At 39.0% G+C, this 72089-nt stretch overlaps 2 protein-coding genes and 1 long non-coding RNA gene across 3 annotated transcripts; 2 read left to right on the top strand and 1 right to left on the bottom strand.

The window, feature by feature from the left end:
• Positions 1-6005: 6005 nt before the first annotated feature.
• LOC142169590 (uncharacterized) lies at positions 6006-6488 on the bottom strand. The gene has a single exon (XM_075231473.1). The coding sequence runs from the start codon at positions 6486-6488 to the stop codon at positions 6006-6008; it is 483 nt and encodes a 160-aa protein (XP_075087574.1).
• Positions 6489-23847: 17359 nt separating this feature from the next.
• LOC142169438 (uncharacterized) lies at positions 23848-25959 on the top strand. Its single transcript, XR_012699226.1, has 2 exons — positions 23848-23981; positions 24065-25959. It is a non-coding gene; the product is annotated as an uncharacterized LOC142169438 (long non-coding RNA).
• Positions 25960-26308: 349 nt separating this feature from the next.
• On the top strand, positions 26309-29707 carry LOC142169589 (uncharacterized). The gene is made up of 5 exons (XM_075231472.1): positions 26309-26785; positions 27094-27371; positions 28222-28329; positions 28442-28777; positions 28918-29707. The coding sequence occupies exons 1-5, from the start codon at positions 26309-26311 to the stop codon at positions 29705-29707; spliced, it is 1989 nt and encodes a 662-aa protein (XP_075087573.1).
• The last annotated feature ends 42382 nt before the right edge of the window (positions 29708-72089 follow it).

Raw genomic sequence — 72089 nt, 5'->3', positions numbered from 1 at the left:
GGGTAAGTGATTCTAATCAACTTCCAACTATATTTCATGAATATATCTTTGATTTAACATCAAATTTATGTGAATCAAAGTGAAAATTTGAAAAATTTTGTCAAGTTTTTGAAAAATGAAGAATTGAGTTTTGAGAGTCGATTTGGACTCGGATTTAAAAACAAAACACATATATGGACTCGTGGGGTTATGGATAGTCGGAATTTATCCTTGGACCCAGGTGTTGACCGGGCGAGCTTGGGGTTGACTTTTATTGACTCTTTGGGAATTTTGTAAAGAACAAAGCTTTATCTATTGTAATTGTTTTTTCTTGCATTGGTTGATGATATTAAGTCACTTTTGGTTAGATTTGAGCCGTGTGGAGGCGAATTTTAGGGGAAAAGCTATTTTTGAGGATTGAGTTGGCCTAGTTGAGGCAAGTATCTTGCCTAACTTTGTGTGGGGAAACTACCCCTTCAGATTTGGGATTGTTGTGCTGTTTGTGTTATGTGAAAGTCGTGTACGCAAGGTGACGAGTGGGTACACGAGTTATATGTGGTATTTGACCGGTTTAGATTATTTTGACTCTTTCCATGCCTTTAATTGAATTATCATAACATGTTATAATCCTCATTGTTAATCAACTACTACATGTGTTGAACTACCCTTATATGCTTCATTTGATATTGTTAAAACTTGTCGTACATCTTACTTATTATGTAGCTCTTATATGCTTTAGTTGAAGTTATTGCCTTCCTCATTGCCTTGTTGCATCTTTAATTGTTGACTTATTTTTACTTGAAGTTGTTATTTTGTAAAATATCTTCTTGTTGAGTTATTGGTGTTGAAGTTGTGAAAGCCGTTATCACATTGGGTGAAGTGTTAATATTTGAGATATCTTTCATGTTGAGCAATTCACATTCATTTTATTATTGTTGAGATTCTTGTGTATATTGTGGTTGAGCCATGGACTATTTATAATGGAAACATTGATATTATTGATTTTTGGCAAGTTGTGGCATATGGGCACTTGCGGTGTGAGTTGTTATTGTGTTGTGATATTAATGTGCATACGGTATAAGGATATGGGTTAATGTGCATGCGGCGGCATAAGGTGGGATTTATGTGCGTGTTGCTAGTAAGGGAATTACTTGAAGCCACACCGTGACATAAGGTAGGCTAAAGTGCGTGTAGCTATTTTGGGAAAAATGTTTTCAAACTATCTAAATGTAAGGCTCACGCGGCGGTATAAGGAAAGATTATGATTGAAAATGTGAAATGTGAATACGAGGCGGTACCTCGGTTGTGATTCTTATTGTGCATTTCATATTGAACAGAGTTATTGGTTGAATAGATCTTGTTGCTTTCATTTCTTCCTTGTCTTACCAGTTTTGTCCGTATTTGATTATTTGTGGTTCTCATTAATTTCTTCCTTCTTGTTATCTTTATGCTTATAATTCTGTTATTAGTTTACGTTACTAAATTGCTTCGCTATCATTCATTTATCCGTTTTCCATCACTTTTCGTTATTATATTTTTATTTTGTTATCATGTCCTAGTAGGTGTCTTGACCTGGCCTCGTCACTACTCTACCGAGGTTAGGCTTGATACTTACTGGGTACCATTGTGGTGTACTCATACTACGCTTCTGCACATCTTTTTGTGCAGATCCAGGTATGTCTACCCGTGCTGGACATTAATGATTGACTTGTTAGCTGCTTTCCATAGACTTTAAGGTATACCTGCTCGGTGTCCGCAGGCCTCAGACTCACCTTCCATTATTTTCTCAGTTTTAGAAAATTCTGTAGAGCTTATGACTTAGTTCCACCAGTTTTGGGAATTATGTTATTGAGGTTATATTTTGGAAGTTAATATGAGTATATCTGTTTTACTTTAGTATCTCCGTTTGGTTATTTCAGTTAAGTTATTATTAAAAGTTAGGCTTACCTAGTCTTAGAGACTAGATTCCATCACGACATCCTAAGGTGGAAAATTGGGGTGGTGACACACGTCTTCTCGTATTAATGACCCGAGCATGTATTGCTCCGTTATTCAACAAATAGTTTTTCCAGTTTTCGAAGTAATCATGACCATGATCTTGCCGTCTATAACTTCTCCACTACTCCTCATTTTAACTCTTTACTTTTTCAACTTCCTTTTCTTCTCCAACTTTCCTTAGATTACTGCTTCAGAACTTCAGCCTTATCAGTAAAAATTTTCTTCACAGATTTCTTATTGCCATGTCTTCTTATACTGCTATCTCCAGAAACTATGGCCTTCTCTTCGGTGGAGGACCAAAGAACAACAGAACCAAATAGGTTGACGTCGAGTTTGAACCTCCCACCATAAACACCATTATACCACTTCACCTTAGCACGACATCTGATCTTCAAGAACACAAACCACCTCCAAATTCTAAAAGTGACAGGTTCTAGCCTGTTCATAGATACCCTTCTTCCATTCGTCCTCCTAGCATCCCTATTGTGAAAGAGGATTGTAACTGGGAAAATGTCGAAATCCTCACCCCTGATGTGGTAGAGCGAGTTACCTACTCCAAGCCAGGGTTCATGTATATTTATACATACCCCTTCACTTTGGGTCCCTTCACCTTGGGAGCGAGTAAGGGAATTGACCCAACAATTTTAGAGTTCTGCCACCGATACCAAGTCTACTTGGCATAAGTATGTCCATCCATATGGTGCACGGTGGCCTGCATCCACCAATTATGCGCTAAGACCGAGGAAACCCTAACTCTCGTGCATATAATGAACCTCTACTCCCTAAAGATTTTCCGTGGGGGTGTGCTAAACCTTAGCAAGTGTGGTCATCACATCCTCCTTACCAGCGTTGATGACAACAACAACAGTGGATGGATGGAACGGTTCATTTTCATTGCTACCAGGGACATCCTCCTGACCACAACACCTGCTTTTCCTGAATCATGGAATCTTTTCCATAAGTCTTCGGGTATCTTTTTCTTTCCATGTTTTAAAAAGACCTTCCTTCTTTGCTAACTTTATATTTTTCTTATTCCAGATACTCATTTGAAACCACCATGGGTTAAGAACTTGGCCCAATGGGCACAGTACTACTCCGGAATCCCGACGGTGAAAAGAAATGGCACCCAAATATGGGTGGAAAGCCAAGAATCACGATAAGAAAAAAATTCTTCTCTCTTTTAACCTTAACAACTTAGGAATAATCTGTTAACTACCTTTTTGCTCCATACAGGACTTCCAAAGGGTTCCGTCGTATGCCCCGACATCGAGGCTCTCGATGACCCGGAGGAAGTTGAATGGGTTTTGCAGCATGCCCTTAACCGGAGCAGAGCTCGTGGATCTACTCGTGCCTCTGGTGAGGGTGCCTCCTCTTGGAGTCCCTAGTCCAAAGATAAGAAACCAAAGATGAAGCGTACCTCCTCGGCTGGGACTCAGGAGAAGAGGGTGAAAAGAACATCAATTGAGCCGGCCACGGTAGTCCTCGATGATGAAGAAGAGGCTGATGAAGTCGAGGCCTCCCTTCAAAGAAGGAAAAGATCTTCATCAGCTTAACCGGATGCTCAACCGGGGGAGCTCCAAAATCCACTGCCAGAAGAAGTTCAGGCACTCTAGGGGGAAATGAGTTTTGTTGAAAATGCCGGTTCCTTTTTTCCGATCCCTGTCGACAGCTCATGTCAAAGGGGTTTAGTCCCTGACCTTCCTCCACCACCAACTTCTGAGCCAATGGCACTGCCACTCCTTCTACACCAGCTGTTTCTTCTCCATCTGGACCAACTGCTCCTTCTCCACCGGTACCAGTTGCTTCTTCTCCACCGGCACCATCCAAACAAGTAGGTAATGCCTCCTCTCCAGGGCCTCCCGACCACGTGAACTTGGAAAATACTTATTCGGCACCCTCTCAAGACCCTCACGTAAAGAGAAGTGTCATTATTTCGATTTTGAAGGAGTTCCATATACTTTCCAAGCCGGTGGAGCTTTCCAATTACCTGAAGCCGCTGGCCTCAACAAAGGATTGGAGAAAAATGGACTCTCTTTCTGCGGAGTGCCTTATAAACAATAGCATGCACTATTTGGCACATGTAGCTATCTAACTTTCTTCCAACTCCTTTTAATTTACACTTTGCATTAATAACCTTATTACTGACCTGTTTGCAGGCCAACCTTCTTTCTTCTGAGGGCTTACAAAAGCTGATTTTGGACAAGCAAGAGCTTGTTTTGGAATGAGATCGGCTCTTGGATAAATGGAATCAATTTGTCGAGCGCCTCCCAGTGATGGAAGCAAACACTGCTCGAGTGGATGATCTTGAGGTCCGGTTGCAACAGTCTGAGAAAGATAGAATGGCCCACAACTAGGAAGCTGCCTAGCTACATGAAAACCTTAAGTAATCAAAGGCTAAATGGGTCGAACTACATGACACCGTGACTGCTGCTGCCGAGAGCGAGTTTGCTTTGATGGAGAAAGTTAATAATTTGGAAGCTAACATAAGCTCCAAAACTGAGGAGGCCAATGCTGCCGAGGAGAGGAGAGCAATAATGGAAGAAAGACTCAAAAGAGTCATGTAAAAGAATCGACTTCACTCAACCACCAACGTTGAGCTCGATTCCAAAATCAGCGCAATAAGAGCTGAAAATGAAAAGCTCCAATCAAAGATTGATAAGATCCGAGCAAAATTCCAGTACCAAGAAGATTCCCTCGTCTTCGAGAAAATCTATGCCATTTATCATACGAAGAGGAGGACCCTGGAGGAGGCCAAAGAAAGCATTGTCAATATTGATGACCGCATTGCCAACGCTCGAGAATTGGAGACAACCGCTCATGAGAACCTTCCTGTTTGGCCCGGTGCATCTGATTCTTCGAATACTAACTTTGATTATTCGGGAACCGAAGAAAATGAAGGCCTTGAACCGGCATCGGAATAACTTTCTCCTGCTAGAGAAAATGAAGACTCTTCTCTCCCTTCGGGTTCTGGCAGCAAAAGCTGATGTATATTTTTTTTCTTTATCTTTTGTAATTGCGCCAACACTTTTTACTAAGTTTGGCACTTTAATTAATAAAAGAAACTTTATGCTTAAGTGTTGTGCAAAAAATATTTTCTTTTCATTTAGTTGACAAAGCTTCGGGAATATTTTCGCATCCGATAGCTTTTGATTCCGGGCATAAACACTTCCGGAATCTACCCTTTACTAGGAGGGTTTCATAAGAGAGGGCCCTTATGTTTGCAGTGCTCCTGAAGAGGACGTCTCCTGTTCATTCTGACACAAGCAATTGAAGTTTTTGTTAACTTTTAAACGATAAAATAAATTAACTTATCATTCGGACGAGAGATAAGATAAAAATAAAAGGAATTTGATTTATTCCCTCTATTTTTAAAAGTAAATTTATATAAACATTCATTTGCTTAAATAAATAAAACTACCAATATATGTGGCTAACTTGTATAACTTATTTTTACGGGGCTGATCATGCAGTCCCCGGTCCTGATAAGACATTGATCCTAGTTCTAATAGTCCTTGGTTTTCGTGGCACTTTTAGTGCCTTGTCATGTATTATTCCCTCTAGTGTTTGGATGCTAAGCATGAGAATTCGACACTTCCCTTTTAGTAAGCTTTGCATTGCTGTCTCATCATTAGAAATAACTTGTGGATGGGTAAATAATCTATTTCCAGAGGCCAGTGAAGACAATGAGAGTCTTGGGAGACGAGTTAGGCCACCAAGCCAAAGATTATTTAACCACCCACAGGTTGGTTGCCATACGAGTTGTGCAAAAGTGAAGGCAACAGAGCTTTCTGTTGTCGATTCACCGGCTTGCCGATGATTCATTTTTCGTAGTATGCTTTACATCGCTGCCTCATTAAAAACCTTGCCAGAAAAACCCAATTGGGACAAAAACTAGTCAAAGGAAAAAAGAGTGCAGCACATACTTTCAGTACCAGCAAGGATCTTCAGTAGTAAGACCGTTTTAGGAGAGTCACATTCCAATTGCTTGGCAATTAACTCCAGCTTGATTTTCCAATTCGTATGAGCCTTTATCCATTATAGTTGAAATCCTGTAAGGTCCTCCCGGCATTAACTTCTTGAGTACTTTGAGTGATTTTCGTCAGAACCAAATCCCCAACTTTGAAATATCGGAGATTTGCCCTGCGATTGTAATACTTTTCCATCCCTTTCTTTTGTGTCACTATCCTCACATATTCTAGATCCCGGTGATCTTCAAGAAATTCTAGCTTGACCAACAATGCTTCATTGTTTGATTCTTTATTTGCTTGGGTAAACCTTAAGGTTGGTTCCCTCACTTCTACCTGTATCAAAGCCTCCAAACCATACACGAGCGAAAATGGTGTCTCTCCCGTGCTTGACTTCACTGTGGTCCGATATGCCCATAAAACACCCGATAGCTCATCCGGCCACTTGCACTTAGCATCTTCTAACTTCTTTTTAAGGTTTTGAATAATTATCTTGTTGGTTGACTCCACCTGTTCATTAGCACTCGGGTGGTACGGTGAAGACATAATTTATTTAATCTTTAACCCTTCCAAAAACTTTGTAACTTTAGAACCTATGAATTGTAGCCCCTTGTCACAAGCAATCTCCTTTGTTATTCCAAATCAGCAGATAATGTGGTCCCATATAAAATCAACCACTTTGCGTTATCCGATATTTTAGTAAGCACCTGATTCAACCCATTTTGTAAAATAATCAGTTAAAACCAAAAGAAATCTTACCTTCCCGGGCCCTTGTGGTAAGATACCGACTATTATCATTCCCCATTTCATAAAAAGCCACGGTAAAACCATTGAATGCAAAAGTTTCGCCTGCTAATGCACTAACTATGCATATGTTGGCATTTATCGTACTATTGTACAAATGCCTTTGCGTCTTGTTCCATCCGGGGCCAATAATAACCAGCCTTGACTAACTTGAGAACCAATGAGTCTGCACCGAAGTGGTTTTCGCAGACTCCTTCATGGACTGCCCTCATCACATAATCAGCCTCCGAGCCAATGGTCCTTAGAATGACCTCCTGTATAACTGTCCATTAACAAGACAATAATGAGTTGCCTTGGTCCATAGTATCTGAGATGCTTTTGGGTATTCGGGAAATTTATCATGTCTTAAGTATTCAATGAACTCGTTCCGTTACTTAATGGGTAGCCTCACGGTTTCTTTAAATCAATAAGGTGGTGAATCAAGGTGATCCATTATCACCTACTTTATTTATACTGGCTGCTGAAGCATTATCAAGAGGGTTGAATGCATTGCATAGGAATCTATAATTTTGTGCATTTGGATTGCCCAAATGGATTCCCAAGATAAATCGTCTAGCATACGCGGATGATACTATCATATTTACTTCTTTTCGTGCAAGGTCATTGCGTTTGATCATGGAAGTTTTGGAAGCCTATGAGGGTGCGTCTGGCCAGCTTATAAACAAGAACAAATCTGCCATATACATGCATCATTCAGCACGTGAAGCAGTAGTGAACAAGGTGCAAAGGATCACAGGTATAACTAAGTAGGATTTCCCATTTACATACCTTGGTTGTCTTATTTTCTATGCTAGAAGGAGGATGGATTATTACCAAGGTCTCATGAATAAAGTAATGAATAAGCTGCAGGATTGGAAAGGGAAGTTGTTGTCTATAGGAGGAAGGGTTGTATTAATCTCTAATGTTCTCCAAAGTATGCCAATGCATCTTCTTTCTTCTGTAAATCCCCCACCTTATGTGATTAACAAGATACATAAAATATTTGCTTAATATTTCTGGAGCAATACAGTAGTGTGGCAAAAAGGCATTGGGCCTCTTGGAAAACTTTATGTTTACCTTGTGAAGAGGGGGGGGGGTTCGATCACTACATGATGTCTCCAAAGCTTTGTTTTGTAAGTTATGGTGGAACTTTAGAACAAAACCAAGCTTGTGGAGTGCATTTATGAGTCAGAAATATTACAAAAAGTTGAACCCTATGATCGTTCCTTGGAGAAATGGTTCTCATGTTTGGAGAAAAATGTTGGAATGTAGGGATATCATTGAACATCAAATACTATGGCAGCCTAAGATGGGGTACTCACTATTCTGGTTTGAAAACTGCACAGGTTTGGGAGCTCTATACTTTGTCACACCTCCAGACTTTGTATGTGATGAATCCATACACAACATATATGATGTGGTTGAGAATGATCAATGGGATGAGGAGAAGATAAGGGAGATACTGCTAGAAGAACTTGCAGATCACATTTTGCTGCACATGAAGCCTCTAGTGGTGCACGATGTTCTGGACAAACCTCAATGGATGCTAGAAACAAGGGGTGTATTCAGTGTAAAATCAACATGGGAATACTTGAGAAGGAGAAATGAACCTGCCAATGCTTACAAGAAAATCTGGGTGAAAGGAATACCTTTTAAGATTGCTTTCTTCATGTGAAAAGTGTGGAAAAACAAGCTGCCTTTGGATGATTTCTTCAGGAGATTGGGGTATCTTATGGCTTCAAAGTGTTGGTGTTGTACTGAACCAAACGAGGAGACTATGCAGCATCTGTTCTTTACATCATATGCTGCAAATAGTGTGTGGAAATATTTTTTGGCTCATGCAGGTATTACTATGCAGTGGATTACATTCCATCAAGCAGTGACCAAGTGCTGGACTGCAGATGTGATCCCTCAATTGCAGCCTATTGTGCAAGCCTTACTAGCTGTGATTGTGTGAGAGTTATGGAAGAGAAGAAACAATTACAAACATGGAGATGCTGTAACTATGAACGGGGTCATTTATCAGGTGTCCATTACTATGCAATCACTAGTTAAACTCAGAAAGCCAACACTTCAAAATGTACCACATAAATGGCCCGACCTGCTGAGTATGATGGAGTCCTATTTGCCTAAATTGAAGTTCACTAAGGTGTTGTGGGGATATCCAAGTCCAGGGTGGATCAAGGTCAATACAGATGGGGCTTCTAGGGACAATCCAGGACTAAGTTCCATAGGCTTTGTGTTACGAAATGAAGAGGGGGATATAGTCTATGGATGTGAAAAGGAGGTGCAGGAAGGAACAAACACAGAAGCTGAAGCTAAGGCAATTCTGGAGGCCTTGAGGTTTTGTGTGGAGCATGATTATGGTCTTATTGATCTTCACACTGATTCAATGATGCCCAAAATATTTTAAATGGGGAATAGAGTGTGCCATAGGTTATCTCTGTACAGGTGGAGGAGATCAAGGAGCTGATGGCAAGAAACAATGTCATTGTGGCTCATTCTCTTAGAGAGGGAAATAGTTTGGCTGATCATTTAGCTAACTATGCATTAGATGTTGGATCTATTAAGACACACAATTTTTGGGAGCTAGATATTCAAGGGAGAAGGATAGTGAATAATGACAAGTTACAATGCCCTTATCTAAGAGTAAAAGTTGCAAGAAATTGGGATGAGAGGAGGTAACAAGGTGGAGTAGTAGCCTGCAGGCAACTGGAGTAGTCTCACTAGAATGCTTGTTCTCGAGTGAAATATGGACGCTGAAGCTTGGAATAAAAAGGGGGAGAGGAGATATTATGGAATGCTGTGATCAAATCCTTTGGGAGAAGGTCATAGTACACTGGTTTTTAACTAACATTATGTTCTTTTTTGCAGGAAAAAATATTGTCTCCATGCCTCACCAACTGATTTATCTTCTATGGGTGGTACTAGCACTATGTGCTCAGTCCCAGGAAGAGATGTCACTAAGCATAAGCATGGAAGCTTGGAGGATTACTAATATACAAGGGATCAACAACTTCTACTGGATCAAAAACTATAGAAGGCTGCCCAAAATTTTCAATAAAACATCAGCAAACCAACAATGCATGAAGGTGCACACTTGCTTGGCATTGGAAGCAATGAGGATTTGGGGCAGTCTGGACTTAATAGGGTCAAGGAGTGTGTTGTTGAAAAAGACACTACATCCAATAACTTGGATATCACATACATGGAGCCAGGCAATGAACTGTGCAGAATAACACTTTGCTGCAGATCATCATAGCCAAATCCTTTGGGAGGAGGACATGAGGATCATTTTTTATGCTAACTTTGGGTTCTTTTTTGTAGGGAAAGATAATGTATCCATGCCCTACTATTGGCTACAAATTCAAAGTGTGGTATTATAATTTGATGCTCAGTCCCTTGAAGGAGTACTAATAGGAGGCACAAGCATGGAAGCAAGGACAACATTGCCTAGAATCGTGCTGTATGACCTGGGCTTTTGGGACTCAAGTATGGGAACATTGGGTACATTACATTACAAAGAACCAATGCATCTTATTAGATATATATCCCAAGAATGGTGCCAATCAATGGATACCTCAAATGGCTGCTGGGGATCACACGAATACCTGATCAAACAGGGCATACACAAGAGAAATCTTCCCAATTTTTTGGTGGAATGCAGTTATGACTAGGACTTTTGGCACTCAAAAATGGGATCAATGGATGCATTGTGGAATATCGCCCCAATGCATTTCATTAATTCCACATCCCAAGTATGGTTCCAACCACTGAAATCAATAGATGAAAGATGGAGATCACACGAATCACTCCTCAAAACACATGCTCGAAAATGCTGGACTTTAGCTTCATTGAGGAGTACGTGTAGCTGTACTAGTAATTATGTGAATGCAGCTAATGTTTGGAAGTCGTTACAATAAGATAAAGAAGTATATGAGGAGTTTTGGCATATAGAAGGCAACGATGTGCGAAAAAGAGAAGGAACACATCAAGGACACGACAAGGTAGAGAAGTTTGTACTAAAGATTGATACACGATATTTTAGCAGATACACACTCCAGGAAGATACAGATGAAGGTTTACAAAAGAAGTTGGATGTTTTACTACTGGATTATATTCTCTCACAATGGCTACAACAATGGTAAGATGATCAAAGCTGCAAAACAAGAAGAATTCATATGGGACTCAATTGTCAAGACTTAGCATGGCTAGTTTTTTTTACTCAGTTTATTAGTAGTTTTCATATTGTGATATCAGTGTTGAGTACAATACTCAACGGTGATAATAGGAATTATGTAATCGTCAAAGTTTATTTCTTTCATCTTGTAAGACCTCCTGACACTTTATCTTGTTTTTGATTTTATTTATATAAAAACTAGCCCTAGGCAACTTGCCTAGTGGATTTGCTAAAGAAACAAAATGAACTCGTTCCTCCAGTCCCAGATTAAGTTAGTTGAATTAACTTCACAGTAGCCGTCCACATCCAACATTGAATGAAGCAATTGGACGACCACACCAGAATCAGATCCTTTCATCTCTGTGGATGAACCCAAATTAGCCAATGTGTCTGCCTCCACATTTTCCTTTCTCGGAATGTGTATGATTGACCACTCTCTGAATCGTGTAACTAATGCTTGAACCTTGTTCAAGTACTGTTTCATGCGCTCCTCCTTTGTGTCGAAAATTACATACACTTGGTTTACCACCAGCTGGGAGGCACATTTTATCTTGATGACCTCGGAACCTAGTCCCCGAGCTAGTTCAAGCCATGTAACCAAAGTCTCATACTCAGCTTCATTGTTAGTTAATGGCATAGTTCTAATGGCCTGTCTTAGGGTTCCCCCAAAGGAGTGATTAAAACTACCCCCAGACCGGATCCTTTTACGTTGGAGGCTCCATCCGTAAATAAGGTCCAAACTCCCCATACTGTTTCTGATACCAACACTACTTCTTTAGCAACCAAAGGCATTAATCCCGGACTTAAATCGGTCACGAAGTCGGCCAAAACTTATGACTTAATTGCAGTCCTGGGCTTGTATTCAATGCCGAATTCGCTAACTTCGACTGCGCACTTAGCCAAACGACATGGCAACTCAGACTTATGAAGGACATTCCTTAAGGAAAAGGTTGTCACAACAGCTATTGGATGACATTGAAAATAAGGCCTAAGCTTTCGAGAGGCAATTACGAGAGCTAAGGCCAGTTTTTCAAGATGTGTATAGCGTATCTCCGCTCCTGATAATATTTTACTAACGTAATAAACGGGAAACTACATACCTTCTTCTTTCCGGACCAAGATGACACTTACCGCTACTTCCGAGACTGCCAGATAAATTAGCAATTGCTCACCTTGTCCCGGTTTTGACAACAACAAAGGGCTAGATAAGTACCTTTTTAGGTCCTTCGGTGCTTGTTGGTATTCCAGAGTCCACACAAAGTCGTTCTTCTTTTTAAAAAGTGAAAAGAAGTGGTGGCACTTCTCCGAGGACCTTAAGATGAACCTGCTTAGAGTCGCCAACCTACCGGGCAAACTCTATACTTCTTTCACACTTGTTAGCTGGTCCGGGATATCCTTGATGGCTTTGATTTTGTAGGGGTTTACTTCGAACCCTCTTTGTGAGACCAGAAACCCTAAGAATTTACCGGAGCCAACCCCGAAGGCACACTTCTCCGGGTTGAGCTTCATGTTGTACTTTCTCAGAATGCCAAATGTCTCTTGGATATTTTCCAGATGATCTCCTGCTTTAAGAGACTTAACTAATATGTCGTCAATATAGACTTCCATCGTCTTACCTATCTGTTTTTCAAACATCTTATTAATAAGCCTCTGATAAGTGGCTCCGGCATTTTTAAGCCCAAAAGGCTTCACATTATAGCAATATGTGCCAAAGTTTGTGATGAAAGAAGTCTTCTCTTAATCTTCCGGGTTCATCCTAATTTGATTATACCTGGAATAAGCATCAAGCAAACTCATTAACTCATGCCCGGCCATAACATCGATCATTTGATTAATGTTTGGCAATGGGAAAGAGTCTTTGGGGCACGCCTTATAAATCCTTATAATCTACACACATCCTAAATTTGTTATTCTTTTTAGGCACTACTACTACGTTATCTAATTACTCCAGGTACTTTACCTCTCATATCGAACCTATGTTAAGTAATCCTGTTACCTCTTCCTTAACATCCCTATTTCTGACCTCTGCTATCGGTCGTTCCTTCTGCCGTACCGGAGGGAAGTTTGGATCCAGACTCAGTTTGCGGACCGCCATCTTTAATGGAATTCCTGTCATATCTGAATGCGACCATGCAAAGCAATCAACGTTAGATTTAAGAAAATCTATAAGTTTTAACCTGAGTTTGGGACTCAACCCTGTTCCTAAGTGGAATTTTCTGTCCAGAAAAACTTCGAACAAAGCCACTTGCTCGAGTTCTTCTGCGGTTGATTTGGTCGCATCCGTCTCCTCCGATACCTGAAAAGACCTCGGTACCCGATATAATTCCGACGACTCCTCGTTTTTATCATCTTCAATTGGGATGGGAGAAGGCACCGGTTTCTGTAATTGCTTTTTGCTGGTTTCTTTGCCCTTGCTGCTGGAAACAGTTACTGCGTTCATCTCCTTGTAGCCGGTTGGTCTCCTTTGATTTGCTTGGTCCCTCTGGAGTTGACAACTGATGGTATGTTGAAAGTACAGCCTTCATTTCATGTATCCAAGGTCTTCTGAGGATCACATTATAGCCCATGTCTCCATCTACCACTTCAAACAGGGTGGTCTTTGTTATGCATTCAGCATGTGTGGGCAGCAAAATTTCTCCTCGGGTGGTCACACTTATTAAATTGAAGCCATCCAAAAGCTTTGTTGCCGGAATAATGTTCCTGGTTAACTTCGCTTGCTCCAAAGCTCTCCATTGAATGATGTTGGCCGAACTTCCTGGATCAACCAAAACACGCTTAATTTTGAAATCTAAAACATTGAGAGAGATTAATATAGCATTATTGTGCGTTAGAAGAAGTCCATCAGCATCCTCCTCTATGAAGGTGGTGTCGTCTTTTGAGCCTTCTCGGATTCTCTTGCCATGCGTCACTAATATCTTCGTCTTCTTTGCTGCCAAAAATGTCACCCCATTGACCTCGTCCCCTTCACAGATCATGTTGATTGTCATCCGAGGTGACCCTGCTGCCGGATTTGATGGCTCGACATTGTCCCGATTTCTACCATAATTGTTTTTAGTGCGGTCACTTAAAAATTCTCTGAGGTGACCATTCTTCAATAACCTCGCCACCTCATCACGAAGATGTCGGCAGTCCCCAGTCCTATGGCCGTGAGTCCCATGGAATTCACACCATATATTTGCATCCCTTTGGGTGGGATCTGATTAGATCAGTTTCGGGAACCTAGCTTCTTTAATATTTCTCATGGCTGACACCAATTCTACCAGGCTGATATTAAAGTTATAATCGGAGAACCGGGATACGCTGAATCTCGAGACCCTGGTATCTCTTTCTCCTGCAACGATCTATTACTCCGACCACGATCCGTTCTTCTATCAAAATTGAACCTATCCAATGACTGGAATCCTTTATTACCACGCATATCAGCCCTCTTGTAAGGCTGAAAACGACTTCTAGAAGGTCTCCGATCCGTGTCAAAGTCATTTTTCGACTTATCTTGATTTCGATCACGATTCTGTCCTTTTGAAGATACCGAGGAACCAAGTTGATCATCTTCTATTCTGATCTTTGACTCGTAACGGTTGTGAGCATCTTCCCAAGTTGTTGCCTGAAATTCGAGCAGGCTTTCCTTCAATTTTCGTGAGGCAAGGAGCTCAATGGGTTGGGACCCTTTGTAAATGCCTCTGATGCCCACTCAAGCGAAACCGCTAGTAACAACATCCTTTATATCTGGAACTGGATCACGAACTCTCGCAATAATTCATTTCTCTTAGAGATATCCTGAATATATCCGCCTTCCTTGCCTATCCCTTTCTTGCTCCAGCATGAGCTTTGATAAACGAATCTGCAAGCATTTCAAAAGAATCAATAGAATGTTCTGGTAAGAGGGAATACCAGGTTAAGGTACCCTTCGTAATGGTGTTTCCAAACTTCTTCAACAAAACCGATTTGATCTCATGCTGGGCCAAGTCGTTTCTCTTTACTCTCGTAGTGTAGGTCATGATGTGCTCCTGCAGATCCGAAGTCCCATCATATTTTGTTATATCAGGCATCTTAAACCTCTTTGGGATCTACTCCGGTGCCACACTTGGTTTAAATGGCAACTGCATATATTTCTTTGAATCTAGTCCCTTTAACACCGGTGTTGCCCCCGTATCCAATCCATCTGAGTGTGAAATTCTTTTGCATTCTGATTCATTCATTTGTTTATCTCTCATGAATTTCATGAGGTCGTTTTGAACGGATCATTTACGTTGTTGTTTCCGTATCCGCTACCGGTGCCTCTGGCCTCGTCGAAACCGGCCTCCTCTATTGGAGTGTTGTTATCGACTCTTTGGGCCGTTTGATTTATGGGAATGCTGGGAGGAATCATAGCCCTTTCATTCACGTTATTAGAAGCACCCGATAACGCCTGCTTCAATACCGTCATCACCCGATCTTATCTCGAGAGGTGATCCATAATTGCCTTTTGCTGTTCTCTCAAGATTTTGACTGTTTCGACAACATGCTCATCCTCCGCATCATCAGGAGTTGGACCCCGCACGTGACGAGGGTACTGAACTTCGCGAACTGGGGCCATTTCATCCCCTTCGTTGCAGGTCTCGCTGATTGAGTCATCACGATGGAACACTTCTTCCCGTTCATTGTGTGCTCCAACATTATTGACATCATTAGCTGCCATACCTAATCTTTATTTCGCTAAGGAAGGAATCAAAATTTGTTAGTAATAGATGAATGGATCAAAGAAATTGCACAATTGTCTATGTCCCACAATGAGCGCTAAACTATTTACCCGTAAAATGGTAGAGTTGAATTTATAACGTGATTTATAGACATGCGAATCTATTTGACCCAAAAATAATAAATTAATAAAAACAAAAGTAAGATTGTCAAATGAAATTAAAGAAGATAACAAACAAGACTAAGAACTTAGCCTTTCCGGTGGCAAGAGTGAAAGTAATGTTCAAGCACTAAAATTGAGCGTAATACGAAAATAGATTATAGCTTTTTGTGTACAGAGTATTCCGTGTCTACAATGGATGTCAATCCTTCTATTTATAGCCTTATTCAGGGAGACAAGATCCCCAAATTAAGATCCTCTTGAATGAGAATAAATATGACATTGATGGATGCATAACAGTTGGCTATAAATGTAGATATTCCCTGTAACGACTGCCCATTGAATGATATCCGATGATGATGCTTTGAGTCTTTGTTATCGGCTATTCTGTCTTCGGGATTCATTCAGCACCAATTGCATACTTACACCCGGTGCCAGTTATTTGCTGACTCACGTCCCTCCTGTCTTTAGTTCTACGTGTCATTCCGTTGTTCACCCAGCTGACATTAACCAATTTTTCCCCACACAGTCAATGAGCTGGTTATTAGAATATTTGAAAGAAAAAATAATGCTTCGTAATCTCTATTTAGAATTTCTCGGGTTTAAGGGTCATTTTCGTAAATTGGAATGGAATTATGTGTATGTTCCCTTATGTTTTCGGATAGGGATTAGACTGCATCTTTTTATAATATTGGAATTTCTTGTCAGAGAAAATCTGTTTGACAATTATCGCGTTCGAGAAATCATCTGATCTTCTGTGACTGAAATAACAGTTAATGGAGATCTAAATTTTGTCACCGAGTCCTATGAGATGAGACATTTTATTGAGTTTTTAGTGAATGCATAGAGGGTTCTTAATAAAACATCCTTGTAAGTTTATATCAAAACCTCCTACCGAGTATCTTTCAAAGTTTATTCTTTTTACTGCAAAGGGTAAGGGAAGCTACTGCTAAAGAAAATGACAATAGAGCACAATTGGGAGGCAAAATGAAGAAGAAGCCGAGCCATACTTTTATGTTCGAAAAACTAATAACATAGCTAAGTAATAGTAGTTCTACTTAACAATATGAATTAGCAACGTAATAGTGTGACAAAAAAATCTCTACTTCTTCAGAACTTGCTCTTGGTAAAATGCAAAGAAGTTAGATTTTGTCACATTATTATGTAAGTTAAATTTTGTTGAGGACTTCACAACTTGACTATTAATTGTCGACCATGAAGAACGCTACCACACATTTATAGTCTAATCAAAATGATCTGACTACAACATCTCAACTTGAAGGTTTAGAAACTAAGATTCGGGATGGAAGTTACATACTGTGTTTGCCTATGGAGTAGTATTAGTTAGCAAGTGAAGATTCAATAGTTTTGTTGAGGTTTTTGTTTTAAGATGAAATAGTCTTAAAATGAGGGTGAATGGGAAATGGAGGGAAAATGAAATTTTTGAGTAAAATTTTAAGTTTTCCGCTCTTGACAATGAGACATTGTCCCATATTGGAAGAGGAAGAGATTTTTGGTGGGTATATATATAATTGCTCTTCTTGTAGCTCTTAAAGAGTTAAGAAGAAAGCAAGCCTCGCGCCGTCGTCGTCGCTCGCTCGCTCGGCTTCGGATTTGGATTTGGTCAAACGATTGATTGATTAATTTTTTGGACCAAATTTATTTGTTAATAGTAAATATTAACGTAAGATTATCTGCATTTGTAACGGATATTTTTCAATCCGTGTATTGACCACAAGGCAGCCGCCTAATGCTCTTCCCACCATGATTGTGCTTGCTCCACAAACAAGCTAATACTTGCTCCACCATGGAGGGTGGACGATTGTTCTTCTTCAACACTGGCTGCTATATATATGTGCAGCAGATGTTGAAGAAAGACACACAATACACAACACACAACACACGAACTGAAATCGCTCAACAGATTTGGCTATACATTGCACTCCTTCCTCTCAGCATTTCCATACGATTTTCTGAGTTTCTACTCCCTCGTTCTGCATTGTTTTAACTTCAAACAAAGCAACTGTAAGTGTGATTTGCTACCGAACTTTGTGTTCGCTGAAACACTGGGGTTTGAAGTACCGCTACACCAGTGTGTAATTCGTTCTATCCTAGGAGGAAATAATCCATTACCTTGGGTACTAGGAGGGGATTAAATTCCTTAAGGAAATACTGTAAATTCAGTGGGCTCGAATTAATTACTGTTTCATTACGATAACTTATATTTTGCAGAATTATTATTTACAAATACAGCAATATTGGCGGGACTAACAATCTTAAGGAATTTAATATTTATTTCTGTATTTGTGTTATTCTTATTCTGCAAACTAAAACCTTTGTGGTTTGTGTACTCACATTTTGGAGAGTAAAGCCTTCGTGGCATTTTGTTGGAGATTAAAATCTACGTGATTTTTACTCCAGTTTGAAAACGTGTATTAAACGTTTCTTTGTGTCATTCTTTTACAGAAAAAATGACGACTGAAAGCGAAAATCAAGCTGTTCCGATGGTGACTGCCAACGCATCGACAAGCCGAACACCGGCGTTGGCACCGGCAGAAAAACCCAAAAAATTTTCCGGGATTGATTTTAAGCGCTGGCAGCAGAAGATGTTCTTCTACTTAACTACGTTATATCTACAGAAGTTCATCAAGGAAGATGTTCCTGATCTGCCAGATAAAACTCCAGAGAATGAACACTTTCTAGTGATTAAAGCGTGGAAGCATTCTGATTTTTTATGCAAGAATTATATTCTTAGCGGACTGGATGATAATCTGTATAATGTATACAGTAGCGTGGAGACGTCAAAAGAATTGTGGAATGCGCTTGAAAAGAAATATAAAACTGAAGATGCCGGGATGAAGAAATTCGTTGCCGCAAAATTTTTGGACTACAAAATGGTAGATAGCAAGTCTGTTATTACCCAAGTCCAGGAATTGCAAGTGATTATTCATGATCTACTTGCTGAAGGTCTTGTCATCAACGAAGCATTCCAAGTAGCAGCAATGATTGAGAAGTTGCCTCCATTGTGGAAGGACTTCAAAAAATTATTTGAAACACAAACGAAAGGAAATATCCCTTGAAGATCTCATTGTTCGGTTGAGAATCGAAGAGGACAATAAAGCTGCTGAAAGGAGAGGCCGTGGAAATTCAACAATAATGGGAGCAAATATTGTTGAAGATAACAAAAAGAGGAAGAAGGCTTCTGGTCCGAAATACAACCCAAGCAAGAAGCGGTTCAGTGGAAACTGCTACAACTGTGGGAAAACCGGACACAAATCTACGGAGTGTCGTGCTCCGAAGAAAGACAAGAAAAGGGGTCAAGCAAACATGGTAGTAAAGCATGATGATGTTGATAACTTGTGTGCCATGCTTTCTGAATGTAACTTGGTGGGAAATCCTAAACTGTGGTGGTTTGATTCAGGAGCCACTCGCCATGTTTGTGCAGTTAGAGAAGCTTTTGCTACTTATGCTCCTGCTGGACCCGGAGAGACAGTTTATATGGGAAATGCTTCAACAGCAAAAGTTGAAGGATATGGGAAGATATTTCTGAAAATGACTTCTGGCAAGGTCATGACTTTGAACAATGTCCTTCATGTTCCCGAAATGAGAAAGAATTTAGTCTCTACTGGACTTCTTGTTAAGCACGGTTTTAAGTGCGTTTTTGTGTCCAACAAGGTTGTCATTAGTAAGAATGAAATATTTATAGGAAAAGGTTACCTCACCGAGGGCCTTTTGAATCTAAATATAATGGTTGTGGAAAATAATAATAATATTTTAGCTTCTTCTTACTTACTTGAGTCAAATGATTTATGGCATGTACGTTTGGGTCATGTCAATTATAAAATCTTACGAAAAATGATTAACTTGGAAGTACTGCCTAAGTTTGAATGCGAAAAATCAAAATGTCAAACATGTGTGGAATCTAAGTATGTTAAACATCCTTATAAGTCAGTTGAAAGGAATTCAAATCCTTTAGACTTAATTCACACAGATATTTGTGACATGAAGTCAATACCATCTCGCGGTGGAAAGAAGCATTTCATAACTTTTATTGACGATGGTACTCGATATTGCTATGTTTACTTACTGAATAGTAAAGATGAAGCAATAGACGCATTCAGGCAATACAAAAATGAAGTTGAAACGCAACTTAACAAGAAAGTAAAAATGATAAGAAGTGATAGAGGTGGTGAATATGAATCTCCTTTTGAAGAAATATGTTTAGAATATGGAATTATTCATCAAACAACAGCCCCTTACACGCCCCAATCTAATGGGATTGCGGAAAGAAAGAATCGCACATTAAAGGAGATGATGAATGCATTGTTGATAAGTTCTGGTTTGCCACAGAACTTGTGGGGGAAGCCATTCTTACGGCTAATCGAATATTAAATCGAGTGCCCCATAGCAAAACACAATCCATTCCATATGAAAAATGGAAAGGAAGGAAGCCCAACTTGAATTATTTTAAAGTGTGGGGGTGTTTGGCAAAAGTGCAAGTTTCTAAACCCAAAAGGGTAAAGATAGGACCGAAAATCGTTGATTGTGTTTTCATAGGATATGCGACAAATAGTAAAGCATATCGATTTCTGGTTCATAAATCAGAAAATCCCGACATTCATAATAATACGGTTATAGAATCAGATAATGCTGAGTATTTTGAAAATATATATCCGTATAAAAAGGAATGTGAGTCGTTTGGTGAAGGATCTAAACGACCTCGGGAAGAAGCAAAAGAAAGTACATGTAATCAGGAGGATCCAAGACGTAGTAAACGTCAAAGAACGTCTACTTCATTTGGACCAGATTTTGTGACTTTCTTATTGGAGAATGAGCCTCAAACATTTAAAGAAGCTATGATTTCTTCGGAATTATTGTTTTGGAAAGAGGCAGTCAATAGTGAAATAGAATCCATATTGAACAACCATACATGGGAATTGGTTGATCTTCCTCCTGGAAATAAACCTTTGGGTTCTAAATGGATTTTTAAGAGAAAAATCAAAGATGATGGCACTATTGATAAATTTAAGGCAAGGCTCGTAGTCAAAGGGTATAGACAACGAGAAGGTCTAGACTACTTTGATACATACTCTCCAGTTACAAGAATTACGTCCATACGGATGTTAGTAGCATTAGCTGCAGTGTATGGTCTTGAAATTCATCAAATGGATGTTAAGACGGCCTTCTTAAATGGAGAGTTGGAGGAAGAAATTTACATGGAACAACCTGAAGGGTTTGTGGTTCCAGGTAAAGAAAAGAAGGTATGTAGACTTGTTAAGTCTCTTTACGGACTAAAACAAGCACCCAAATAATGGCATGCGAAATTTGACCAAACAATGTTGTCAAATGGTTTTAAGATAAATGAATGTGATAAATGTGTGTACATTAAAAATGTTCCAAATCACATAGTCATTGTTTGCCTATATGTGGATGATATGCTGATAATGAGTAATGACATTGCCAACATAAATGCTACTAAGCGTATGCTCAATAGCAAGTTTGATATGAAAGACTTGGGAGTTGCTGATTTAATTCTGGGAATTAAGATCCATAAGACTCCTCAAGGTCTGGCATTGTCACAATCTCATTATATTAAGACAGTACTTGAAAAATTCAAGCACTTGGGCTTTAAAGTTGCAAAGACTCCAATTGACGTGAATCTTGCATTAGCAAAGAATAAAGGCCAAAGCATATCACAATTGGATTATGCTCGTGTGTTGGGATGCTTAATATATATCATGAATTGTACACGACCAGATATAGCTTGTGCTATAAGTAAACTGAGTCGATATACGAGCAATCCAGGCCAATCTCATTGGATGGCAATGAAACGAGTTTTGGGATATTTAGAACATACCCAGAACTTTGAATTGCACTACAGTAATTTTCCTGCGGTGATTGAGGGATACTGTGATGCAAATTGGATCACCGGTTCAACTGATTCTAAGTCCATGAGTGGATATGTATTCACTATTGGTGGAGGAGCGGTATCTTGGAAGTCGTCCAAACAAACATGTATTGCCCGCTCTACAATGGAGGCTGAATTTATAGCCTTAGATAAAGCCGGTGAAGAAGCTGAATGGCTCCGGAATTTCTTGGAAGACATTCCATTTTGGCCCAAACCGTTGGCACCAATTTGCATACATTGTGATAGTCAAGCGGCAATTGGAAGGGATGGGAGCGTTATGTATAACGGTAAATCTCGTCATATACGACGAAGATATAAAACCGTTAGGCAATTACTCTCTAGAGGAATTATCACGATTGACTATGTAAAGTCAAGTGATAATGTGTCGAATCCACTTACAAAAGGCCTAACTAGAGAGGTAGTTGAGAAATCATCAAGGGGAATGGGGCTATGGCCGAGAACAAGTCATTGTGGCGGTAACTCTACCTAGAAGACTGGAGATCCCAAGATCTAGGTTCAAGGAGATCAAACAAAGTCATTAATGACGGTTCAACATTGTCAAATAAAATTTAAGTCCGTTCTCGTGATGAGACAATGTTCAGTACCAAGGATAAAGCATTAAGGCTTTTTAATGATTTCTTAATTTGATACGGGGTATATCAAATAGTGTATCTACAGGATGACACGTTTAGAAATCACCTATGTAAGTGTGAAGTGTTAGCCGCTTCAAGGAGAACTTTGTAAGGCCAGTTCTCTACGCACTTATGAAACCACGCGGTGTTCATGGCTGAAACGAACACAACAATGAGAACCAAAGACGGTTAAGGGTTGATTGTGTGACTTATGGTTGTCTAGGTATACACCAAAGATCGACGGTTCAAAGATATCAAATCTACCGATTGACCGAGTATATCCGACATAAGTTTACTACGAAAAGTTCAAAGGAAAACCTACTTATCCAGATGCGATTAATCCTTGCTTGTAAATCACACAGTTTTTTCATGCATACTTCCGTGATATTGCCATTCCCCATTCATGTGTGGGATTGTTGAGGTTTTTGTTTTAAGATGAAATAGTCTTAAAATGAGGGTGAATGAGAAATGGAGGGAAAATAAAATTTTTGAGTAAAATTTTAAGTTTCCCCCTCTTGACAATGAGACATTGTCCCATATTGGAAGAGGAAGAGATTTTTGGTGGGTATATATATAATTGCTCTTCTTGTAGCTCTTAAAGAGTTAAGAAGAAAGCAAGCCTCGCGCCGTCGTCGTCGCTCGCTCGGCTCGGCTCGGCTTCGGCTATGGCTACGGCTACGGCTTCGGCTTCGGCTTCGGATTTGGATTTGGATTTAGATTTGGTCAAATGATCGATTGATTGATTAATTTTTTGGACCAAATTTATTTGTTAATAGTAAATATTAACTTAAGATTATTCGTATTTGTAACGGATATTTTCCAATCCGTGTATTGACCATAAGGCAGCCGCGTAATGCTTTTCCCACCATGATTGTGCTTGCTCCACAAACAAGCTAATGCTTGCTCCACCATGGAGGGTGGACGATTGTTCTTCTTCAACACTGGCTGCTATATATATATGCAGCAACTGTTAAAGAAAGACACACAACACACAACACACAACACACAACATACGAACTGAAATCGCTCAACAGATTTGGCTATACATTGCACTCCTTCCTCTCAGCATTTTCATATGATTTTCTGAGTTTCTACTCCCTCGTTCTGCATTGTTTTAACTTCAAACAAAGCAACTGTAAGTGTGATTTGCTACCGAACTTTGTGTTCGCTGAAACACTGGGGTTTGAAGTACCGCTACACCAGTGTGTGATTCGTTCTATCCTGGGAGGAAATAATCCATTACCTTGGGTACTAGGAGGGGATTAAATTCCTTAAGGAAACACTGTGAATTCAGTGGGCTCGAATTAATTACTGTTTCATTACGATAACTTATATTTTGCAGAATTATTATTTACAAATACAGCAATATTGGCGGGACTAACAATTACTTCCCTCAAGGATCAACAATGGCATTATTCAAAACTGAAGCCCACTTCTACCACCACTAGGCATATGATTATGACCTACTTTCGGAATGTAAAAAGTTTAGGAAAGACAAGAGTATGCCAAACTTTCTGTTGCTCCTTCTTGTTTGTTTGTTCTTCTTTTTTCCATTTTCTATTTGAGGAGAGGGGGTTGTTATTATATTATATGCATTTTGTAAGTATTTTCTAATATATCATTCGTCAGAACGTGAGAGTTTACCTTTTAATTTTTTCATATTTGGCCAGCTCGAGTTCACCATCTGAATTAACAATTGGTAAGTCCTACTTTGAATGTTAATTATTTTTTCTTATCGTGATACGTGGAAGCTTGAAGAAAATAAGGTTTATTATGATGCAGATGAATTGGCTAGATTACAATGATGGAGTTTTGTGGACACATTGTTCTTGTTCAGAATTTAATTAGAGAAAGGTATATTCGCTCCTTATAACCCCCTCCTTTTTCAAGAATATACCTGTATGAATGTGAGAATTGATTGATGACTATTAATTTTGTTACTAAAGAGCAGAGTGATGGATTGTTTTCATTCTCAAACATTTAATATTTGAAGACAAATGAGTTCTATTTGATATGAAGGCTACAAAGTAATCAACCAAAGAAATTATGTGCAAATAAAGATTCTTCATAGGGATAATCTACTGACAGTTTAGAGAATTTTAGAGATACTGACCTTCCTTTTATGCTAGAAAGAATAACTTGTATGTAATTCTAATGGTAAAGATATGTGGTGAAACTGATATGAAGGATATGAATTATATGTTGTCCTTTGCTAGTACATCAACATTAGTTCACCTTTGACTTTGGATGTCTGTTCAACTTTTAGCTACTCATACAGTAACATCAACTGTGACACTTTACCAAGAAATTACTTTGTGATATCCATAACAACCTCAACTTTTTATTTTAAATATCAAACCAAATTTTTCTGTACCATGATTCTTTAAAATAATACTAATGTTTTGCCTTTTTATTTCTTAAAGTTTTCTAGTAATATCCAAAAAGGTATACATTTAACACAGAGGTAGGAAGAAATCTATGTAAGAAACGTATACCAAAAGCAAATAGGAAGGAAGGCATAATTAAAACATCGAAAAATTAAGAGCCACACCTGTTTCACAATATCATATTTTCTTTGGGCTCCAAAATCATGTTTGTTTGTAGCAACAGAGAGAACATACAATTTTTATGTGTAGCATTTTAATTTAAACATTCATGAAATTTTGTTGAATAGGTCTTCTGAGTTAGTTTGATTCGTAATACCATTATTGTAGACTTAGATTTGCATTTTTGTAGCACAAGAAAGGGAGAAGAAAAAGGTACAAGGACAAACTATTTAGGAAGATCATTAGTGTATTTGCACCATTTTAGGAATCAGTAAATAGAAAATATTTCATTCATTCTTCATAAAAGAAAAAATATTTTATTCACCAAAGCCTCCAATTGTGAGAGTGCATTTTTTGTCCCTATCAACCAAAACATTTCATCATGCTAATATTTCTCTTTGTTTAAATCTGATCACTTCTATATTCATAGATGTTAAGTTAAGCGCCTTTGTGTATTTTGATGATCTAACAAACTTCTTAATAAGAACCATATTGGGAACCTATTATACATCCTCAAAGTACTCAAGAACAACAAGTCTTAAGTCTGGCACAAGTCCCAACAACTTGAGTCAAAGAAACGGGAGAAGGAACAAATGACCATCAGTTCCTCTGATGATAGTACAAGTCAACTCTCTACAGCTGTAAAATCGTTGCACTATTTTTTGCACATACAACAGTGCAACAATCACTTTATGGAGCATGCCTTGTACCGGATAATTGCATACATCATCACAATGACCTCACTTGTATATTACCAACATGAGGCAAGGGAAATTTACACACTTGCAAAGCCCTAAATCATCAATTCTCTCTCAAGTGTGCTGCCGACTTTCAAGTCATTGAAGAAAAAGCAACAATAGAATCAAAGACCAGATCCCAACACTAAGTCTATCATATTTCCTTAGTATTGTTGTATCTTTGTTAATGTACTTTATTTGTAACTCCTACTCCGCTTACTTAGAAGCACTTCATAGGAGATCAATTGTAAAACTATAAACTTTATGTTTGTGTTTTGGCTAGAGTTAGTCAAAGTGTAGACTTTGTAATAGAGTTATTATAAAGAGGCTTGTAATAGAGTTATTACAAGTAGGCAAGAGATTAAGAGGTTAATTCCTAGATTACAATAGGTTATAATCTAAAGTTTTCTCAGTTAGTAAAGTTAAAATCCTATGAGTGTAGGTCATGATTTTTAATCCCGTGAGCTGGGAGTTTTCCACATAAAACTCCGTTGTGTCCTTTACTTACTGTTGTGTATGTGTTCTGTGAAAACTGATAAAGAACCAGGTTCTCTACACAATTTGGTGGACCCTTAGTTTACATCAATAGGTATCAGAACAGGTTCTTTCTACAAGGCTAATACCTAGAAAGGATCCACATAGATGCTCCACCAAACTTTGAAGAAGGTCAATCAATCTACAGACCACCAAGATTCAATGGACAATATTACGGATGGTGGAAGACGAGGATGCATGCTTTTATCATGGATGAGGATTCTGAGCTCTGGGATGTCATCTATGATGGCACTTTCATTCCTATGAAGACCATTGGGGAGCTAGTAGTGACAGTTCCAAAAACAAGGAAAGAGTACAACGATGTTGACCGCAAAGCTGTAGAGAAAAACTTTCAAGGAAAAAAGATCCTCGTATGTGGTATTGGTCCAGACGAGTATAACAGAATCTCTGCCTGTCAATCTGCCAAGGAGATCTGGGAGGCTCTCCAAACCGCACATGAAGGAATAACTCAAGTCAAGCAGTCAAAGATCGGCATGCTCACTACTGAGTATGAACTCTTCAGGATGAAGGGTGATGAGTCCATTCAGGACATGCATACTCGATTCACCTACATCATCAATGAGATTCACTCTCTTGGAAAAATCATTCCAAGAAACAAACTTGTCAGGAAAATGCTTAGCGTATTACATGGCTCTTGGGAAAGCAAAGTCAATGCCATCACAGAGGTAAAAGATCTGCAAAAGCTAACCATTGATGAACTCATTGGAAATCTGAAGACTTATGAAATGAAGAAGAAGAAGGACCATGAAAGAAGAGAACCTAAAAAGGAGAAGAACTTGATCCTCAAGGCAGAAAACAATGACTCAAGTGGTGAGGATAAGACATGGCCTACCTGACAAAGCGATTTCAAAAAATGGTTCACAGAAATGGAGGCATTCCAAAAAGAGGCAGCTCCAGCAAACCAAAAGGTTATGACTTGTGTCATAAATGTGGGAAGCCATGACATTTCATCAAAGATTATTCTCTCCTCAAGAAAGACCAGTACAAGCACAACACAGACAAAATAAACAAGAGGAACCCAGTTCCTGACAGGAGATTCAAAAGAAAAGATGCCACTGATAATGTTGTGAAACAAGCTCTTGCTGCATGGGGAGACTCCTCCAGTGAATCTGGGAAAGATGATGAACAAGGTGACACCTCCATGATGGCAGTTGAAAGCAAAACAGCTCAATATAACTCTATCTTTGCCCTGATAGCGCAAAATCTGACGATGATGAAGATGGTGATGATGATGATGATGATGATGATAAGGTAAACATTCTAGGCGTTCGAAGAAATTTGAAGTCTTACTCTCAAAAGAAGCTTATATCCTTGGCAAATATTTTAATTGATTCTTATCATAATCTTATAAATGATAAAAATGTGTTAACTGTGGAAATAGGAGAGGTAGAACATGAGAGAGATGATCTGGTAGTCATAGTGGTTGACTTATAAGAAACCATTGAGGTTCTAAAGAAAGAAAAAGATGCTCTAACTGAAAGAATTGAAAACATAGAGCATGAGAGAGATGACTTGTTGGTAGTAGTTGTGGATCTAAAAGAAACAGTTGAGGAATTAAAAAAGGGAAATAGTTCTGGAAACATCCAAAAGGGAAAGGAAGTTGCAACACTTTAAGCTTGAAAATGAGCTCAAAATGGTGAAATCTAGTCTGTGTGCTGAACTTGAAAGAAACAGACAACTTCAGGAAGATTTATTCATAGTTAAAAATGACCTTAAAAAACCTCTAAAGTGGACCCGGTCCTCTGATACAATCACTGCCATGTATAAAAGAAATGGAGGGAACATGCAGGGAATCGAGTTCCAAAAGAAAAAGACTCCCTACAATCCATATAACAAGTATGTTACTGTCCCCGATAGCTGGCTTTGTACTCACTGTGGTAGCACTGAGAACTTTAAAGAAATCTGTAAGGTTAGAATTCAGTCCCAACAGAAAAACAAAGTTTTTGTTGAAAAGGTAGCTACTGCTAAAGAACATGGTCCCTCCAATAAAAAACGTGTAATGCCTGCTTGGACAAAAAGAATTTTAATTCGCCCTTTTCCTCACTATAAGGGACCCAAACTTGTTTGGGTTCTTAAGTCTAATTCTTGTTTTTTGTGCAAGGAGCAGTGAAAGGAAACAAGCCAAAGATGGAATATGGATAGTGGCTGCTCTAAGCATAAGACTGGTAGCACTGATGATTTTCTTTCACTCAAAGCCTGCAAGGAGGGAGTGCGTCTTTTGGCAATGGAAAAAAGGGATACATTCTGGGAGTAGGAAGAGTTGGGAAGACGCTCACTCATTCAATTGAGAATGTGTACTATGTGAATGGCTTGAAATATAGCCTACTGAGTGTCTCTCAAATTTGCGACAAAGGAAATAAAGTGGAATTCTTATCAAAGACTTGCACTATTAGAAATCTTGTAACTGGTGAAGTGGTTCTGTTGGCAAAAAGATTTAAAAATATTTATGTTGCTGATTTTGAGTCTTTGCACAGTGAGGATCTTACATGTTTGAGTGCTGTTGATGATGATGCTGAGCTGTGGCACATAAGATTGGTACATGCAAGCTTTTCATTGCTGGACAAGTTAGTCAAGAAGGACCTGGTTCGTGGGCTGCCCAAGTCAAGGTTCAAAGATCATAAGGTGTGTGATGCATGTGCAAGAGGAAAGCAATTCAGGTCCTCATTCAAGCCCAAAAATAAAGTAAGCACCTCAAGGCCAATTGATCTCCTCCAAGGGTGCCGAGTAGAGGAGGAAAGAAGTACATTTTTGTCATAGTTGACGACTACTCCAAATTCACATGGACCTTGTTTCTCAGAACCAAGGATGAAACCTCTCCAGTCTTTGTTACCTTTGTAAAGCAGATTCAAGTAAAGATAAGCCATAATATTATGAGTATAAGGTCTGATCATGACACAAAGTTCGATAATGCAAAATTTGATGAATTCTGTGTTGAAAATAGTGTTGTGGAGAGGAAAAATAGGACTCTTGAAGACATGGCAAGGACTATGCTAATTGACAGCGGCATAGAAAAAGGTTTTTGGGCAGAGGTAGTCAACACTGCTATCTATTTGGTAAACATGTGCATGATCAGGTCCCTCTTAAACAAAACTCCGTATGAATTGCTGAACAGGAGTAAGCCCAAGATAACCCACCTAAGAACGTTTGGCTGCAAATGCTTCGTTCTCAATAATAGTAAGGAAGCGCTGGGAAAATTTGATGCTAAAAGTGATGAAGGAATCTTTCTTGGATATTTCTCACAAAGCAAAGCATGCAAGGTCTACAACAAAAGGACTCAATGTGTTGAAGAAAGCATATATGTAATCTTTGATGAATCATACCATTTATGTGGGAAATATTCACATGATAAGATTGATCAATACGGAGAGCAGTCAAAGGTGCCTGGAGAAGTTATTGATATGGAAAATTGGAAGGCTGATTTGATGAGTCAAGTCAAGGAATCCAACGAAGAGAATACAACAGAACCTCCAGCTGATATAAAAGAACCTGTTCCTCCATTACAACAACTGAAGAAGAAGACAGAGTTGCTGATGCCGTGCAAGGAACCCCTGATACTGAGCAGAGAAGTAGTACTCACCCCTCCATAGATGCCAACAATGGATCCCATTCAGAGGAACCTGGGTCTTCACACAATGAGATTCAGGTGTCTAACTGGAAGCACAAAAATTAACATCCCCTCCAAAATGTGATCACTCCTCTTGATTTAGGAATTCAAACCAGATCAAAGACAAGAAGCTCACTTGACTTCTCAGCTCTCCTTTCTCAAATTGAGCCCAAAAATATCAAGGAGGCATTGAAAGATACTGACTGAATTACTGCTATGCAAGATGAACTCTATCAATTTGAGAGGAACCGTGTATGACACCTGGTTCCTCGACCCTCAGACTGAACTGTTATAGGAACCAGGTGGGTGTTCAAAAACAAGCTTGATGAGTTTGGGAATACAACAAAGAACAAGGCCAGGTTAGTAGTTCAAGGCTACAATCAAGAAGAAGGGATCGATTATGATGAGACTTTTGCCCCAGTTGCTCGAATGGAAGCCATCAGAATCCTTATTGCCTTTGCATCTCATATGAATTCAAATTGTTCCAAATCGATGTCAAAAGTGCATTTCTGAATTGATACTTAAAGGAAGAAGTCTTTGTCAAACAACCATCTGGTTTTGAGTGTCATGAACATCCTGAACATGTATTCAAACTTAACAAGGCACTATAGGGGCTGAAACATGCCCCTCGTGCGTGGTATGAAAGGTTGTCCAAATTCCTTCTTGAAAATGGCTTTACAAGAGGAAAAATCAACAATGCCCTATTTTTGAAGAAACGAGGGAGGAACTTGCTCATTGTGCAAGTTTATGTTGACGACATCATCTTTGGTGCAACAAATGATTCCTTATGTGAGGAATTTGTAAAGCTTATGGGAAGCGAGTTTGAAATGAGTATGATGGGGGAGTTGAATTTTTTCTTAGAGTTGCAAGTTAAGCAAACCCCTAAGGGAATGATGATAAGTCAGCAGAAGTACATTAAAGAGCTCCTGAAGAGATTTGAGATGGAAAGTTCAAAAATCATTGATACTCATATTGCCATTGCCACTCGTCTGGACATGGATGGACCTGGTTCTCATGTGAACGAAACCATGTACAGAGGCCTCATTGGTTCACTCTTGTATCTCACAGCTAGCAGATCTGATATTGTATTCAGTGTGGGATTATGTGCTAAATTTCAATCCAGTCAAAAGGAATCTCATCTGAAAGCTGCTAAGAGGATTCTAAGGTATCTCAAAGGAACGCATGACCTGGTTCTCTACTATACTTCAGGAGATAATTTTGACTTAATTGGGTATGCTGATACTGATTATGCTGGTTATCTGGTGGATAGAATGAGCACATCTAGCATGGCACACTTTCTGGGGTCGTGCTTAATCTCATGAGGTACAAAGAAATAAAACTCGGTGCCTCTTTCAACTGCAGAAGCTGAGTGTGTGGCAGCTGCCTCGTGTTGTGCTCAACTGTTGTGGATCAATCAACAACTAGAGGATTTCGGTGTGTTCTCGGATTGTGTGCCACTACTGTGTGATAATACAAGTGCTCTCAACATCACAAAGAACCCGATTCAGCATAAGCGAACAAAGTACATTGATGTGCGACATCATTTTCTTAGGGATAATGTTGAAAAAGGCCTCATCTGCATGAAGTTCTATAAAATAGAGGACCAAGTAGCATATATCTTCACCAAAGCATTGAGCAAAGAGCACTTTGAAAAGAATCGACTGGCATTGGGGCTGATAAAATCAAACTGAGTACCATATCTCTCAATGATTGGCTATGAAAGAATGAACATGGAAAACTGCTAAAAAATATTTTTTGGCAAACTCTAACTCATTTCTATACCGTTACAGGTAAACACGCATGAGAATTACAGAGTAAACAAGCTGCCAATAACCTTGCATCTTGGTAAAAGGATGAAGCTCACATTTACAAAACTCAATTAGGGAACCTGGTTCCTTTGACTCAGGTAGTAGCTCCTTTTACACTCATGCACACATTAAAAGGCTATAAAAGTTCCACATCATTAAATGTTTTCCGTCTCTCTCTCATCTGTTAAAACCCAAACATCACACCCGTTACAAACTGACTCGTCTACCCAGTAAGATACACCCGTTTGTAACCGGTCCCTCACCCCCTCTAAATAATACCAAAAGACATCTCTTTCCCAACTATCCACATCAAAGCCACAAAATTCTCTTCTCTTTCTAAAGAAAACCCTCTCTTTCTTGTGTCTCTACTTCCAAACTCTATCGTGTCTCAGAATCTAGAGCTTTCAAGCACTACCAATGTTTTTCCTACTGTGCCTTCATCTCACGAAGCACATGAGTGTGCTTCTGAGTCTCAACCGTTACCCAGTCAAAATCCCACACCAGACCAACAACCATCTACTAGTTCTTCTCCAACCCAGTCGAGTTATGGTTCTCACCGCAGTCTTAAGACTTAGAACCCCAAAAGATTCGTTGCTACAACCTCTCATTCTGCCTCGCCGGAAAACAATGGCAGACGATGAAACAGTAGACGGAGACGAGGAACAAGAGGTCTTTAGTCAGAAGGTTGGGGGAATCTCTGAAACCCAACAAGATGTGGTTGGCAGGGGTGAAGTATCAACAGTGCCCGCTCCAAGCTTTGATCTGAATATTACCACTCTGACATGTAATGTTCCTCCTGCATCTTCTGATTCTATTTTGGGGGTGAATGAGAAAGAAGCCATTGAGAACATGCTATTGATTGCTATAGAGGGAGGATTGGTTGGAGAATATGAGTGTGATGATGAGACCATTGGGTCTCAGGGGGAAGGTGAAAGTCATAAAGCTGAGTGTAGGGAACTGGTGCCTTTTGAAAATTTGGCACCAGTCAGTACTACTGGGGAAACAACAGAGGGACCTGATTCCTCTGCCCAAGAAGAACACTCTGCTCCTACTTGGGATGAAATCCCTTGCTCCCCAAAAGAGCCCCAGGCCATTACTGATCCTTCTCCTTCTCCTCACTTTAATGCTGAGCCATTGAACTTTGTCATTCCTGAAATGAGATCTCTATCTGAAGAGAAAAATGAGAATAGTGAGGAAGACTATGATAATGTGATTGTGGCAAGATTCATTGCTGCTATAAGTGGTAGTGCAGTTCCCAAAGAGCCCATTCTTAAAAGACCCACTACTAGGCTATAAAAGAAAGAGGCTTATGAGACTGTTCTGAAGAAAAACAAAGAGGAAAAGAAAAGAAGGAGGTTGGTGAAAAGGGGAAAGCTAGTAAATGAGGAGGATATGCCTCCAGCACATATTGTCCATGTTGATGATGAAGAGGTGAATGAGGAATCTGCTTCCTTAATTCGTAAATCCTCTAAGAAACCTGTGATTCCAAAGCCCAAGAGAGGTTCATCTGTGAAAACTGTAGAGGTGAAAAGTGTCGAGGGAGAGAAGTCTGGTGAGAAATCTTGTGAGAAGTTTGGTGAGAAATCTTGTGAGAAGTATGAAAAAAAGGAGAAAAATGTAAGGAAGTCTGTGAAGAGGAAGGCTAGTAACAAAGAGGAACCTAGTTCCTCTAAGAAGGCAAAAGTGATCACTTCTATATTCATAGATATTAAGTTAAGCGCCTTTGTATATTTTAATGATCTAACAAACTTCTAAATAAGAACCAGATTGGGAACCTGTTACACATCCTCAAAGTGCTCAAGAACAACAAGTCTTAAGTCTGGCACAAGTCCCAACAACTTGAGTCAAAGAAACGGGAGAGGGAACAGATGGCCATCAGTTCCTCTAATGACAGTACAATTCAACTTTCTACACAGTTTGGTGGAAACTGATAGAGAACCAGGTTCTCTACACAGTTTGGTGGACCCTTAGTTTACATCAATAGATGATACTTTCGTCCTCCCACATTCATCCTCTTCTATAAAAGAAATAGTTGCAAAACTTAGGCGCCTTCTGTAATGATGTACATGCGTGTTTTGATGCTCACCACACTTGTGCATCAAAAGTTATGCAAATGGTAACCTGCTATTTTTTCAAGTTACCAAACAATTTACCACTTGCTATTACTGATATCTTCTTATTTCAAATTTCGGAAAACGTGGATAATGTGCTTCACTTTATGTGACTTTTGTTATAAACATTTCTATTTTGCTAGCCGCTAAAGCATATTGGTCATGTGACTGATATAAATATTGGCTGCTGAATGACTCAACAATAAATATTTGACTTGACCTTGTTTTCCTCCTTCTATGATTTGTCCAGGTTTCGATGTGTTTGACTAACCAGACAAAATAGAAACGAAGTTATAGATTGTTCTCTTGTTCAACCAGACTAAATAGAAACGAAGTTACTATTTGTCCCCTTGTTGCCTCCACTTGCTGGACATATACTCACCTGCATCTATCACTTCACCAAACATGTCCTGTAGTAGGACGTTTAACTTAGCTCCCTTCTCTTTACCAACAGTAAAGAGAATAAAGAAAGTCAAGTAATCCATAGCCTGTCCGAAAGACAGGATATGGTAAAGGGATAAAGAAAGTGAAAGTTTAGGATCAAGAAAATGCTCACCTCTTGGAAGGGCTCATATGCCATGTAATTTGAGTGTAGACCTGAGATCCTCTGCTCTCATATGCACCATATGGGAGCAGCAAAACAAATGCTTCAACATTGATCTAAAAGTTTGTCCTACTAAAACCATGAGATCCAGAGGATTAGTTAAAATGCTACCATCAGAAGCGCAACTTGCAATGAGTTTAATATAGCTTTGTCCCTATCTATCTTCCTCTGATGCGCAACTTGCAATGAGTTTAATATAGCTTTGTCCCTCTCTAGCTTTCTCATTTGATATTCTTTCGTTCTCCATCGGAGAACTTTTACGATAACTGAGAAGGGAATGAGTTACTAGTATTGTATTAAGTAGAATTTTTGTTATCAGAAAAAACCAGTAAAGGATTCAAATAGTAACGACAACCTAAAAAAAGGAGATTCCTCTTTAATTAGATCCAAAAACATTTATATATTACTTATTGATCAATAGTTTGTATACACACTAATTCTTAAATAAGAGATCATACATCATGTAGAAAAAAGGCTAGATTTGAACTTCTAAACAAGATTTCTTCGATGAGTTAATAATTGTGGACTTTGCAATGTTGCCACTAGGGACTATATCTCAATAACAATTTATAAATAAGTACCTGAAACTGATATATCTCAACTTCACAAATTGATCATAGTACAAGTTACTCTTTATGAAAAATAATTCACTCCTTTCGTAAGATAATATAATTGCTATCTTATTACATTTGGGTCCGGGCTCAGCACGGGCCATTCCACCCTAGTAATCTTAGATATGATGCTTAAAGGTAATGTAGCACCACTAGATAACCCTCCCATCTATCCTATCTTTAGCCTAAACGTTAAAAGCTGAACAAATCCTAGTAACTCCTGAGTGATCCCAAGAAGTGCATATAACCTACATTAGTGAAGAGGCATGAAAAATAAGTTTATGGGTTTGGTTTAAACTTCAGAAGACCTTGAGTTGCATAATCTCATCAACGTACATAGGAACGGAGCTAGAGTGCCGGGAGTGAGTTCAGCCGAACCCAGTAGCTTTGGTTTGAACCCTGTATTTGTCTTAAAATTTTTATTGAATATGTACAAATTATTAATTTAAAATCCAGTAATATCAAACGATTAAAATTCTAAACCCATAAATTTAAAGTACTGGCTCCGTCTACGTACATGTTGCAAAGTGGTGCAGTTAGTCTAACTCTTATCATTTTGTACAAGTTTCACCAATTCTGCTTTTCTTGTGTAGTGAAGGATTTTTGTTGATAAAAGGAAGGAATTTAGTGCCACATTTGGCACCGGTGGGCAATTGAAGGACTTCAACTAGTTTTTTTTTATTTTTTTATATAAGATCTACTATGATTTTTTTCCCTTTTCAGATCTAAAGTTAATAGTTTTTGTGGGTGAGCTATCAAAAATTTGTTTGTATTTTAACTATTTAATAAGTGAAAGCTCACTTGAACGATGAAGGTTATTTCAATAATTTTACTTAGTCCATTATGAGCAGGAAGAATGAGGTAAAAAAGACTTTTGAAGTGTTGTGTAATTAACAAAAAATGTGTCATTAAAGGGGTTCGGGGATCGGATTAAAAATAGTAAAAGTTGTGGGTAAATATTAAAATTTTTGAAAAACCATACCCATTCAAATTATTTCAAATTTTCATTTCCCTCTTTTCTCTCCCCTTTACTTCTTCTTCTCCTTCTTCCTTCTTTCTTCTTTGTCTTACTCATTCTCTCATTCTTCTTCCTTACTTTCTTCTTTCTCTTCAACTTTCGTTGCTGCTGCTGCTGGTAGTTCGTCTATGTCATCATCTTCTTCTTCATTTTCTTCCTTGTTTTTTCCTTCTTTCCCTCTTCATCTCATTTTCATCTTCTTCTTCTTCTTTCATTTTTTCTTTTCTTCTAGTGGTTTAAAATATACGAGGGAAAGAGAAAAATATAAAATTTTACAAAGTGAGTATTATGCCAAATACCCTCGAGATATTTTGAGACATTTCCATAAACGAGTATTATGCAAAACATCCCCGGGATGTTTCAAACATTCCTCGGGATATTTCTTATGCTTCTTTCTTTTTGATGTTTGATCTTTTTTCAACAGATATTTCAAACATCTCCACAAATATTTGAAACATCTGTGCAGATGTTTTGAAACATCTCAGTAGATGTTTGAAACATTTCTCTAGATATTTGAATCATCTTTCTAAATGTTTGAGGATTAGGAGTGGCGGGGGATAGAGAGAAGCGTTGCGATATAGAGGAGCAAGGAGAGGATAGAGATGAGCGTTGCGAGATGGAGAAGTGACGGGAGGAGGAATAGGGGTGTAGGAGGGAGAATTTTTTGAAAATAAGAAAACTTTGGAGTTTTTAAAAATTATGTTATTAACGCTAATTACAAAAGTATCCGTTCAACCTCATTCTTAATAGTTTTGTCTTAAAAATTGATATAAGTTTTGAAGTATCTTAAATATTAAAATCCTCGACTAATGTCCCTCCACCATTCCGTTCGTAAATGCTCTGTGTCACATTGTAATGACCACTTGGGTTTATAGTTTGTTCATCCGTTTGACTTCTTCTTTATCATCTGCAGCTTCTCATATTTTGAGATCTCTCTTGTTCTTTGTTCCTATATTTACTTGTTTGCATTCTTGAATTGCTTGCCTTTTATTTTCATTAAGGAGTTTGAAGTTCAAATGTATGATTTGGAATTGGGTTTTAAGATATCAACTGAACTACTATTTCAGATCTAGACCAAACAATTTCGAAGGTTCCAAATACACATAGGGTTTTTGGAGTTCAAGGGATATACACGAAGTGAACTGCATAAAAACTGCTTGATACTGATCTGTTAGCGCCTCATACCGAGAGGTAAGAATGAAATTTTCACATGTTGAGAAAACTATTAAAAATCTTATGTGGTTATTATAATTTTCATATCAATGGTCATGATTTAGTTACTTCCTCTTGGGTTCTTAAGAATTTTTATTTTTTTGTATATCTATTTACCATATTTCGGACATGCATGTTCTTGTTTGTCACCAATTTTTGTAGACTTAAGATTCCTCAGATATTGTGTATCAAAAAATTGTGCTTGGCTGCCGAGGCTGCCACTGCCATGACTATTAATCATTTTTGACTATACCTGTGTAAGTCTAATTCTTGGTATACCAGTTTTGTTGAGACCATGTTTCTGGATATTCTTTGAAAATGGTATCTCATTTTAGATTCTGCCTTACCAATTCTGGTTTGCTAAATGTTAGTATCTGATCAATTTTTGAACATGATAAAAGAGTTAAGATAAGCAGGGTAAAAAGTCCCTATAGAATAAAAAAAATTGTACAATTTTGTTTGGTTGTTGTTGCTCCTAAATGCACACGCAAGTATACATGGTCGTACAAGTAATATAGGATTATAAGTCCAGATATCGTACCCACAGGAACTTGTGATTAACTATTTACTAAATTAAACTAGACAATTAATCTATTCAAACAATTTTCTAAAGTGTGATTATTTAACTAGACTGATCTAGAGTAGTAAACTAAGCGATTAAAGAAAATAAGTCGGCAATCTTAGAAACAAATTCGATGGGATAGAATGTTCCAGAGCTATGGGTTAACTAACAATCCCGTTGAATTTTCTACTTAAATTGTCTAATTAATTTATCTAATTTATTGATTGACAGGGTTAATATTACTCGTAGTATTCTCCCGAAGTACTACTCGCTTATTCAAGGTAACTTAACGCCTATATTCCTATGGAATTAGGATTAACAAGAACGCATTAATAATTCATGTATAGTAACCAAGCAAGGCGATTAGGTATATTCCTATTCTAACCGCAAATCTGTTCCCGATACTCAGGTTCAAGATCTTGCTCTACTCAATCCTATATGCAATCTAGAATTCCCTCTTTTGAGTTCAATCTTAGATTCGTAGATAGTATTTAATTGGTGATCAAACAATCAAATAATTAAGTGCAAGATTGAATAAAATAGTGCCCAGTCTTTTTTTTTTTAAACCTATTATGGTTGCTAGAGTCCAAAAAAAGTATAATTAGGTTTCGGACTCGTGGTAAGTACTACGTACACACTATCCTTCCCATACTCCACTTGTAAAATTACACTAAGTATGTTATTATTGTTGTAACGTTCTTTGTATATGTTGTATCTATTGGTACATCTGAAAATTTTACCATGACTTATTCTTTTTTCTTCATCATGTGCTTCTAATATTTTCATTTGACGAAACTTTTCTACATGATTTCATTTAGTTGCGTCATTTTGATCTTCACGTTCAATCTGTTCGGTAATTTGAGATTAGTGGGATAGAGTCTCCATCATAGAGATGCTTCCTGAAATTCATCCTCAACTTTGAAAAACCAAGTTATTTGATAAATGAATAACATCCTTTGCCACTTTGCCACTTAATAAAGGAGGATATCTTGTATAGCCATATGTATAATGAGTCGCAATATAATTTGGCTTTATTGTATTTGCAGTTTGATGTACACCAGTTCTGCACGATTGTATGTGCATCATTTTAGAGTCGTTTCTAGAGGAATCCTGAGGCTATCAAGGTATATGTAAATTTGATATATAACCCATTTTTCCTGGGGTTTGAACTAGGTATGTGTAGTTTTCTACATGCAGTTTATTTTATCCTGGGTTTAAACTCAAATCTATGCATGACACTGTTGCAAGCTGATCTGGCGGTATCTGTTATTGCTAAGTGTATAGAAGTGTTTTATAGAGAATGAAGACCAGTAAAAAGGAATAACTCAAATTCTTTCTTCTGAGACGGTTCATATGTATGGACGTTCAAGCACTTGAGAAAACTGCCCCTTCTTTTGAAATTATGTTAAAGGCTTAAATTTTTATTTTATTTTTCCTTTTTTTTCTTTCTGCAATTGGATAAAGATATGATTTTATATGAGAAATATCTTCTTAATGTTTGATATTTTTGTGGTAATCTTGTAGTTGCACGAGTAATAAAAACAACTATGTTGGGCAAATGCCCGTGCACACATCTAGTTTGTAAAGAAGCGAAGGTGGTGTTAGTTGTGGTCATAGCGGAGCTACAGTGTCTCTAATGGTATTTATTGGTGGTTATGGTGATTTATGTGAGGGAAATCTTTTTGTTAGAGGTGTACATTATATAATATGTATATATAATGTATATACTCTCTACATATATATACAAAAGTTGTATATTATACCGTGTATAAAAGTTATATATACATTGTTCTTGAGTTTCGTAGTGTATCCTTAGTGTATCATTAATATATTCGTATATCATGAGTATTGTCATGGACGGCTTTCCAGCCATGCCCCATGACCCCTTGGACGCACCCCGTGGCGTCCTGGCAAGCCTCCCAACACCAAGCACCACGGTCGGCCCCGTGGTCTCGGCAGCTCCAAGTGACAAGCGCGCATGTGCCTCTGCCGCCCCACCGCTAGCCATCGCGAGCGCCCAGCCACAGGCAGACGCCAATAGCGCCGCGCGCGCAGACCTTGATGATAAAGACAAAGTTGCTGCCAACGGACCTATTTCTACCTTGTAGAAGACTAAGTCCTTTTCATTGTAAATATAGAGTAGTTTTACTGCATTTTCTTTAAGTGTGCTTGTACAGCTTATTTAGGTCAAGTTATATAACTTTGGTTTTTTTTTAAGCATTGTTAAGGGGGATCAAGCAATCAAACTTTCTAGCAAGCAAACAATTTTCTGTACTGGTATCTCCCTCCCCCCCCCCCACCGTGTTGCTTTTCTGTAATAACTTTCATTAATGCAATCAAACTTTCTTTTATTCTCAATTCTCTTTTCTGCTCTTTCAGTTGCTCATGACATTGATTTTTCCGTACGGCACTGACAATCTAGTCTAGCGTACGGAGGGGACCTCAATTGGCGGACAGCAATCGCACTAACATCGATTGCTTAGCCTTACGTCGCCCTTCCAAAGAATCTCAGGAAGGCGCCGCGTAACAGTTGGTATCAGAGCCTAGGCTCGACATCGGACGAGGGATTACATTGCAATTACCCCTATTTCTGACCATGGTGAATCATGGGATCGCATCGCGATCCTTGAGGAGACAGTATTACGGCCCATCGTGGAAATGGTGCATGATCTAAAGACCAGCCTAGTGCAAAGGTTGGACGACCTGGACCGCAGACTGCTCCAGGCCGAAGTTGACATAGAAAATATCAGTCGCGACTCTGAAGGAGACCGACAAACGGAAGCCACAGAGGCAGCCGATTTTTTTGGTAAATTCAAGGTCATCCAATAGGAGCGTGCCGAGGATTTAGCCCACAGGGCATAAGAGGCAAACATGGTGACTGCCATGCAACAAACTATAGACAACTTGACAGGCCAGCTCAACATTGTCAATGCTGCTTTAAAAGGCCTGCTTCGAGGAGGTGGAAACCAAATCGGGGGTATTGTGAACCTCGCCCCTGTGGCCCAAAAACTGAAAATTCCTGAGCCAAAGCCATACAGTGGAGTTCGGAATGCAAAGAAGTGAAAAACTTCATCTTCGACATCGAACAATACTTCAATACCGTGTGGGGCCTAGAAGAAGCTAAGAAGGTAGCAACTGCTGCCATGTATCTTTAGGGTGATGCCAAACTCTGGCGGCGGGTGAAATGCGAAGCCATCAAGGCCGGTGAAGATGCCCTCGAGACATTGGCAGAACTGAAGGCAGCCATACTTCTACAGTTCTTCCCTGAAAATATTGAATACAATGCAAGGAGAAAGCTACGGAAGCTCCGCCAGACAAAATCAGTGCGGGATTACGTATGGGAATTCTCTGCGCTCATGCTGAACATCCGTGACATGGGGGACAAAGACAAACGCTTCACCTTCATGGAAGGGTTGAAACCTTATGCTCGCATGGAGTTGCAAAGACAAAGGGTAGACACATTTCTTAAGGTGATCCAAGCAGCAGAGTGCCTTGGGGATTATCAAGTGGAAGCCCGGAAGGACAGGCCTCAACAGCCTGTCTGAGAAGGATACAAAGGGGGCCAGCCGAACACTAGTGGCCCTAGCAGAAGTGGAGGAGACCGAAGTGCAACCAAATCTAAGGCTCCCTCCTCAGGCAGTACTAGCGCTGCATCTAACAACAACGATCGGGGGAGGAAACCCCCCTCAGGATGTCGTCATTGCGGCAGACTACATTGGAATAATGAATACCCACATGCACAGATGAACACCCATCAAGCTTTTGAGGATGGGACGGATGACGACGCCGATGATGCGGACCAGACTGAACCAGTAGGTGCATTTAATCCAATTGCTAGCTTTATTTCTGAGTCCTTAGCGGGAACCAGTGCTGGTATCCATAAGAAGGAGGACCCCTGCCCAATCTCCAAGAAAGGGAAAAAGAAGGCGAATGAGAGGACTCCTCCTAATCAAGAGAGGACCTTAATGTTCGTCGACATGAAGGTAAATGGCAAGACCATTCGGACAATGATAGATACGGGTGCTACCCACAACTACTTAGCCTCGACTCAGGTGGATTGCCTTTGCCTAGTTGTAGGAAAGGGCAAAGGTCGTATCAAGGCTATCAACTCACCTTCTCAGCTAGTGGGTGGAATAGCCAAAGAAGTACCATTGAAGCTTGGCCCTTATGAAGGAGAATTTAACCTGCGCGTGGTGATCATAGATGACTACGAGTTGATAGTGGGGTTGGAATTACTAAGTCAAACCAACACCATGCCCGTTCTGTATGCAGACATGCTACTGATGATAGGAACAAATGGGGCCAAGCCTTGCATCATTCCGTGCATGCCCATGAAGATGGCCGTCGAGAATATCTCGGCCTTGCAGTTGAAGAAGGGGGTCAAAAGACATGAACCCACATTCCTGGCTACCCTCTGCATTGAAGATATAGAATGCTCCTTGGGTTCCATTCTTGCACCCATGAAGGAGCTACTATTGGAATTTGAAGACATAATGCCACAAGACATGCCAAAGCGACTCCCGCCTAGGCGCACTGTGGACCATGAGATTGAGTTGGTTCTGGGTGCGAAGCCACCTGCCCGGGCGCCCTACAAAATGTCACAACCCAAACTCACTGAGCTTCGGAGACAATTGATGGAAAGGCTAGAAACAGGGATCATCATACCCTCCAAATCCCCATACGGCCCCCTATGCTATTCCAAAAGAAACATGATGACAACTTACAACTCTGTGTGGATTATCGGGCTCTAAACAAAAATACCGTGAAGAACAAGTACCTTATTCCGCTAATGGCAGACTTGTTCGACAGACTAGGTAGTGCGACGGTGTTCACCAAAATAGACCCGAGGACAGGTTATTGGCTAGTTCGGATTGTAGAGGGTGATGAACACAAGACGACCTGCATGACAAGATATGGGTCGTACGACTTCCTGGTTATGCCATTCAACTTGACTAATGCGCCAGCCATATTTTGCATCCTGATGAACCAAGTCTTCTGAGAATACATTGACGAATTCGTGGTGGTATACTTAGATGACATTGTGGTATATAGCCAGACACTGGAAGAACACCTGGAGCACTTGTGGAAGGTCCTAGCCCGATTGCGGGAGCACAGATTATATGCGAAGCTATCCAAGTGCTCCTTTGCTCAGAAACAAATTGACTTCCTCGGACATATCATCGAGGAAGGGCAAATGAAGATGGACCAACAGAAGATTCAGGCCATCACAGATTGGCCGCCGCCTAAGGATATACACGCCTTGAGATCGTTTCTTGGCCTATGCAACTTCTATCGGCGATTTGTGAAAAATTACTCCCTCATTGTAGTACCACTGATAGAACTTCTCAAGAAGGGCACACCTTGGGATTGGGGACCCAGGCGAGTAGAGGCCTTCAACGTATTGAAAGCGGCTATGTCTAGTAGCCCTGTCTTGACTCTCCCTGATTTGGCCAAGCCATTCGAGGTACAAACGGATGCCTCCGACTATGCCCTTGGTGGAGTCTTGCTACAAGAAGGGCATCCCGTAGCGTACGAGACCCGAAAACTAAAGAATGCAGAGCGGCGCTATGCCGCCCACGAGAAAGAATTATTGGCTGTCATTCATTGCTTATGCCTTTGGAGGAATTATCTACTGGGAACCCCGTTCGTGGTCAAGACAGACAACACAGCTGTTAGCCATTTCATGACCCAGCCGAAGCTGAATGGTCGACAGGCTAGGTGGCAGGAACTCCTAGCGAAATTTCACTTCAACCTGGAGTATTGAAGTGGGAAGACTAATCATGTTGCTGATGCGCTCAGTCGGAGAGCCAATCTAGCATCAGTGTGCCTACTCGACACCCTAAGGGGGAGCGAAGTAAGCACCACCATAAAAGACCAGATATATAATCTACTCATCAAGGATCCTGCTGTTCAGTATTTGGTTGATTTGGTGGGATAGGGCAAGACTCGCTAGTTTTACAAAGAAGATAGTTTCCTGAAAGTGAAAGGGAGTTGACTTTATGTTCCTAAAGGAGGAGATCTGTGAAGGACTCTTCTGGCGGAATGCCACGATACTTTGTGGGCTGGTCATCCCGGGGAAGAACGCACCATGGCATTACTTCGCTGTGCATATTATTGGCCTCAAATAACAGATGACGTCGCTCAGTATGTGAAGACTTGTCTAGTATGCCAAAAGGATACGTCGGACCGTTTGACGCAAGCAGGATTCTTGGAACCACTAGCTGTCCCAAAAAGACCTTGGGAAAGCGTTTCCCTGGATTTTATCACCGGATTGCCCAAGGTCGGAGATCTCACAACTATCCTGGTTGTCGTGGATCGATTTTCAAAGTTTGCTACCTTTATAGCAGCCCCACAATATATATCAGCAGAAGAAACAACCCGACTCTTCTTCTCTCATGTCATCAAATATTAGGGCCTACTTAAGATATCATTAGTGATCGCGACTCACGCTTCACTAGCAACTTTTGGACCCAGCTCTTTAAGTGTCTCGGGTCAAAATTGAGTCATAGCTCAAGTTTTCATCTACAATCTGATGGCCAGAATGAGCGATTCAATGGCATGCTGGAGGAATATCTCTGCCACTTCGTAACCGGATCGCAGAAGAACTGGGTGAAGCTTCTGGATGCTGCTCAGTTTTGTTTTAATTCACAAAAGAGCTCTAGTACCAACAAAAGCGCTTTTAAAATTGTTACCGGACAACAACCACTATCCCACACACTGTGAATGCACCAAACATGTCAAAATCTCCTCGAGCTGCTAGCTTCTCAAAAGAATGGAAGCGAAATTTTGAGATAGTGCGGAGTTATCTTGTCAAAGCCCAAAAGCAGATGGGGAGGCATGCTGTTCAAAATCGTCGCTTTGTTGAATACCAAGTAGGAGACAAAGTGATGGTCAAAATTCCAAAGCGGTACTTGTTTGCAGGGGTCCATGACCCTCGCCTATTGAAAAAATATATTGGACCCTTGTCCATTGAAAGGCGCATTGGGAAAGTTGCATACGGGGTGGATACCCCAGTTTGGTGGAAAATCCATTCCGTTTTCCATGTCAGTCTCCTGAAACCTATTCGGGAAGATATCGAGGATCCTTCACGGAGCCAACTCATAGTACCCAGTATTCGAGGCCCCAATTTAACCGGAAAAGGCATGTCGAAGCTATTCTTGATGATCGAGTGATACACGCCTCAAGGAAAGATCACCAAGAGTTCTTGGTAAAATGGCAGGGATGTGATACAGAGGAGAATACCTGGGAGAGGGGAACAAACCTCAAAGCCTACAAGAGCCTACTTGATGATTATCTTGCAAGTAAGGCGACGAGGACGTCGCCAACTCAGGTGGGGGAGAATGTCATGGGCAGCTTTCCAGCCATGCCCCATGACCCCTTGGATGCACCTCCTGGCGTCCTGGTAAGCCTCCCAACACCTAGCGCCACGGTCAGCCCAGTGGTCTCGGCAGCTCCAAGTGAAAAACATGCATGTGCCTCTGTCGCCCCACCGCTAGCCATCGCCAGCGCCCAGCCACAGGCAGACGCCAATAGAGCCGTGCGCGCAGACCCTGATGCTAAAGACAAAGTTATTGCCAACGGACCTGTTTCTACCTTGTAGAAGACTAAGTCCTTTTTCATTGTAAATATAGAGTAGTTTTACTGTATTTTCTTTAAGTGTGCTTCTACAACTTATTTGGGTCATGTTATGTAACTTTGATTTATTTTTTTTAGCATTATTAAGGGGGAATCAAGCAATCAAACTTTCTAGCAAGCAAACAATACTCTGTACTGGTGTCTCTCCCCCCGACACCGTATTGCTTTTCTGTAATAGCTTTCATTAATGCAATCAAGTTTTCTGTCATTCTCAATTCTCTCTGCTCTCTCAGTTGCTCATGACATTAGTTTTCTCGTACGGCACTGACAATCTAGTCTAGCGTACGGAGGAGACCTCAGTTGGCGGACAACAATCGCACTGATATCGATTGCTTAGCCTTACGTCGCCCTTCTAAAGAATCTCAGGAAGGCGCCGCGTAACAGTATATATGGTCTGTTGTAAAATTTATAAAAGTTATATATACACAGCCTCCTCATCATCCTCCTCCTTATTATCCTCCTCCTCGACATGAGTATTTTATGCTTATGCAGTTTTATCCTTTTATTTTATTGATTTGGTCTCTCTCTTTCTATATAAAAGATTTTATGTAAAAGAATTTCGGATTCAAGTGCTTTGAAGGTTGAGAAAAATGGTGAAGGGCAGAGGAGAGGTGGAGCTGTTGTGAAAGGAGACAAGTTGGAAGAAAAGGAACAATTACAACAACTAGGGAGGGAAGGGTGAATGGGCGGCACGGAAAATGACAGAGTATAGTCATTCTCAAACTAATAACGAATATATATACACACACACATTCTGTATCTAATATAAAAAAATTATACAAATTTTACTTTTTTGGCTATAGAAAATAAATAGTTTCTGGCGCGGGCTAAAAGTGAAAAAACCCAATATTATTTTTACTGGTTGTGTATTTTATTAGATTTAGCTACAAGTTGATATACTTTTTGGCCAATCAACCAAATATGTCAGAGCCCAATATACAACCAACCCTGCACGAACTGTTCAAAGATCTGGACCCAAACTCTTTTATAGGCCGCTCAGGACCCAACCCGATTGTCAAAAATTCTGAAATTTGGATTTCAAGAATATCTAAACGAGAACAATGATAAAATTATTATCTACACTAATTCTCCTAAAATAAATTGAGGGGAGGACCCATAACAAGAGGATTTAATTGAACCAGCTTCATCAAATGTTTTTTTGTAAATTGTACTCAGGAAACCAATAAGTAAGATCAAATGAATCCACTTGACACTGCCATGATGCTCAGCTGAGTGGTCAAGTAGGCCCATTTTTTCCCATTGCACTTGGGTTCTAGTTCTGCTGAGCGCAGCTGGTCGAATCATGCCAACATTTGGTACATTAGAACAATTCCGGCGCACGGGTACCACACTACACCGTGTACAACTTTAGTTTATTAGCTTCATTTCTTTTATTTTATTTATGTTAAATTAGTTCACTTAATAATTTAAAATTGTTAGCTCAGTTGTTCCTTTACAACCTGGACGTGTGGTTAGTTCTATATTTTTTATTTATTTATTACTCTAGTATTTTTTTTAATTATTTGTTTATTTATTTTTATTTTATTTATGAATATTTCAAAATTGCTAGAGTATTATTGTTATCAATACGATAATACATAAATATTAAAAATAGAAGACTTTAGTATTATAGCTGGTTAGAAATTGTTACTTTTATATTATATTACTGTACATATATTATAGATTACTAATACAAAAAAGACGTTTTTTGTCTTTTTATAAGAAAAAAATACCACCTCAAAACAATATTTTTCGGGGGCACTACGGGAAAGAATGAAATGAGCAACATACAAAATTCACTTTGTTGGCCACTGCAGTTTTTATCTTGGACTATCATCTTATTGATGTAATAACATTGCCAAATTAATTCCGCTGGAATAAAATCTTGTATCCGCTGCCGTAGACGGATGGGGAAGCATACAACATACAAAGTTGCATCTTGCCAAAAAGTCGTTGATGTGCCTGTATGGGGTAAAATTAGTCAGCGACAGGTGGATGAATGATAAAGTGACACGTGAAATTGAATACATGTAATATATGAGTCAGCAAATAGTTGACGTCGGATATAAATATGTGTTCGGCGCTGTATAAATTCCGAAGGCATGAAAACCGACAACGAAGATTTGAAAGGAAGACATTGGTTGGGTAAGACATCATTCAATGAGCAACCGTTACAAAGAATCTCTGTATTACTTACCAACCGTTATACAACTATCAATAGGTGTTTTATTTTCATTCAAGAAGGGTTTGATTTGGGGATCTTGTCTCCCTGAATAGAGCTATAAATATGAGAATTTGTATCCATTATAGGACATGAAATATTCTGTATGCAAAAGCTAAAATCAGCTCTTATTTTATCAAGCTGCTTTCTTTACTTTATTCTTAATATTGTACTTGTTACTGCTATAGGAGAAGCAAAACTCATAGCCAAGCTTGTATTTCCTTTAAGTCATTTTTATAATCTTATTTCTGTTCTTATTTATTTTATATTTCTGGATAAAATTAATTCACGTGTCTATAAACCACGTTACACATTCAACTTTACCGTTTTACAGGTAAATAATTTGGTGCCCACCGTGGGGTATAGACAATTGTGTAATTACTTTGATCAATTCATCTATTACTAACGTATTTTGATTCTTTTCTATTAGGCGCTTTACAAGCCCGGCCTCGCAAGGTCTGGCGCCCGATGCCCTTATGTGCGCGATTAAAAAAATACTCTGACACGGCTTTAAACTGAAGGACCTCGATCCTAATATATAAATACTCCCTAAACGAGTTGAGGAAGGGTTGGACATTATTGGAGAAGAAAAAAAGGCTACAAAACACTTTCGAGCAAGGAATCAAACGAGTTTTCTCTTCGTTCCTTTTAATTTGTTGTTTAATGCTTTCGAATATTATAAAAATTGTTTATACAATTATGAGTAGCAAAATTTTCTCATCTAGGATTTTATGGAACCTCTTGAAGGATAATTTTTACACTGCGTTAATATAAATTTGCCGTTGATTTTCCTTTACTTGTTCAACTACATGGTCATTGTAATTGAAGAGCTCTCAATTAATTGTGCCTATTTAGTGTGTATTGCTTGGAAAGAGGGTATATATTTAGGTAGTTGTTGAACAACATCACTCGTAACATATATGAGAAATCAATACGGAGGGTTTAAAGGTGGGATTAGAAATAACGAAATATTAGTGTGATCATAGTGAGAGGTGAACTAGTGCCAGCTAGCGTAGTTCAGAAGAATACGTCTAGTAAATTGTGGTAATTACTCGAAAGAGAATTATGACACCCCAAATACTCACGATCGATAGAGAATACTTAGGCGAATTTATAGGAAACGTAACAAGGAAGATTCCGACAATTGGGAAAATCATAACCCTAGACTTTTCCAATCTTGTTTACAATATTTACTCTTCTAGTTATAAATTTACATCATTTTAATTAATTTGCTCTTAGTTAATAACCACTCAAATTATTATTTAAAATTTCTGAAGATTGATTAATCATGTTCTTGTGAAACTAGTTGCCGTGATTAGTAGGTTAATTGCTTGTGGGATTCGACTCCGGACTTGTAAACCCGATTATATTTGTAACGACCACTTAGTCCTTTTTATAAGGCATAGTTGGATGTGATCAAATTTTGGCATCGTTGCCTGTGAATTAACGGTGTTATTAATTACAACCAGAAAAAATTGCTAGGATTCTTAGTTTAGTCAGCTTTCTTGAATAGAAATTTATTATATTGAAATTCTAATGTTTGTAGTCTTGTGTGTTACATGAGCATGCCTAGAAACTCCTCAAGGACTGGAATTATTTGAAGTATTACCGGACCCTGAGAAAGCTTTCAGTGCATTAAATCGAGCAAACAAGAAGGAAAAACGACAACAGAACCCAACTGAATAAATCAAAATAGACATGGGTGACATCATGGACAATCAAAACAACAGAACAATGGGAACGACCCGAAAAATCAGGGTGTGGCACCTCTTATTCCAGGAGCATCCCTTTATGATTGGGAACAACCCACCGCTGAACATCTGGCAACCACAATTGCAGTCCCTCAGATACAAGCAGAATCATTTCAAATCACTAACAACATGCTACATCTGCTGCAGAACAAGAGACTGTTCTCGGGGTCTTACATTAAAGATCCACATCAATACTTGAATTTTGTTTTTTGTCAATTTGTGTCATGCAAAGGCAACTGAAGGTGACACCGAAAGCAATCATACTGTTATTGTTTCCATTCTCAGTGACAGAAAAGGCTCAGAGTTGTCTTAATTCTCTCCCCATAAACTCCATTACTACTTGGGAGGAATTAGTCAAGCAGTATTTGAATAAGTTCTACCCACCTAATAAGATTGCCAAGAAAGTTGATGAAATATTGAGTTTCAGACAGAAACCAACTGAAACATTGCTTGAAAAGTGAGAGAGGTTCAAAGGGATGTTGGTTAAGTGTCCATATCATGGCATTCCAGATCAAATGTTGGGACAAAGATTCTACATAGGATTGGCAGACATTTTAAAGGCCAATGTTGATGCTTCAACATGTGGAGCATTTTTGAGTAAATCATTCTGAGAATGCAAGGGCCTACTTGGAAAAATGGATCAAAACTCAAGATGGATGACAAGAGACACTACAATCACTCATGTAGTTCACTCAGTATATCTGGACTTGAATAACTCCGTAGCCGAGAATATGTCCACTCTGATAACTCAAATGAGTATCCTTACCCAGAAGAATGATGAATCGGGCTAAAAGCAGGTACACATAGTTGACACAACAAATGGAGGATTGTGCACACCATATATTAACCAACCATATGTGTGCTCATAGAGTGGTGAAAGTGATAGCCAGAACTACCAAGAGAATATGAATTATGTGAGCAACTTTGGAGGCCAGAGACAAGGTGGTCAGAATTAGGGGTAGCAGAATCAAAAGTGCATGCCAACACAACATCAATACAACAACAATAACAATCCTGGAGCTATGCGACCATAGGGTCAAGTCATTCCTTAACAAAGGTAACATGGATACAATAAGCAAAATCAACAGCTAGCATATCAACAACCTCAACAACAACAGATAGGAAGACAAGAAGATGGATTGTCTGAAATTAAAGGAATGCTGCAATAACTCATTGGGTCAAATGGAAAAATGCAAGAGAAGGTTGATGCACATAACTCGACTATAAAATGCATTGAGGTTCAATTAGGGCAGATATTTTTGGCTCCTAATAATTGTCCTTAAGGGACGTTACCTGCGGACACACATCAATCTGAAAGAGCAGGTTTCGAAGCAGCTGATGGAGGTGAGTCTAAGAAATGATAGAGATCTTGATCTAGAGCAAGAAATTGCTCGAGAAAGTCGACCAACTGTAACACCTGTGCCAGCACCGCTTGAGGTAGATGAGTTAACTGAGTTAATGGAGGTAACAGTGCAATAGGCCTAGGAGGAACCAAGTAAGAAAAACGAGGTTGCGAAGGAAACTGAGCAGGTGCAGGAGAAAGTATCTTAAAAAGTGCCTGAGTAGAATCCAACTCAAGTCACAGGCCGGAAGATACCTCCAACACCTTTCCCGCAGAGGTTGGCCAAATATCAGAAGTATGAGCAATACAAAAAATTCATAGAGATGCTGAAGCAGGTTCAGGTGAACATCCCACTGATAGATGCCTTGGGGGAGATACCCGGTTATGCAAAAATAATGAAGGACTTGATGTCTAGCAAGTTTGCCTTTCAAGACCTGGCAACTATGACATTGACTCAGACTTGTAGTGCTGTGGTTACAAGACCTATAGCTGAGAAGCTATCCGACCCAGGGAGTTTTACAATTCCTTGTACCATAGGCAGCTATGCATTTGCTAAAGCACTGTGTGATTTGGGGGCGAGCATAAACTTGATGCCCCTGTCTATCTATAAAAAGTTCGCCAGGTGATGCCATTGTGCGCATTCTCATCATCTACGAGAGAATAAGAGAAAGATTTATACTTAACACATCGACTGCACGATATGAGATGGAGAAAGAGAAATTTCCTAACATCCTATAGCCTCTTGAAGATAAGTATAGAAGTCTCTGCACCAATCCACATGACTCTACTAGTCTACTCATGACTCGTGAAACCTATGTGAACCTAGTGCACCCAATTCCTACTATGGGCCGTGATGAACCATCAACACAACAACCGTTCATAACACTTTTAAAATCAAGAGTTATAATAATAAAGTGGAGTTAAGTCTAGATACCATGGCAAAATACTTTCATTCTTACTAAGTCATGAAGTATGAACAAAACATAGAGCAAAGTAATATTAGGTACAACCATGAACATTAACCAAAAATCCCAAATATCCTGCGTTACAAGTGCATGAGTATCTAGTAGAATATACAAAACTACTATAACTACTGTCTAAAATGAATATCGACAGAATAAAATAAACATAGGGCAAAGGAGACTCCAAGTGCTACCGGTCGACGCATAGAAAGCACCTCACCACTAAGTCTCCAGCGGATGCAACTACGTGCCCGAATGATCACCTGATGTACCTATCTTAGTACATGCACAATTAGAGTAGAAGTTTACTATGAGTATGTAAATAATTGTATACCCAGTATGTATCTAGTCTAATCTAAAAGAAGTAGTGACGAGGAGTCGACATCGACACTTACTAGTTATCTAATAACAATGTACATAAATGTAGATAGGCATGAAACACAACAAGTAGCAATGAAAAAGATAATATAAAGAAAATGATTCTCAATGTAAGAATGATTACGAAATCATCAAATACCATAACTGCCTCGAAGAAAACAATGATAACCAATATCAAACGCAAAGTCAAATATCAAGTCATGAAAAGCTCATATGTACTCTGACTCCCTATCGAATATTACGGATGAATTCTACCGAGGTCGTACGGCCCGATCCACAAGAATAGTGTACACGCTGAGGTCGTACGGCCCGATCCATAATAATATTTTATAGCACTGCCGATATGTACTGCCCAATCTCATTAGAATAGAGAAACTTTCATCGGGTCACTAGCCCCACTAGCGAAGGTACGTTCGAGTCGAGGAGTCCCTAAAATACCGATTAGATAAACACAATACGAGGATATAGATGCAAGAGAAAGCATAACTTTACCAACAATCAATTCTCTTCCAAATATTAACAGTAAAGAGTCTCGTTAAAATACACAAATTCTAGCCTCAAGCTCAATTATGAATTCAAGTAATCAACAGGCAAGCTTAATTTAAGTAGTATATTTAAGGCATGATGTAGGTCTAAGTCTACCCAGACATAAACATGAATCTAGCTTACGCATATACGCTCATCACCTCATACATACGTAGTACCCATAACACATAGCACATAACAAATAAAATACCTACAGAGATAATTCCTTCTTACAAGATTAAGCATGAGACTTACCTTGCTTCCAAGTCCACGACTCGGCTCCCACACCTCACTAATCACCTCAAATTTACGATGAAAAACAAAAATAGTCAAAGGGACGTACTACCCAATCAATATATGCTCAAGAACTCATAATTCAACTTTTAGAATCAATTCCCAACCCCACTCGGAAAGTCGACATAAGTCAACTCCGGGCCCACGCTCCCAAATGCTTGAAATTTTTGAAGATTATATTAACCATGACATCACAAACTCAAATATATAATTTATTTCCAGTACCACAACCAATTTCGTAGTCAAATCTCATTTTTATCAATTTTAGATTTTCTAACCAAAACCCAAAATTCTATTAATTTTCATGTAAAAATCCACACCTAATCCAATATAACTCAAAATAGGTTGGAATCTCTTAACTTATATTAGTTAATGAAAATGACTCTTCCAAATTGCCTTAGCAAGAGATAAGATAGATATAAATGAACCAAACTCGAACCCCCAACTTATATTCTGCCCAGGTATTACCCTTTGCGATCGCAGTCCAAAGCATCACGATCGCAAAGCCCAAATATGCTTCTTCCGAACATGAAGGCTTACCAGACTAGACCCTCTGCGAATACGACCAGCCAATTGCGAACACGAAGGCTTCACTGCCAGCCCCCAAAATATCCTCTTCTGCGACGACGAAAGCCATTGCACGATCTCGTAGAATAACTGCCTCCCATGGCCATCGCCGCTAACCCATTGCATTCCCAACCTTAACCACGCGAACGCGAAGCACTGCTAGGCCACCCTCCGAGATCATGATTCCCTCTTCACGATCACTTAGAACATATCCTCCTCCTCCACACATAACCCTATGCGATCACGAGACCTTCTCCATGATCGCGGTTTACACCAGACATCAGGAAAATCTGCCAACTTCAACCTTGCTCCAGGTGGTTCGAAACTCACCAAGTCCATATATAAAATTTGGACCTACACGAGGCTTCAGAATAAATAAAATAACATCACAGCCAAGAATTGTACCCCAAACCAAACTAATCAACTTCTAAACTTCAAACTTCTTCCTACTAACTCAGAACGTAATGAATCATACTTAGAAAACTCGAAATGACACCAAACTTCACACATAAGTCCAATTTGACAAAACGAACCAACTCCTAGGATCGGAATATCAAATAGGGTCTGGTAACACCAAAGTCCACCAAAAGTCAAACTTAGAAAACTCTAAAATCTTTAGAATGCCAACTTACGACAATAAGCGCTAAAATGCTCCTGGTCTACCCGAAACTCGATCCGAATATATGCCTAAGTCCAAAATTACCATACAAACCTATTGGAACCTTCAAATTCTGATTCCAAGATTGTTTACTCAAAATGTTGACTCAATTCAAACTTGGCCACCTTAGGCCACTATGATAGAACTAAGTATTCCGAATTTAACCCGAACTCTTTCGAAACCAAACCAACCACCCCCCAAATCATAAAATAGGAAAATCATATATGGGAAGTCTTAAGTAGGGTAATAATGTTCTATAATGTAAAACGACCGGTCAGACCATTACATAAAGCTTTTCTTACCAAAGACGACTACATACCCTTGGACAGGAATTTGTGACCTCTAAAATTAAGGATGGAAGAGTACACCACTCCCACATTTAAACTATAAACACATACTTAAATCAATATTAGAGTTTCCTCAAAGTTATTTGTAGTAAGTGCATGCCATTTAGTACTTTACTATAGCGTTACTTGACTTTTTTATATATATATATGTTATTTTTGCTTTTACTTTAAGCATTTGGTCTCCGAAACTTTGTGGTTAGATTAATATAGATTCGCGTTAGATATGACTATCAGTAAGGATAACCACTTCCTATCTATATATTTCCCCGGACGTCTTCCATATATATTTAGTTACTCGTAATGAGCATTACATAAAATAAATAAATAAAAAAGCAATTTCTTTTTGTCTTTTGGAATAGTACCAGTACAAGCTTTGATAAGCTTGCAAAACGACCAAATGGCAGGAGCTCAAAACTTCTATGAATTAACCAAGAAAGTTTGCTGGCCAAGTGAACTCGCCAAGGACCACTTTTGCCACTTTCTTTTATTCTGAAGCACAAAGACTTCTTTATTTTTTTGTTTACCAAGGGAAGAATGTGCAAGTAGAATAGAACCCAAAAAGAAAAACCTGAGATTGGACAAAATGTCCCACTATCAGTATCTAACAAACATTGAAGCTTAGCTAGCTCACATCCATGTATCCTTTTTGTATTAGGTAAAATTTGCAGTTTACACGCGGATGTCTCTCGAGAAGACATATGGCAGTGAAGGCAGGATGAAATTAGTCAACAGATAGATAATTCCGTATACAGTTATGTAACCAATATTGTGTAGATTTTGAGAACACGAGGAGCAGAGAAGAGAATTTGGAAGTAAGGTTCCAGTTGGAAAGAGCAGCATTGAAGGAGCAACTGTTATAGAAAATTACAACATTTATTCCTAATGTTATGCAGCCATCAAGAGGGATTTTTATTCATCTTTAAGAGGGAATGTTTTTGGGATCTTGTCTCCTTCGATTTAGCTATAAATTGCCACATTTGTACTCATTGTGAGGACAGAAAATATTAAAATCACAAAGTCTATCTCTCTCTCTCTCTCCCTCTCATTTTATTAAGTTTTACACAAGGCTAATATCGAAGCTTTCCAATCTTCCTTGATTCCGGTTGGATCAATCAGAATTCTAGGCTTGTCCTTTCCTAAATTATATTTGTTTAGTTTTTTTATTCTTTGTTATTTTACCAGTTGAATCAGCTTAATCCACGTATCTATAAACCACTTATATAAATTTAACTATACTTTTTTACAGGTAAATAATTTGACACCCACCATGGGGCATAGACAATTGTGGTGTTACTTTGGTCTGCTCGTATTTTACTAATGTGATTTAATATTTTTTCTATTTTAAGTATACTACGATTACGGAACACAATGATGTCAATAATTTGCTTAATGTTGGTGTAAACAACAACAATGAGCCCGAGGACAATTAGCACGATGGAACTCAACAAGACGATTCAACTAGTGAAACCCGTCATGATGGGAATGAATCAACTCTGAGCCGGGTGGAAAGAAGTACTCGACATGCGTGGAGTCCTACTCCTTGGGTGATGAGCCCGTGGCCGATACAATAAAGGTTTTGAGAGCACAACAACAAAAAATTATAAACCATCTCTCAAGGCATGACCGAATAATGAATGACCTTCAACGGTGGCTTCAAACAATTCAAATGGTGGAGTTTGAGTCCCTCCTGGCAGGCAGTGGATCTAGAAATAAAAACAACACAGACGATCCTTTCAAGATTGAGCTCATGAGGTGCATAAGTGAAATAAATGCTCGAATGGATCAGAATGCTAAAGAATTTCACGCTCTGATGGATCAAATCCCGGGGGCATCTCTGGTCCTAAAAGGCCCGGTCAAAGAAGTATATACATTTGCCGTTAAAACCTAGTGCGGCCCCAAACCTTTTTGGGATCAACTCTGGGGCCTCAAACCTTAAGCTCCTTTCGTTAAGGTTCAACTTTTAACACTCAATTGATTCTTTTTAAATGCTTGCAGATTCTTTCATCAAAGCTAATGCTGGAGAGAATATTGTTACCAGCGGTACCATATGAATGGGTAGCAGAAGCATTTACCAAGGGCCTCAATCCTTTAAGATATGATGCCTCAAGGAAGTTGAAGGAGAGCTTGTTGAAATTTCAAGCAACCACGTGGGATGATGTCCATAACCGATATGAATCTAAAAGTTGAATTGAAGAGGATCAGTTGGGTTCTCTAATATCTTTCAACGTCCGAAATCGTGATCGAGAAAGGTCCAAGAATGACCTTGAGGCATACTGAAGATCATATAGGAGCCGTTTCTAGCCGTATGTGTCAAACGAAAGGCCAGATTCATGGACAGGGAAGAACATGCAGTTAGAGGTTTTCAGTCGTTGGAAAGACTTGGACTGAATAGACAGACTAATCATAGGCGGAATAACAGAACTTTGTAAGATAAAGAGTTGTCGGGGTCCCATGATTCAATCTATTCCCTATCATCAGATTAAAATTTTAATATTATCTTGGTGGTGTTGATTTCTACCATAAATAACGTAAAGGAGCAAGGTTCCCAAAATCAATTTGGTCAGACCCCAATCATAGAGATCCTAGTTTGTGGTGTGAATTCCATGGTACATACGGTTATAGACTGGGGACTGTAGGCATCTTCATGGAGAGGTAGAAATATTTTTGAAAAATGGTCATCTTAGAAAGTTCTTAAGTGACAAGGCTAAGAGTAATTATAGCAAAGGCCGGGATACAATGGAACCAACAATGGGGTGATATTTTCGACTGCAAGGAAGACGAAGATATCAGTCACTCATAGAAAAAGGATCCGAGAAGTACCAATGGATGATGAAATTACTTGATGCATATGGCTAACTTTACCACACAATGATTCTATGGTAATATCTTTAATTGTTTTTGATTTTAAAATTAAGCGTGTGTAGGTTGATACAGGTATTTCGGCCAATATCATTCAAGTAAAAGTCCTAGAGCAAGCAAAGCTGAACGGTAGCATAGTTCCAGCAACAAAGCTTTTGGTCGGATTTAATTTAACAAGTGTGATGACCTGATGAGAATCGTGCTACCTACATACGTTGAAGGGGTGATGAAATCAACATTATTTGAAGTTGTGGATGGTGATATGGGGTATAAAGTGATTCTCGATAAGCCATGGATCCACAATATGAAAGTTGTTCTATCAACTTATCACTAGTTGCTAAAATTCCCAACACCGGATGGAATTAAGCAGATTAGAGGTGATCAGCCTCGTGGTAGGGAAATGAATGCAATTACTTTGTCTAGCAGTAAGGCGGATTGAGTCAATAAAAAGCAATTACTAGGACCTGTGAGAACTTCCAATTTGACCCATGTGGCAATATTGAAGGACAGTAGAGAGGAGGAGACATCGAATATTTACTAGGTAACCAGATCTTTCAAGTTACGAGGAGATACGAATGCAAAAAAGTCAACCGTAGAAGAACTCTAACAAGCCACCTTGTTCATTGAGTTCCCGGAAAGAAAGGTATACCTGGGAATAGTGTTAGGCCACGACCTCAGACGTGAAATTATTGAATTACTTAAAACTAATGCTAATTGTTTTGCGTGGTATCATTTAGATATGACAGGTATTCCACTCGAAGTGACAGTTCACAAGCTAAGATTGAATCCTAATTTTCCTCCGGGCAATAGCCGAGGTCAGGAACACGTTTTTTTAGGAGGAGATAACCAGGTTACTTAATATTGATCCAATACATGAAGTTGAGTATCCTGATTGGCTAGCTAATATAGTGGTAGTTCCAAAAAACATTAATAAATTTAGAATGTGTATTGATTTTAAAGATTTGAATAAGGCTTGCCCTAAAGACTCTTTCAATTACCGAACATCGATAAAATGATTGATGCCACGGATGGCATGAGTTAATGAGTTTCCTTGATGCGTATTCCAGGTATAATCAAATAAATATTCACCTGGAGGATCAAGGAAAAACGTCATTTATTACTAATTTTGGTATTTATTGTTATAATGTGATGTCTTTTGGGCTCAAAAATGCTGGAGCCTCCAACTAGAGGCTCGTGAACAAGATGTTTGAGCGTCAAATTGGTAAAACTATGGAAGTTTATATTGATGACATGTTGATTAAGTCTCTTAGTATAGGGGACCATTTGACTCATCTACAAGAAATGTTTGATATCATAAGGAAGTACAATATGAGGCTTAACCCGGAGAAATGTACTTTTGGAGTTGGGTCCGGAAATTTTCTCAGTTTATTCGTTTCACAATAAGGAATTGAAGTAAATATAGACAAGATCAAAACCATAGAAGATATTTCTGATCAACTGAATAGTGTGAAAGAGGTACAAAGGTTGATCGGAAAATTGGCGGCCCTTAGTAGATTTGTATCTAGATCCTTAGAAAAGTTACACCGGTTATTTTCATTATTAAAAAAGAATAATGGCTTCTCGTGGACACCAAAATTCCAACAAGTGTTAAAGGATTTGAAGAAATACTTCTCCAGCTCAACTTTGATGTCCAAATCGAAAGATGGAGAGCAATTATTAGTATATTTGATGGTGTGAAGTAGCGGTAAGTGAAGTTCTGGTCCAAGACGATGAAGGTACGCAATACCTTATTTATTATGTTAGTAAAATATTTCCATGTGTAGAAAATCGATATCCGCACTTGAAAAAGTTGTCTCTAGCTCGCGTAGTTGCCTCTCGAAAGCTTAGACTCTACTTTCAATATCACACTATAGTTGTTGTGATGACTTTTCCACTGTGGAGCCTCCTTTATAAACCTAAGTTATCGGGTCGATGGGCTAAATGGGAACTTGAAATTAGTGAGTTTGATATTGAATATAAACCACAGGCTGCAATCAAGTCACATATTTTGACCGACTTTGTGGCTGACTTTATTCTATGGATGATGCCTTTAGCTGTAAAAGAAGCAGTTTTAGTGTCAAAGAATGTGTCCCAGAGTCTGGACCATATTTATGGATGGCACATGTAACGTGAAAGGTCCCAGTCATAGGATAATACTATTTACTCCTTTAGGAGAAATCCTAAGGCATGCCATATGAACTGTTGCTTTAACTAACAACAAAGCGGAGTATGAGGCTATGATCACAGGAATCGAATTAGCCCGGGGACTAGGTTCTACGGTGATTGTAATAAAGTGTGATTCTCAGCTGGTGGTCAATTAAATATATGGAACTTTTGACGTAAAGAAGAACGTATGCAGCGGTACTTAAACAAAGTCTAAGTTTTACTCTCCCGGTTTAGGGAGTGGTCGGTGATCCATATTCCAAGAGAGGAGAACGTGGAGGTTGATGCACTAGTTAAATTGGGTTCTTACACGGAGTTGAAGGGCACTGATTCTAGTTCAGTTGTGTAGTTGCTACACTCAGTCCTAGATGTGGATGGTTATTATGATGTTAATTTGACAAAATTAGTTTGAGATTGAAAAAATATATTTATTGATTATATAAGTCAGGAAAGTAGCCTGAGGATTTTAAAGCCTCCCAGGAACTCAGAACAAAAGCTGCCCGGTATTGACTTGTTGATGGACAACTATACCGGAGATCTTTTTAGGGTCTGTTGGATTAATGCTTAGGGCCAGCGGAAGCTGGTTTTGTAATGAGAGAAGTACATGAAGGAGTTTGTGGCAATCATTCCGAAGCAGATTCGTTGGCACTAACATTAACGAGAGCTAGTTTTTATTAGCCACGAATGGAACAAGATATTAAATTGTTTGTGCAAAAGTGTGATAAATATCAACGTTTTACATTTAGTTGTGTCGCCATGGCCGTTTATGAAATTAGAGATAGATATTGTTGGACCTTTGCCTTAGGGGACCAACAGGTAAATTTTTTTTTGATTATGACTGATTATTTTTCTTAATGGGTTAAAACATGTCTTTCAAAGAGGTTGGAGAACGAGAGGTGATGGATTTCATTTGGGATCACATTAATTATTGATTTGGAGTATCAAAAGAAATTTCCTGTGACAATGGGCCACAATTCATAGGCTCCTAAGTCACAAAATTCTTAGAGAGATTGAAGATAAAAAGGATTATATCATCTCCGTATCATTCAAGTTCCAATGGTCAAACTGAGTCAACAAACAAGGTGATAATACAAAACCTCAAAAAAAAAGTTAGAGGATGTAAAAGGCAGGTGTCCTGAGGAGTTACTGGGAGTACTTTGGGCATACCGCACCACGGCAAAATCAAGCATCAGAGAAACACCTTTTTTTCCTTGTATATGGAGCAGAAACTCTGATTCCAGTGGAGATAGTTGAACCAACTATGAGGTCTTCCAGGACAAACGAGCAGGAAAATACTAAAGCTATGTAGGTTAAGCTGGATTTGCTTGATGAGCACTGGGATTTGTCTTTTGTGAGGATGATGGCACAAAAGCAAAAAATGAAAAGGTATTATAATCGTAGAGAGAATCTCTGATATGTTAAAATCAGAGACTTGGTTCTACAGAAAGTGACTCATAATACCCAATAAGTCAATGCCGGAAAATTGAGACAAAATTGGGAAGGACCTTATTGGATTTCAGCTGTAATCGGAAAAGGCTTGTATCAACTAAAAATTCAAGATGGAGTTAATTTACCAAGAAATTGGAATGTGAGTCATCTCAAAAGGTACTACTCTTGAACATTAATGATTTTACTGAAAGTATGCGCTGCAATATTTTTTCCTTCGATCAGTTTTTGTCCCAAATAGTTTTTTCTGGCAATGCTTTTAATGAGGCAACAATATAAAGTGTACTACGAATGTGAATTTCTAATGGAAACTAAAAATTTAGTATTCGAATCCTCATACTTTTCATTCGAATACTAGGTGTCATGACCCAAAATCCGCCTAGCCGTGATGGCACCTAACCCAACCCACTAGGTAAGCCAAATAACAGTCAATAATATTCTAACGAAATTAATATGAAATAAATAAGTGAAATAACTAAATTTTCATACACTAACCAAGGATTGGTAGTACAGGTCATGAGCCACTAAGACTTGAATTTACAAAGATGGTATGAAAATAAATACAACAATTGTTTGAATGTACATAAACAGATTACAAATGTAAAACTACCAAGGACAAGTGGTAGCTATGTGCGGAAAGCAAGTACATCTTTAACTAGCTTCCACCATCCACATCAACTCAGCTCCAAGAACTACACGCAAGATGCAGAAGTGTTATATGAGTACAACTGGCCCCATGTACTCAGCAAGTATCATAATTAACCTTGGCAAGATAATAGAAGCAAGAATAATAAATGATGCTTGCTAATCACCTGTAAAGTTTATAACTTCAACAAGTACGAAACAATAATATGATCAAGTCATGAATCACATATAAATCCATCTTGGTGCACACAATAACTTAACGTACTATGCTCAGTCAACAATCCAACATATAAAAAATATATGCAAATAAATCAGGTAAACAACCAAGGAAATTACAAGTAAAGATGAAATGCAATAACCAAATCAAACAATCTGTTGCGTCATGCAACCCGATCCAAATAGAAATCACATTACTGCTCTAAGGCCCACATCAAAATTTCAATAACCGAACCAAACCAATGATCAACTCTCTCAAAGCCCACATCAACCAGAAACCCATCGATTTCTCACAATCCATGTGTACACCATCAAAAAGAAATATGAGACGGTGACCCTAGGGGGATATATCCATATCCACATGTTGCACGAAAAAATCATGTGATAATAACATCAACCACACACACAACTTACGTACTACACAAATAACTCATGTGACAATAATAACAATATCTCGGATCCGCACGAACAACTCACGTGCTGCACATACAACTCATGTGCCGCATGGATAACTCGCGTGCCAGTATCACAATCCGCCTGGCATGGTCACAGGTTTAATATCACAATCCGCCCGGTGTGGTCACAAGCTTAGTATCATAATTAGCCTGACGTGGTCACAAGCTCAATATCACAATCCGCTCGACATGGTCATAGGCTCAATATCATAATCCGCCCGGCATAGTCACATGCCCAATATCACAATCCGCCCGGCGTGGTCATAGTCTACCAGTTCAATCCCTATCACACAAAAAGTAGATATACAAGAATACATGATCAAAGAACATCAAATTTCATACTCTTGTACTGGTATAAGTGACATGGTAAGGTGTATGCATATGCAATGGTTCTATCATAGCTCAAATCAGGCAAATACATCACAAAAGTAGCAATTATTAGGTTCAATCAGGTAATTAACCTCTATGTAACCTCAACCATGGATCATATAGCTCACAACATGAGTATATATAAGAATCATTACAACATGAAGCTTAGCAATCAATCCAAGGCATATCATAGACGAAACACTACTTCGGTGCACGCATATGGGCTTAACCCCACACATGTGTGCCACCCATAACACGTAGCTATCACGAATAACTCAGACAACTAGTGTCTCAACCAAGTTTAGATAAGATACTTACCTCAAGCAACAACAACAACAGACAGACCTTGTGTAATCTCACAAGTATGGGGAGGGTAGTATGTACACAGACCTTACCCCTACCTTCAAGAAGGCAGATAGACTATTTTCGAAAGACACTCGACTTAGAAAAGATAAAAGGAACGTCATCCCGCGCGAATCAACCTCCACACAGCTCGAAACTAGAAAAATGAAACTCAAAAATATCAAATAATGTCATAGGAATCAAAATCAAACGATAAAGGTTGAATATTTAATCAAATACTCAATGTCACCCAAAAGGTCAACTCGGGCCAGCATCCCAAAACCTGACAAAACTTAGTAATTCCGACAATTCATTTGAATATGAGTCCAACCATACTATTTTTACTCAAATCCAACTCCGAATCGATGTTCAAATCTCAAATATTCACTTTAGAAAATATTTGAAAATAATCCAAATTTTTCTTTTAGATTCATCAATCAAATGTCAAAATCAATGATGGAATCATGCAAAATAATCAATTTCGAGTAAAAAAATACTTACCCAATCCAAATAATAAAAATCGCCTAAAATATCGCCCAAATCTGAGCTCTAGGCCTCAAACATGTGATAAAATAACTCAACCCTCGAATAATAAAGTTTGTCCAGGCATCTCCGCATCTACGGATCAAACAGCCGCAACTACGGTGTCACATCTGCGACAAATAACTTACATCTATGAGTTCCACTAAAGCCGTGACTTCTAGCACCTGCGAAACATCTTCCGCTTCTGCGAATTGCTGGTGCGAGAAAAGATCTGTATCCGCACAATCACCTTTCCAGCCTCTTCTCTCACATTCGCGTAAGAGTGATCTCTTCTGCGGTCCCGCAGATGCACTAAACACTCCGCATCTGCAAACTCTTGTCCCAGCTCAACATTGCACTTTTACGTCCCATCGAGCGCATCTACGGCTCCGCACTTGCTCCCATGGTTCCGCAGGTGTTTCCACACCAGATCCTTGCCAAAATCAGCAATATCCAACATGACCCTAAGTGGTCTGAAACCTGTCCGAAACTCACCCGAGCCCCTTGGGACCCCATCTAAACATACCTATAAGTACCAAAACTTACAATGGACCTACTGGAGGACTCAAATCCCATAAAATAACATCTAAATCACGAATCACCCTTCAATTCAAGCTTAATGAACTATTTCAAATTTCCAAATTTCAAACTTATGTCGAACACATATAAACAACTCGGAATCACCTCAAATTATGCACACAAGTTCAAAATGACATAACAAACCTATTCCAACTCCCGGAACAATAATCCGAACCCGATAACACAAAAGTCAACTCCTAGTCAAACCTATGAACTCTCCAAACCTTTAAATTTCCAACTTTCGCCAAATAGTGCCAGAACCCTCTAGAAACATCCAAATGCAAATTCGGGTATACGCCCCAAGTCCAAAATCACCATCTGGATCTAACGGAACCATAAAAACTCCGATCCGAGGTCATATATATAAAAGTCAAACTTGGTCAACTCTTCTAACTTAAAGCTTCCTAGTTGAGAATCATTTTTCTAAATCAATATTGAACCACTCAAAAATCAAAAGTAGCAATTCACACAAGTCTTAACACACCATATGAATCTACTCATGACCGTAAACCACCGAACTGAATGAAAATGCTCAAAACGATCGATCGGTTCGTTATATTCTCCCCCACGTAAACATATGTTCGTCCTCGAACATGCCAAGAGTCATTCCAAAGTCTTCTAATCACAATATACACTCACCATACACATCGCCCCAATCTATATAAGCCTGACAACACAACCTAACTGAAAATTCTTACTTCAACCTTAGTCCATAAACCTTAGAACCCAATCTCCAACATCCAAAATCCATTATAAGACCCGATTCTCACATTTATACAGTGTATAAATCTGAACAAACTGTATCAAGACATAACCATAACCAAAGTTATAATCACATGTTATACCACATAACTCAGATACTCATATCAATAACTTCTGAACATAACAACTGCTCAACAAAAAACTTGGTATCGGTAACAAACCTCATATCAAATAAAACCTTGTTCTAAACCTTCGTACGCTGCCAATGATGAAAGAAATACACAGAAACTCATAACCACTCATCCGAACAATAGGTCATGGAGCTCTCTCGCTCGACAAGAACCATATCCAAATTTTAAGCTGACTTGTGACGTAATTCTTCCAAAGACTTAATCAAATTCGATAGTACTCAGTCCACGTCCAATAACCTCATCTCATCCAGTACTAGCTGCTGGACTGACACGCCATACCAGCACTACCTCGAGCCACATATCGTGCAATCCATGCACCAAACAAGTAACAAATCGCATGTACCCAATGATGAAAAAGGAATCAAATGAGAGAACCGTCCCACAAAATCAATAGATATCACCACAAAGCGTAATTCTATGAAACCATCACACATAGGAGAACCAAAACACACAAAATAAACACAAAGGATCATATTCCAACATAACTCCCTTCTGATGCGTGACCCAATCCGGTCCACATGGATTACCCATTTCCTAACTTCTCATACTCCCCAAACACGCGTATAACAACATCAACCATGCGAAGCACATGGCTATATCCATAAAGAAATAGATAGAACAATATAACACCAACAAGAAGACCATAACCAAGGTGCCACCAAACATTCAACACCCCAAGAGTCATCTCGATTGAATTTCACCCAGGGGCCAAACATAACCGTATCATGTATAAATAACCAACAGTCTCACAACCCCTCAATGTATAGAAGAGTAACACATGGAACATATCAGGCACGAATAAGATCAACTCTAACAGAATGACATACCTCTCCACAATAGCCGTTCTAAGTAGACAAATTCCATCCGATGTAGAATACACATCCTTATTAGGCCTACCAGTCCCCCCCACCCCCCCAATTAATTTTGATCCTCCCAAAATAGGTATATAACCTTCCAAAATCTCCTAGTATCTTATTCATAACACATACCATCAACTGTGTAACTCTGGTCATATCTTCACAGCCCACAACGAAGGAACAATCTGCATTTGAGAACACCCAGTCTATAAATCCCACAAATACAAATATCTCCATATCCGATCTTAACTCGACCACTCAAATGACTGACACAACCCTCATGCACGGTCATACCATGAGAAGTACTCCCATCATTCTTTTGTTCCACATAGCAAAATATGAACATCAAGAGTTGATCAACCAGGCTATTACCGTAATACTAGTTAGGCATCCGAAAGTCCAAACACAATATATCTTCCAAAATACACGCCCTTCTCAGGTGATACCCGATAGTGCCAGCATTCTTCTAAACATCGAAAACCGTCCATGCTGCCTAGAACTCATGACCTACCCTTCGAATGGAACTGCAACCTCGTACATGCAAACCTCAATTCCACACGTTGCACCGCATCTATTATGACATCATATGAAAACACGAGAACCCCGAAATCAGTCATGAAACATTAGTAGGATACATATTCTATCAGCCACAACCTTCCACTTGACCCCATCCATGAGAAAATCCTAACATGCAACAAACTCCGCATGCCTGTCAAAAACTTCTGTCCTAAGTCATAGTCGAAATCATCGAGTACTCTCTGAAGCCCATTTACACATAACCAAGCCATCATAATTGAATCCCTAGAACTCATTCAAGTCATGCAGACCACCAAACCCAAGAGTATTTCCACAAACACTCGTAAAGACTCACCATACCAAGGAATCAATCACCTCTATTACTATGTTGATCTAACCCACTACCAGGATATCCTATTTCTTTGAGTGTCTCTCGACTTGACTTCAAGTTAACACCTCTCCCTGCCAATACACTATGATACTTAACCCCATGATCACCACAAGTGAACCTAGCATGAAATCACGTTGTCCTAAATACCATAAGCCATTGTATTCCCTTTTAGACACTCAATCGTACCATAACCAGGATACCCATTTTGAAGAGGCCTTTTATGAATCTGATACTGTTTCTCTACTTCTCTAATATTGGAATGTAGAATCAATAATGCTATAAAAATATCGCAAGCCTCGACACCATCCAATGCAAATCTCAGATCCTAGTCATATATAAATTCGGGTAATCCTCAAATACCGCACATGATTCTTGACCTCATTAGAACCTTCTTGAGAGTCATCCACTATGCTCTAAATATCTAATGCACCACTAAAATGAGCCGAGCGACCTGTGCCCCATTAGAACACAAACACCAAAAGAAATGACCCTACCTTTAAGAAATCGAGTGAAGCTCTTCTCTTTGCATACTACATCTACTACGAACACAAATCTGAATCATTTCACAATTTCCATTTAGCAATTCCCTGGCTCAAGTTATCCTCAAAACCAACCTCTCCAAGTCATAACCGATCCACAAATATGCCTCAGACCGAAACAAATATAATAGATGACCACGCAACCTGATCGTCGACAGTAGACTCCCCCACTTGGCTCGAAGCCACACAACATAACATCTGATAACCCAGAATACCCTTACTCCATACTGCCATGATCTTGCACTGTACTTCAACTAATTCCTTCATAAGCTCATGTAGCAATAGTCATAAAATACCTCAAATCATATGCTAAACGCATATCCAACCTTGTGATAGTCATGCAAACTTCCTCAAGTGAAATTGTGAAACATGCACACCCTACTGGTAGAAAGAAAACTCTCCACAGAAACATCATAAAGATTACACATCTGTAGTCCACCCCGCAGGTGTAACCCACCTACTCGGCCTCAAACTGGCATCTCTTTATGACCCCATCATGGCCACAACCACTGTGCGACCACTTAATCCTCCTGAGTCTGAACTCGTCAACAAGACATAATAATGTACTTCATTCTACGAATGAGCAACTAAAAGATCCCTAACACACTCATAAATGAAGACTGTACAACACATCATGATAGAAATCAAGCATCTATAGTACTTTCACATCCCAGCAAAATTCTTCTAGTCATATCCAAACAATTTAAGCATCGACCTCAGTCATATAATACTCATCATATAGACATCTAACCACTCACTTAGCCATCAATCCCACTCCTAAGGATTCTATCGGGCATATAAGTCCAAAAGCACATACTCACACAACTGAAATAACCAAGCCCAAGCTACGGTCTGAACCTTGCCTCAAGTCTTCCAGGCTGGCACATCTCCACAACACAGAAAATGCATCTCATACCTCATCCATGACATCACAAGCCCTCGATGCCCAAATAATACCGAGTGCTAAATATAACATACGAGTGGATGGAAGAAAATCAAAGAAATACGCGTCAAGCTGAATCAATGCCGCACGATAGAGAACCTGTAGCCTCTCGAAGATAGATATGGACGTCATCATACCGATATGCAAGACTCTAACAGATAATTGCTCATGACTTGTAGAACCTATAAACCTATAGCTCTGATTCCAACTTGTCACGACAAACAATCTGCCTAGTCATGATGGTACCTAACCCAACCCGCTAGGTAAGCCAAATAATAGTCAACACAATTCTAACAAAATTAATATTAAATCAATAAGTGAAATAAATAATTTCCATACAATAACCCAAGGATTGGTAGTACATGTCATGAGCCACTAAGACTTGGATTTACAAAGCTAGTATGAAAATAAATACAACATCTATTTGGAATATACATAAACAAATTACAAATCTAAAACTACCTAGGATAAGTGGTAGCTATGTCCGAAAAATAGGTACATCTTCAATGCCAGCTTTCGCCATCCACAGTAACTCAGCTCCAAGATCTGCACATAAGGTACAGAAGTGTAGTATGAGTACAACTGACTCTATGTACTTAGCAAATATTATAACTAACCTTAGTGAGGTAATGTATGTAAGAATTATATATGATGCTCGCTAATCATCTGTACAGTTCCTAACTCAAACAAGTATAAAACAATAATATGATCAAGTCATGAATCACAAATAAAGACACCTTGGTGCACACAATAACTTAACGTACTCTGCTCAGACAACAATCCAGCATATAAAGAAGACATGCAAATAAATCAGGTAAACAACCAAGGAAATTGCAAGTAAAGATGAAATGCAATAACTAAATCAAATAATTCATTGCGGCGTGCAACCTGATCCAAATAGAAATCACATTACGGCTCTAAGACCCACATCAAAATTCAATAACCCAACCAAACCAATGATCAGCTCTCTCAGAGCCCACATCAAATAGAAACCCATCAGTTTCTTACAATCCGTGTGTACACCATCAAGAAGAAATATGAGATGGTGACCCTAGGGGGATGGATCCATATTCACATATTGCACGGACAACTCACGAGCTACACGGACAAACACATGCTAATAACATCAATCGCACGGACAACTCATGTGCTGCACGGATAAATCATGTGCCAATAATAATAATATCTCGGATCCACATGGACAAGTCACGTGCTGCACAGAAAACTCACGTGCCAATATCATAATTCACCTGGTGTGGTCACATGCTCAATATCACAATTCGCTCGGCGTGTCACATGCTTAGTATCATAATCCGCCTGGCGTGGTTACAAGCCAAATATCATAATCCTCCCGGCGTGATCACCATCTCAATATCATAATCCACCCGGCGTGGTCAGATGCTCAATATCATAATCCGCCCGGCAGTCACATGCTACCAGTCCAATCCATATCATACAGAAATCAGATATACAAGAATACATGTACATGATCAAAGAACATCAAATTTCATAATACTAGACTACTATAAGTGACATGGTAAGGTGTATGCATGTGCAAAGTGTGCTCCCATAGCTCAAATCAGGAAAATACATCACAAAAGTAGAAATTAATAGGTTCAAATTCAATCAGAAAATTAACCTCTATGTAACCTCAACCATGGATCATATAGCTCACAACAAGGGTAGAAAATACAAGAATCATCATAGTATGAAGCTTATCAATCAATACAAGGCATATCATAGCCTAAACATTACCTCGATACACACATATGTACTCAACCCCACATGTGCGCCACCCATAGCACGTAGCTATCACAAATAACATTGGAAAATAGTGCTTCAACCAAGTTTAGATAAGATACTTACCTCAAGCAAGCAAAAAAAATTCTCTAGAAATGCCATCCCGTGTGAATCGACCTCCGCATGGCTCGAAACTAGTCAAAAGCAACTCAAAAATGTCAAATAATGCCATAGGGATCAAACACAACTGATAAAGGTCGAATATTTAATCAAATATTTAAAGTCAACCAAAAGGTCAACCCGAGTTTTCATCCCGGAACCTGACAAAACTCACAAATTTTGATAACTCATTCGAATACGAGTCCAACCATACTATTTTCACTCAAATCCGACTCCGAATCAATGTTCAAATCTCAAATATTCATTTTAGAAAAGTTTTGACAAAAAACTTCAATTTCTCTTTTAGATTTATCAATCAAATGCCAAAATCAACGATGGAATCATGTAAAATAATCAAATCCGAGTCATAAATACTTACCCCAATCCAAATTGTGAAAGTCACCTAAACAATCACCCAAATCAGAGCTCTAGATCTTAAAAATATGATAAAATAACTCAACCCTCGAATAATAAAGTTTGCCCAGGCATCTCTGCATCTGCGTACCAAACAGTCGCATATCTGCGACAAATAACTCATATCTGTGAGTTCCATTGAAGCCCCAACATCTCGCACCTGCGGAACAAATTTTGCTTCTGCGACATTGCAGGTGCGAGAAAAGATCCGCATCTGTGCAATCACCCTTCCAGCCTCCTCTCTCGCATCAGTGCAAGAGTGAACGCTTTTGCGATCCCGCAGATGCGCTAAACACTCCGTATCTGTGAACTCCTATCCCAACTCAACATTGCGCTTTCGCGCCTCATCGAGTGTATTTACGGCTCCACACCTGTGCCCAAGGTTCCGTAGTTGTGACCACACTAGATCCCTGCCAAAATCAACAATATCCAACATGACCCAAAGTGGTCCGAAACTCACCGAGCCCCTCAGGACCTCGTCTGAACATACCTATAAGTCCCTAAACTTAAAACGGACCTACTCGAGGCCACAAATACTACAACATAACATTTTAAATCACGAATCGCTCCTCAATTCAAGATTAATGAATAATTAAAAATTTTCAAATTCCAAACTTACGCCAAACACGTCTAAACAACTCAGAATCACATCAAATTTTGCACACAAGTTTCAAATGACATAACGACCCTATTCCAACTCCTAGAAAAATAATCCGAACCCGATAAAACCGAAATCAACTCCCGATCAAATGTATGAACTCTCTAAACTTTCAAAGTGCCAACTTTTGCCAAAGAGTACCAAAACATTCTAGAAATATCCAAATACAAGTCCGGTCATACGCCCAAGTCCAAAATCATAATCCGGGCCAAACAGAACCATAAAAATACTTATTCGAGGTCAAATACATAAAAGTCAAATTTGGTCAACACTTCTTACTTAAAACTTCCTAGTTGAGAATCATTCTTCCAAATCAATCACGAACCACTCTAAATCGAAAACCGACGACACACGCAAGTCGTAATACGCCATATGAAGCTGCTCATGACCTTAAACCACCAAACTAAATGCGAATACTCAAAATAACTAGTCAGATCATTACACTGAGGGGAGAGAATCCTACTGGTAATAGATCGTGATAAAAAAATGCTAAAAGTGTTAATGCTAACTTAAAAGTAAAAGAAAGTGTAATATCCAGTTATGCAGTAATACCAGGGATTGCTGAAACGGGGGAACATGTTTTGAACTTAGAAGTTCAGTTGTTATGGATCACATCAAATTAGGACCGGATATTGTACATCCAGCCCCTTAGAAATAAAAAAGTATAAATTAGTCACATGTATTAGCAGTTTGTTTATTTGGAAAATATAATTTTCATGCTTTTCTAAATGTACTTATGAAAATAGAAGGAATAAATGGAAAGTCCTTTTGTTTTTATCTCCTATTTCTTGTTCAAAAGATGTGGTATTTTTATTATTTGATTGTTACTATAACTTCAAATATAAGTGCCGCAATGTATAAGAGATGTCCTCTTCAAGAGCACCATAAACATAAAGGTTCTCTCTTATGAAACCTATCTAGTTAAAGGTTAAAAATCAAAAGCATGAATACCCGATAATAAAGTCAAAAAGATGCAAAACTTTCCGGACATTATCAATAAAAATCATAGATCCAAATTCGCTAACTTAAACCCCTAAGAAGCTAAGGAAGAAA

The sequence above is a fragment of the Nicotiana tabacum genome, chromosome 15 (assembly GCF_000715075.1).
Source record: "Nicotiana tabacum cultivar K326 chromosome 15, ASM71507v2, whole genome shotgun sequence".
Classification (NCBI taxonomy): domain Eukaryota; kingdom Viridiplantae; phylum Streptophyta; class Magnoliopsida; order Solanales; family Solanaceae; genus Nicotiana; species Nicotiana tabacum.
The sequence above is the reverse complement of the archived record's forward strand: the minus strand, read 5'-3'. Positions and strand labels throughout refer to the sequence as shown.

Excerpts from the sequence above, each read along its gene's own strand:
- LOC142169590 (XM_075231473.1), bottom strand. The coding sequence starts at position 6,488 with ATGTCTTCACCGTACCACCCGAGTGCTAATGAACAGGTGGAGTCAACC.
- LOC142169589 (XM_075231472.1), top strand. The coding sequence starts at position 26,309 with ATGGATGAGGATTCTGAGCTCTGGGATGTCATCTATGATGGCACTTTC. Across the intron at positions 27,372-28,221 it reads ATGATGATGATGATGATAAG|GAGCAGTGAAAGGAAACAAG; the intron begins GTAAACATTCTA and ends TTTTTGTGCAAG. Across the intron at positions 28,330-28,441 it reads TCAAAGCCTGCAAGGAGGGA|CCTACTGAGTGTCTCTCAAA; the intron begins GTGCGTCTTTTG and ends CTTGAAATATAG.